Source organism: Schistocerca nitens, chromosome 2 (genome assembly GCF_023898315.1).
Source record: "Schistocerca nitens isolate TAMUIC-IGC-003100 chromosome 2, iqSchNite1.1, whole genome shotgun sequence".
Classification (NCBI taxonomy): domain Eukaryota; kingdom Metazoa; phylum Arthropoda; class Insecta; order Orthoptera; family Acrididae; genus Schistocerca; species Schistocerca nitens.
Genome location: NC_064615.1, coordinates 1,097,572,704 through 1,097,644,792, shown reverse-complemented (window position 1 = coordinate 1,097,644,792; position 72,089 = coordinate 1,097,572,704). Strand labels below are relative to the sequence as shown.

The following is a 72,089-nucleotide window of genomic DNA, read 5'->3' as shown; positions in this document are numbered from 1 at the left end:
TTTCAACACTAACGTGCGGGATAAACAATCAACACAACACGGTATCCAAGCTGGAGTACCCCAAGGGAGCATCCTAGGGCCCATCTTGTTTAACCTGTACATTAATGACTTGCCAGCGACACAAAACACGACGTTAGCCGTCTACGCGGATGACACGGCCATCCTCGCGCAAGACTGGAAACCGTCGAACATCAATTCACGAATACAGACAGCACTCAGAACAGCTGAGCCTTGGTTGGAGCGATGGCGTATTAAAGTAAACGTCGACAAGTGCGAAGCAGTTCTGTTCACACGCAGACCGAAACTACTGCGCAAACACCAACACTGTAGACCAATAACACTACATACACGCCCAATACGTTTCCGAGAGAAAGTCAGGTACCTTGGTGTCTGGCTGGACCGGAAACTTACATGGGGGGACCACATCGAATACGTTGCCAACCGAGCGCACGCGAGGCTCAAACAGCTCTACCCAATGCTCAACAGGGAAAGCACACTGAATAGGAGGGTGTCGAGGTCCTTATACATGACACTGATTAGACCTCTGATGACGTACGCAGCTCCCGTCTGGGGATATGCAGCTCCCACACGACTGCGCCGCCTGCAGATCATACAGAACAAGGTGCTACGAATCATTAGCAATGCTCCACGCTACACACGCACCGTGGATCTTCACCATGAATACCGCCTTGATACCCTCAAGGAAGTATTCAAAAAACACGCCACACGACTATACAGGAACTCGAGACACTCTAACAATCCTTTCATCCTCACTCTGGGAAACTACGATCACAACCACAGGTGGAAACACAAGCGGCCAAACACACTGCTAGCTAGGGCATAGCCACCTATGGTTAACTAACATACGCAAACAGCGACAAACGTCGGCAAGCCTCTGCATATCAGCAACACTGACTGGCAACTACCAGCTGCTATTAGTGCCGACCAACAGGCCACAGCAGGGACACCGACGAGCTCGCCCACAGACGCACAAACAATCTGCCAACATTCCCTCACACTGTGCCTCCGGTATATGACCTATCGGACACAAGATCGATAACAAACCTAACTGTTGCAGGTTGCTGACGCTGAACGAGGACTCTACACGGGCACCCAGCGCCAGCCGCTGAGCAGCACAAACGCACAACGTCAAGGTATCGACATGTATGATACCCACTACTAACAAAGCCTATCCTTGCACGACCTATCACAGGCAGCAAGACAACCGCTACTGCTCTTACCACCCGACCTAACTTTCGCAGAGGTTTTTTTCCCTTGGCTCTTGCCTTGACGCTTTTTTTCCTCTGCCCTACAAACCGCTACCCTTCGTCAGATTTCGACCAATCTATCTCCAGATGAGCGCGTATTAATGGTTAATCCTAACCAGACGTACACAAACATCGCAGTACCCACATCCTGCGACACCTCACTTTAGTGAATACTAACCTCATGCAGAGATGGCAGTAGACCTTTTGTGTTGGCCATCATGCCGGTGTGGGCGTGGAGGGGCTCCACCTCTAAAAATTACTCGGCTCCAGTTCACCACCGGCAATGGAGGGTGAAGCTTTGACAATGCTAGCCACTCGTGCTGGCGAAACGCCAGAAAAATCATTAGATGAACGTCGGCCGAAGAACCCGAGACAGAAGCCGATAGGCACTTTGTTAAGGAAGAAAATTTGTATAAGAAAATATGTTTGCAGTAAGGTAAAATTTTTATTTTCTCAAGAAAAGAATTTATATTTTAAATGTTTGTACGACGATAACCACCCAAAGAAGATTTACTTATGTGCTTATGTGCAGTTATATTTTATATTCTAAATTTTGAGGCCTAAAGCAAACCAGGGCCCAACCTTAGCATTTGCTAGGGGCCCGAGCTGGCTTAATCCGGCATTGCCTTAGGGCTTCGAATGATCATTTCTGTCATATCTTTAAATGTTGATTATTCCTCCTGGGACACCCTATATGTGCAGGATGGTACACCTGCCGCTATCGTTATCGTTTTGTGAGACCCGCAGTTCTATATCTGGCCTTCAATATTTTAATATTCTCTCGATCGCTGCGCTACTCCTACAGAAAAAACAGAACAGGACCTTTGTGTAGGAAACTTAATATAGTTCAGTTATTCAAGAAAACGTACATAAGTGACCTTCAAACTCACCTCCACCTCACCCTCATCCCTCACCAGTCAGGATGTCTAGTATGTTGTTCGTGGCACTCCATCTTACCGATACTCAAAGATTTCCGACTACATGAACTATTCCCGATCTTCGACATTTTTTTGTCTCTGTTACTGGGGCTATTACGCCACCAGAACAGACACCTACTAATTCAGTATTATTAATTTAAACGTGCCCGTATTGATAATGAAAGAAAATCTCCGTCCGAACAGGCCTTGGAATGCCCAACGGGTCCGACCGGCCGCCATGTCATCCTCAGACCACAGGCGTCACTGGATGCGGATACGGAGGGGCTGGTGGTCAGCACACCGCCTTCCCGGCCGTATGTCAGTTTCCGAGACCGGAGCCGCTACTTCTCAATCAAGTAGCTCCTCAGTTTACCTCTCAAGGGCTGAGTGCATTCCGCTTACCAACAGCGCTCAGCAGACCCGATGGTCACCCATCCAAGTGCTAGCCCAGCTCGACAGCGCTTAACTACGATGATCTGACGGGAACCGGTGTTACCACTGCTCAAGGCCGTTGCCTATGAATGAAAAACGACATTCGTAACATAGGTCTACGCTAATTATGTTGACAGCTCGATCCAGATAATCATGCAAGCAGTAATTTCGTAGTCAAAATGCCTGACGAATGCAACGACGTAACTGTTTAGTTTATACTGTTAAAATTCACAAAACTGTCGGGTAAAATTTACACAGACATCAGTTTGTAAGTGCTCGACTAAGCTGTTGGCATAGGATGGTCAGTAGATAACGACCCTAATAAGTCAATTGTGGGAAATAACTACTGAAGTCGCAAATTTTTGTACAGTGGTAGGAGAGAGTGCCGTGAACAACATACTAGCAATCCTGATAGGTGGGGGCTGAGTGTGGTATGGGGGGCGTGTTTGAAGATCACTTTTGTAAGTTTTTCTTGAACAACGCGAAAATTACGACCTCTAGCGAAAACGTAAATTTAACGATATTAAGTTTCCTACACAAAGATCCTGTTCATTTTCATCGTAGGACTAATGGTTTGCGCGCAGCGATCGGGAGAGTATGTAAACATCGCGAGTGGTTTTTGCAAGCCAGATGTAGAATTGTGGGTTGCATAAAATGACATCGGTAGCAGAATCTTCATAAAAGTTGCCCCAGGAGAAATAATCACTATTCGAAGATATGACATGACCGATCATTCGAAGGCAACGCCGGATTAAACCAGTGCGGGCTCGTAGCAAATGCTAAGAAGAGGGTCTTGGTTTGCTTCAGGCCTCAAAATTTAGGATACAAAATAAAACAGCACTTTATTTTGGCCACAAAATAATATGTAAATTTTCTTTGGATGGTTATGGATGTACAAACATTTTCACTCATGGCTGATGCGACAAATGATGATTTTCATAAACTGGGTACCAAAGAAGAAATTTTAAAGCAGTTTGTCGCGAATAGTAGAAGATAGAATTAAAATCATGTAGGCTGTAGGCTGGAAAATTATTGCTACAGATCAAGCGAGGCGGACGTGACCAGACTATCTCATGTGTAATGTGTACTCGACTAACAAGAGCGGAGTATGCAGTATCACGAGGCTCAAGCAAAGTTAGTGGCAACCCTTGGACACAGCAAACGGTGGAGAATGGCTAGTTCATCACGTAGGCATCACATGCTGCCGCGTGGCTAGCCTACTCAGGGTTCAAAGTTCGGGGGTTCTAGAACCTTCTAGAACAAGTGGTGCCGGGTGCACTACCCCCTATAAAAGCGGATAGCCGCTAGATCGAAGGGAGTGATGGAGTGAGGTACCTAGGACGCCGGTCCACGTTAGTCGGCGTCGGGATGCTGCAAGACTTGCAGGAGAGTATTGAGCACAGCAACAAGTAGGGACTTAGGCTGAATCGACACAGCTGACACCTAGTCTGGTGCGCTCGCCTCTGCTGTATTAGGACTTAGGTTTGGGAAGTTAGGGATGGCAACTGCATAGCCAGATAGACAATCATTGGAGACTGCATATAGAATCTTATTTAAATCACAAGTGCCAGGGGTACTTCCAGTATAATCGTTCTATACATCGAGTGTTCATACATGAAAACTTCCCTAAGATCCTATCCGAGTTCCGTACTCTAGCTCACCTTGCAGCCTTCTCTACCACGGAGCAGTGAGGAGTTGGCGGCCCACACCACCGAGACCTCATGCCAGGTAAGTTCTCTGACGCGCACCAACGCAGTCCTTCCACTCCCTCTCAGGACACGTCAGTGGGACACGACAGAGGTTAGACATTTTTCTGGTGCCAGGTGTGGAGTAACGGTGAGGCATCTACGGGTGAAGAAGCGACGGTATAGAGTACTGGAATAGGCAGAGGGGCGTTAAGTAGCACCAGCATCACAGAACGAGAGGGTCGACACATCGCGTCGTCGCAGAACGAGAGGGTCGACACATCGCGCAGCTGCGGAGCCAGAGCGTCGACGCAGTGCACCGTCGCGAGTCCAGGGGGTCGCCGCGGCACGTCTAAGCAGAAGGTGCTGATTCACGCCAACGCAGCACCAGCGCCGCCACCGGGGTAGAGAGGCGCCGGTCCGCGCCGTCCCAGCAGCTACACCGTCTCGCACCGCGCTCATCTCGAGCGGGTCTACGCGCCGCCACCGCGACGCGCCACATTCAGCGCCAGCCAGCAGGAGTCAAGGTTAGTGGAGATGTCAACCTCCAATGAAGTAGACTCGGGCGAAGGCCCGCAGACACTCTCCAGTGGAAGCAGGCTATATTTAAGTTATAGTGAGGTTACCAAGTTGGTACCCCATAAATTTGATGGGGACAGAGAAAGATTGTCCGAATTTATTGATAATTGCGATAATGCTTACAATTTAGTGAATCATAGTTATACGCAAGTGTTTCTGAAGTTCATTATTGGTCAGATAACGGGCTCAGCCCGCAGTAAACTATTGGTTAGAGATCATACAGAGACTTGGGCTGCCGTGAGGTCTATATTGTTGGAAAATTATGAGAGAAAGCGCACAATTGACTACTATGCTTGTACTATGTTTAACAGTAATCAGGGAAACGGTGAAAGTGTGGCTCAATGGGGCTCTCGCGTTGATTCTATGCAGTTCCACTTTCGAGAGGCAATGAAGAGGGTCATGGATGAGGACGAGATTGCAGGATGCAATGCGCTGATAGGGAAGCTAGGACGGGCCGTGTTCATACAGGGATTATACGACGAGAGAATAAAAACAGTAATACGGTCACAAGGCGAACGGATAACCCTGTCAGAGGCTATTGACTTATCCGCAACGGAGGAATGTGCGATAACGTCCGAGCGAAATAAGCGCCGCGTGGCGACTGCAAGCAGGACAGGAAGGAAAAGTAGTATGAAATGCTTTAAGTGCGGAAAAGAAGGGCAAGTAGCGCGTGAATGTAGAACAAAGTATACCGTCCGAAAGACAGACGTGGTAAAGGGCGGCTCCCAGGGGACAGACCGAAATCGATTACCAGTCAAGGAAATTGACGTGCGGGAATTTAGGGGAAATGGGGGACGAGCTCAGTGTCCTCCACCCGTACGGTGTACAGCATGTAACCTACAGGGACACACACCCCCGTGTACCAAAGCCAAACCAGTGACATGCTTCACGTGTCACCGACACGGACACTATGCTCGCGATTGCCACGAAAGTAAATGGGTTAACATCCGTGGGAAGAATATGCAGGGAAACGAGAAGAGGGCGTAATGCCGCAGTTCCATTACGCTGCGTCAGGAATAATAAGAGCTGCCGAATGCACGGGCAAAAATGACTATATATGCGTGAGGAGCAAAGATGTAAAAGGAACTGAGACGAGATTACTAATAGATAGTGGGGCCCACATTAACCTCATTAAATCCAGGGTTTTGAGGGATGGTGTAAAGAAGGAAACCGAAAGGGCAATGACAATAAAGAGTATCGTCAATGAAGAGGTCAGGACGGAGGGTCTTGTATTAATCGAATTAAGTAGCGGTATAGGAAGAAAATGGGTTACTCAGTTTCAAGTTGTAAATGAATGTCTTGATCTGCCGTTTGATGGGTTACTTGGACGGGAGTTCCTGGACGAACATAAAGTCGTGCTGGATTATGGGCGACGGAGAATGTATGTGCAAGACGAATGGGTAGAATTACGAGAAGCGTGCGAAGAGGACACTGCAAATCAATTAGTTGCGCAAAGTGGTAAGATTGGGACGGAGGTAAGAGCCAGTTACGCAGATGTAGCGCGAGGAGATAAGGCGCCGGTCGAGGTAACGACGCGCGCGCGCGCAGTCGCTGGGAAACAAATAAGAGATAGCGGTCCAAGTTATACAGATAGTAAGGGTGGCGGTTACTCCAAATACCCGACGAGGCGAGACAGCCGAGTGCCGGTTGCGCCAACTTGTAAGAATTGTGCGACGCCAGATGACAGTGAAGTTATTCGAAACGAAGAGCTGTCAGAACGAGCAAAGAAGCCCTGTAATATCACGACGAGTAGGCGTGACAAGTCGCTAGCCCAGGAGGATCTGGAAGAAGTCAGGATAGGACCCCGGGAAGAAAGGTTTATTAGAGTCCGCGTGACGCGAAAAATAGGTAGGGAGGCAGTAATTCCCAAACAAGAAATTAGACCAGGGGTCTACATACCAGAAGCCATAGTGGCCGTCCAAGATGGAACATGTATAACGAGCGTAATGAATACCCGAACCCAAGAAGTGCGGTTTAGGGTGCCGGAAGTACTAGCAGAAGAAGTCCCACCGCCCAGTAGCTACAAAGTTAGACGTGCACCCCAGAACAGGAGGATCGAGAGAAAAACGCGGCAAAAGTTGTGAACGGAAATTATGCGTATAGACCACTTAAATCAGGAGGAACACAACGCCATACGGGAATTGTGCTTGGCGTATAACGACGTGTTTCACTTACCAGGGGACGTGCTCACCTACACTACCGTAGTGAAGCACCAGATCCCACTAACACCGGAAGCTGAAGGAACAGTTATAAATCACAGACCGTATCGCATCCCACAAGCACAGCATGATGCACTGCAAATGGAAATTCTGGGCATGTTGAGAGACGGCATAATCTCGCCGAGTACCAGTCCATTTAATTTCCCCTTGTTATTATTGCCAAAGAAACTTGATGCTAATGGTAAACCCAAATGGAGAGTAGTTGTTGATTATAGGAAACTAAATGATGTCTCGATAAATATGGTTTACCCGTTACGTAGAACTGACGAAATTCTGGATAGTCTAGGAAAGGCAAAGTATTTTTCAACGTTAGATCTCGCGAAGGGATACTACCAAGTATTAATAGATGAGAAGGATCGAGAAAAGACGGCATTTAGTACGCCGACGGGACATTACGAATATAACAGAATGGCCATGGGCTTAAAAACGGCCCCATCTACATTTCAACGGCTAATGAACACCGTGCTGACGGGCGTGCAAGGGAATAAAGTGTTCATTTATCTAGATGACATCGTCATCGTAGGTGCATCGCTTGAGGAGCATAACGCACGCCTTGAAGAAGTATTTGAACATTTAAGGGAAGCGAACCTAAAGTTGCAGGTCAACAAATGCGAATTCTTGCGGACAGAAGTTGCGTTTTTAGGACACGTTTTAACGGCAGAAGGTTTGAAACCCGATCCCACGAAAGTAACGGCAATAGAAAATTACCCGCCGCCAAAGACAACTACGGAATTGAAATGTTACCTGAGAATGGTCGGATATTACCGACGGTTTCTGAGCAATTTTAGTAAAATTGAAAAGCCTCTACATGAACTACTGAAAAAGGGAGTTCCGTACGAATGGGGCGAAGTGCAACAGGAAGCTTTCCAGACCTTGAAAGAGAAGTTAACCAAACCTCCAGTACTACAGTACCCGGATTTCACTAAGGAATTTTTGGTAACCAGAGACGCCAGCAAATACGCGGTAGGAGCGTATCTGAGTCAAGGTCCTATAGGAAAAGATTTACCGGTTGCGTATATATCGCGCACTCTCAATAAAGCAGAGATAAACTATAGTACAATAGAGCGGGAGTTAACTGCTATAGTGTGGGCTGTTAAATATTTTCGTCCTTATCTGTTTGGGAGGAAATTCAAAATACTCACGGACCACAAACCCCTGATGTGGTTAGGCAGTATCACAGATCCATCGTCTCGATTAATGATACTTCGCCTAAAATTGGAGGAATATGATTACCAAATCCTGTACAAGGAAGGGAAACAAAACCGCGTAGCTGATGCATTATCACGGATTCGGAGTGTACAAGACAGCGATAAGGAAGTACCGCAGGATAGCGGGAGGCAAGGAGAAATAAAGACGGACGCCGCGCAGCGGGACGAGAACCGAGAAGTAGATAACGAAGCAGCGACAGAAGCAGTAGCGACAGCTGAGATAACAGACCCCGAGGAAACAGCTGACGCACCCGAGATAAGTGAAGACGGAGCCGCACCGCCGATAAACGAAGAAGACGGTCTAAGCGCAGAGGACAAATCGGAAATCCTAAAACAGATGCACATATCTCCCATAGGAGGCCATCAGGGAATGGGAAGAACATATGCGCGAATAAAGCAGTACTGTACCTGGCCGGGTATGAAAGCCGATATAGAAAAATTCATAAGAATGTGTGAAAGTTGTCAAAAGAATAAGATAACCCAAGCAAAAACGAAGCTACCGATGGAACTAACTCCGACTCCCGAATTCATATTTGAGCGATGTGACATCGATATAGTAGGTCCCTTACCAGTTACCCGAGTTGGCCACAAGTATATTTTGACCTTTCAAGACTCTCTTACGAAGTTTGTAGTAGCTGAACCGATACCTCGACAGGACGCGGATACAGTCGCTCGAAAGTTGGTAGAAAACATTATTTTGAAGTTCGGCGTTCCGACCGCCCTATTAAGTGACATGGGGAGTAATTTTATTGGTGATACGATGAGACGAGTCTGCAAATTACTGAGAATAGAGAAGATACAAACAACGGCGTATCATCCGCAGTCAAACGGAGCATTAGAACGTACGCACCGCACGCTAACAGAGATGTTACGACATTACGTGAACCGGGACCAGACGGATTGGGACGAATGGGTATCGTTCGCATGTTTTGTGTACAACACAACACCACACAGTACCACGGTATACACTCCATTCCAGTTATTCTTCGGCAGGAAGTGTAATCTGCCAGGGTGGATACAGAAGAAGCCAGCTAACGTGATCCACAATTATGATGATTACGTGACGGAAATCCGACAGCGACTGCAGTTAGTACACCAAGAGGCCCGTAAGGCAACACAGGAAAGCAAAAGCAGGAATAAAAGCGATTACGATAAAACGCAGGACCCGAGAGAATTTAAAAAAGACGATCGCGTATTACTGTATGATGAAAGCGTGCGTCGGGGACGCTCAAGGAAGTTAGACAGCCAGTGGCGAGGACCGTTTACTGTAGTAGATGTACAGGGACCGAACGTGATAATTAGACTGAAAGGAAATAAATGTATAAAAGTGCACGCGAATAGGCTGAAGGAATTTTACTAAGCAGGCAAGAATATCTATTAGTTGTTCGTGGTAGAGGAAGTGAACAGATTGCAGGCGATAGCAAAACATGAAAGTGCCACGTGCGTTTCTATTACAGATGCCACTGATGAGGGCTTTGTGGATGACAGCGATATTCGGGAGTATATGGCAGATCGGACTCGCAGGACGCGAAGCAAACCCACAAGATGTAAGAGTGCAAAAATTCCAGTCTGTACCAGGAATGTATTACGACAACCAGGGCAGTGTGAAACTATGCAGCACAACGTGGAGAGTGGTGACCTATTTCAACCTCAAGGAATTGCATGACAAATTTGAAGAGACGCAGGTGGGGGCCAATAGAGCGATAGCACATTGTATAAGTACGATGAATCAAGCAAAGTTAGATTCCGGAGAATGTGAAAATGTACAACAAACCGTAAAATGGCAGGTGGGAGAGATTTCTAAATCAAAAGACTTGATTGACCAGTTGGCTAGACATGAACGGCCCAGAACCAAAAGGGGGATATTGAACTTTATTGGGGGTGAACCAAACAATTAATGCAGTCACCAGGAATACTCAAATAATTGCGGATGGGATAAGGAAATTGAGTAAACGTGTCGAGGATTACGAAAATAGTACCAACAGGAAGATACAACACACCCTGATTGTTTTGACTATCACGGAACAACTGATGCAAATCTCTAATATGTTCAATGAGCTCGGAAGGGAATATGATCTATTGATCTCTGCCATAGTTAATGCGCAGAAAGGGCTATTGGAGCCACACTTGATTAACCCTGTACAAGTAGTCACGTATCTCGAACTCATAAAGGAGGAATTAAAAGACAAGAAATTTCCCGTTGAACTCACGAAGGACCAAGGGTATCTGTTACTTCGTATAATAGATATAGATGTAGTTCTTGCCGGCAATACCTTAAGTTATGTACTAAATATACCTTTAGTAGATAGTAGTGTATACACTTTATATAGAATATGGCCATTACCCGCAGAATATGATACAGCTAAGAAGTTATTTGCGTATATCGAGCCTGAACGAAACTTTCTACTTATTGACGATGCGAAACGACAGTACGCACTACTGTCTCGTGACCAATTGCAGTGTAAAATGGTTACGGCGAGAAATCAAATTTGTAAACAACGGTTCGTTCTGATGTCGACCTATGATCACGAGCGATGTGAAGCTCGAATGCTACAGCCTATAAGGGAAATTCCGAAAGATTGCAATCAAAAGTATGTCATACTGAACGAAAGTATCTGGACACAGATACAGGACAATGAGTGGCTGTATGTCGCTCCCAAGGATGAAGGACTGACAATATTATGTAACGGATTACCCCCAAATGACCTTATTGTAAGGGGTACCGGAAAGTTAACCTTTACGAGTCAGTGTAAAGGATACGGTGCGCAGGTCATGTTACAAGCTGACCATATAATTAGTACTAATGTAAGTAAGAATGATATAGTACCTATGTTAAACTTAAATATAGATTGTTGTATCATAGACGAAACAAAGCAAGAGGTCACACATATACCTATAGATTTACCCTTAGAACATATTGTTAGACACTTAGATGACCTCAAGGTAGCCAGTCACAAAGTGGATGAACTGCAGAGTGAAATAGAATATCAGCAGCGAACCACCTATAGCGGATGGTCTAAGAGCGTATATTCCGTATGGGGATATACGGGTTCAGTAGTGTTAATTGTCTTAATTATATCATGTTGTTTATGCATCTATTGTAAGTGTTGCCGTATGTGTGGCAAAAGATTGTGTGAAATCGGAGGACATTGTTGTGCTAAAGTGTGTGTGACAAATACAGTGGTAGCGGATGGCCGCTGGGAACGAAGTGTTCGGTACACCCCTGCCCGACAAACCGAGCAATGTGAAGCGGCAGCATAAGGTGGAGAGTATGAATTAAGTTGTACACGTCGCACTCCTCTCTCCGATAGGGTACAATGGAGAGAACAGAGTCAAACGCCACAACTCACAGAGCCCCGTGCCAGAGCAATGGAGCTGTTAACCTCCAAGACAGACAGGAGATAACACAATTGTATGCTTATTGACAATCTTACCCTCCTGATGTATCCTAAATTGTTGACAAATCAGATCTTTTGTATGTGTATAAAACTCAAAATGTGTACTTATGTATGTAACTATTCTGTATGCTCTTGGTAAAAATTTGCAGCAATTTTTTGAATATGTGACATAAATTTTGTTTGTTCTGTGCACATTATGGACGGCACTCAACTCTATCTTATAACTTCTTGTGTTTTTTTATTTTTGTGCCATGTATTTTTCATGTTTATAATGTCAAGTCTTGATGGCAATAAAGACTGGTAAGTTTTACTGGCACCGCGAGTAGAAAACGAAAATTTTGTAATCTCCAGGGAACGAGCTTTCAAAATTTTCCCCTGGGGAAGGGGAGGTGTCGCGAATAGTAGAAGATAGAATTAAAATCATGTAGGCTGTAGCCTGGAAAATTATTGCTACAGATCAAGCGTGGCGGACGTGACCAGACTATCTCATGTGTAATGTGTACTCGACTAACAAGAGCGGAGTATGCAGTATCACGAGGCTCAAGCAAAGTTAGTGGCAACGCTTGGACACAGCAAACGGTGGAGAATGGCTAGTTCATCACGTAGGCATCACATGCTGCCGCGTGACTAGCCTACTCAGGGTTCAAAGTTGGGGGGTGCTAGAAGCTTCTAGAACAAGTGGTGCCGGGTGCACTACCCCCTATAAAAGCGGATAGCCGCTAGATCGAAGGGAGTGATGGAGTGAGGTGCCTAGGACGCCGGTCCACGTTAGTCTGTGTCGGGATGCTGCAAGAGTTGCAGGAGAGTATTGAGCACAGCAACAAGTAGGGACTTAGGCTGAATCGACACAGCTGACACTTAGTCTGGTGCGCTCGCCTTTGCTGTATTAGGACTTAGGTTTGGGAAGTTAGGAATGACAACTGCATAGCCAGATAGACAATTATTGGAGACTATATAGAATCTTATTTAAATCACAAGTGCCAGGGGTACTTCCAGTATAATCGTTCTACACATCGAGTGTTCATACATGAAAGCTTCCCTAAGATCCTATCCGAGTTCCGTACTGTAGCTCACCTTGCAGCCTTCTCTACCACGGAGCAGTGAGGAGTTGGCGGCCCACACCACCGAGACCTCATGCCAGGTAAGTTCTCTGACGCGCACCAACGCAGTCCTTCCACTCCCTCTCAGGACACGTCAGTGGGACACAAGTTGTACACAAGTTCACAATTCACAGTATGCAAGAAATTTCTTCTACAGTCCGAAGATGTTCCGATGGATAAAGAAGTATCTCTAACGTCAGCTACAACTCCGCAACGTGCCGGGACCGGACAAAGATTTGTACAATGCGTATGCAAAAATAAATGCCAAAACATCAGTTGTTTCGGTGTTAAAAAGTAAAGTTTTTCCAACTCAAAATATCATTTCAGTTTGCTTCTGCATCAATACAGCATAAGAAAGTACAGCAAGAAGTACATAAAAATTGAACGTTTTGATTCAGTTAATGGTTATTACACAGCTGTCATAACTGTAAAAAACTGTTCTTTTAACTGTTTATTGCATTTTGTTAAGATTATTAAAACATATTTGCTTCAGAATAAGCCAATTTTCAGACACTCACAACTGTGATAATTTGTATATTTTAATTTAACCTTCATGAAACACATAAATTTTTAGTTTGAGCACATTATTGCATTGTAATTTAGTACTTCGCCTGCGTCCATTTCGCATTTCATTAAAACCTGGATATTTTGCAGATTTCACAGAAAAAGTATTCAGTTACGATTAAATTAAACACCTTGGCAGAGAGTTTTACGAATTCTGTGTATTGTCTAGACATTCTACACAATGCCTTGATTTGACGCTTTGCAGGTAACGTATGTACTTTAGAGAAGTATTCAGCAGGCGTTCCTTCTGCCTGTTAATGTATACCCTGACTCGTTCCACATCCCCGGAGGTTCTATTTCATCATGGGGTTGACGGAACGCGGTGAGTGCATGAATGAATAGATGCATTACATATGTTGTATTCAGCATGGGATTTCGAGGCGCCAAAGACCAATGAATAATGTTTTCTTTATATTGTGTTCTGATGGATACGTGACTTTTTTTCTTTTTTTTTTTGCGCTTCAAGAAACGGCGGATATTGAAACTGAGACGTCATTTAACGAAACCAAATAAAGGATTTCAATATTTACGATCGATGCTGCCATTTATCCAACAGATACTGATTGAATGAAATGTCCTACAGTATCACTGAACGCATTTTTTGCAGTCGATGATGATTCGTGTTCAGCGCTGCTTATGAGAGACGAAGACATTTTGCGGGTTCTTCACAGCTCAAAATATAGCACCGATTTAGATGACGAACTTGACAATGAAACAAGCATTGCAGTTCCTATTCATACTTCAACAGAAACGCGAAACATCACGAAAATAGAAACAGCTATTTAGACGCCCACCAGTAACCCCCACCAGTAACCTCAATTCCTTTAAGAATGGATCTTCTATGTATAAATCAACTTCAAACTTCTGACTACTTTACAAGTGAGTTAATGTGTTAAATGTTTGGCATTCAACATGTCAGTAGAAAGGTCTTAAAAAGATCTGAAATTGTATTCAAAGTTGATTGGAAGTCGCTAAGTGCTCTCTGTCAAACAATGGTTTAGTATAGACCCAGTAATTTACGTTCCGTATTAAGCAAAAGCTAGTTCTTCACGTATCTCATATCTGCGTAACTATGTATCGTATAGTGATATAATTTTCCAGGTACATTCAGTAGTATATGTAGAAACTGTCTGAAAAATGTCTTGCGATCAGAGTTTCGAGTAAAGAAGTAATAAATCAAAACGTCATGCCCGACGCGTCAATTTTATTACATACACAGCGAAAATTTAGTAAGCGATAAACTTATTTCACCATTTTGTGGGGAATGTTATTGAGAAAATGTTTCGCAAAAGTTTGAAATTTCTGTTGAAGTCACTAATTGCTCTCATTGTCAAATACTGTATGAATATAATCTGGGTATCTGCGCGTCTTGAGTAACGCTGTCCCTTACTGTGTTAAATCTGAATCCTAAGACTATACTTTTTAACAATAGATTATATGGGCGTTTTAAATTTGTAAATTCGGTCAGTAACCGTGTGAAATATTGCCCCTGTATGACATTAGGCAACTTGCAACGGGGTGCGGGTGACCGTGGACCGGGTTACTCGGTTAGCAATATAGATTCGATTGGGAAATGAATAAAACAATGGATGATATCGAACAGTATTTCGAAAAGTTGACTCCGAAAATGACATTGCAAGAGAAAAAAGAGATTTTCGAAAAAAGGAATATGTAGGCCTACTTTCAAAGTAGCGACAAAATTGATTTTAGGAGAAAATCGAATTACTGTATTGTAATAAAACTTGACACGATCGATAACATGGCCCTGATTTTTTAAATTTTTTCTATTCATTGTTTAACACGTTGTAACAATAAAAACTGTTTCGGTAGCTTTTGTTCCGTCGTAACCGTTTTTCACTGTACGAATGCGCATCTCTACATAGAGATGCGCGTTCGTGTTGCGCATTCTGAAAAGCCTAAGAGCTGTAATCTCTGACACTTTCCCGGAGATTCGTCGTCGCTCGCAGAGATCTGGTGTTTCTGCCGGTGGACCGCGTCATCCCAATACGATATTGCGACGCCATAACTTGACGTGAGATGAGAAGTCGAGTGACGGCTTCGAAATAACGTGGTGGGAATACGCGGACCACCGGCAGAACACCCGATCTCAACGAGATGACTCATCTGAATAGATTTAACGAAAACAGAGAGAATTATATATATTTAAGTTGTAATTCATACACATGAATAGTTGGAACAAATGATAGCCTGAATCAAATATCTTAACACTGATTAACTTCGTCGGTGACTGTCAAATAGAGTGAAACATGAATCGATATCCAGTCAGCAAATCCGAGAACTGTTGACCCTATTTCAAATAGAGATGTACGGTAATTTTTAGCAGAGCATCAGAAGAGTTTTTTCCTTGGGAAACAAAATTAGCTGGCTGTCAAATTTACTTGAGCCTATCGGTGATACTTGTTATATAGCTTGCAACCACCTCTGATAGACGCAAAACGTAGCAGTTTTCATTAGAAAAATAAATTATTACAAAATTTCTTTAACTTGACTGACTAGTTCGAATGATTCTGCAGGTTTTGTTTAGAACATCAAATTTTGCCAAAAATATCGCACAATAACTTAATGAAATAACACTATTTTCTTTCAAGAGACCAATGCTGGATGATATTCTTTCTGTGCAATACAATTCCTCTGGTATTTCAAAGAAAATATACGTTGGTAAGAACTGTTAGTTATTACATTGTACTGACAATAATCGTTTGAAAGAAAAACTTATTTATGGACACGAGGATAGCTTTAACGTGATGCAGTTGACAAATCTGGGGTCTAGTGTAGCAGGGGATACAACCCGTCGGCTTTGAACAATGACGTCACAAGTCGCCAGAGAGCATGTATTACAAAGATGAAAGAGCTGAGGAGAATGTTGAGAAACAAAGGAATGCGAGAGAGATAAACTTTATTTCACATATGTAAGGGCCAGTAGTATTTTCACGTTAACGATATCGCGTGTTTGTATCTTAGTATTTCTCCGCAAAATACAATGGAAAGAAATGAATGAAATTACTAGCAAAGAATACATCACGTTACATGTATGTCAGTTGTATCTCGAAAGTCTTTCGAACTGTATTGCTTAAGTGCAGTACGGGATACAAGTTCAGCGTAGTCGATTTCTTAGTTTCAAGTAGCATTGCTGTCCTGTTGTTCACTTGAACTATGTATCCCCTGCTTCACTAAACCGCAAATGAAACACCCGATACAAATTAAAAGCTCATTCGAAGTGTGTTGCGTAAGTACAGTCCGGAATACGAGTTTGTCGTAAGGCACACAGTTTTAATCTGCCAGGAAGTTTCATTACTGTCCTGTTCTTCACCTGAACGATGTATCCTCCGCTTCAGTAAACCCTAAGTGGAACACGGGATACAAATTGTAGATGTGCTGTTTATTTCGTCTCCGCTATTACTAACAGTCTTTTCTTACGTACATATCAGTATTACTGATGACGGAAGCACCTAAGTATGTAATATATGTATAGCAGACTTCCATTGACCTCGATATATGTACACTGGTAACGAATAGGTGGAAATACACGTACGTTACATTTGCAACATGTTTCATTTTATATGTTTTGATTGTTTATTTAATCTTTGCGTTTCACTTGTTGAAAGGGAACTACACATTGATCTTGTCAAAAGCCGAGAAGCGATTCTTCTTACTGTTGTAGCTCCTTTCAGTAGCTGATAGGTGTTTTTTGGCTTTAAAAAAAAATTTCACGAGATAGAATAAACTGATCCTACTTCATTAAGCAATCAATAAAAAAACTAAACTAAAACATAACAGCAAAAGCGAAAATGGTAAACTGAAAATAGAATAGATTACGAAGTTTTTTGCTGTTATGTTTTAGTTTAGTTTTTTTACTGATTGCTTAATGAAGTAGGATCAGTTTATTCTATCTCGTGAGATTTTTTTTAAAAAAAGCCAAAAAACATTTATCAGCTACTGAAGCATCTGTATCTTAGGATCAGTTTATTCTATCTCGTCAGATTTTTTTTTAAAGCCAAAAAACACTTATCAGCTACTGAAGCATATTGGTGGAATAAGAAAGTGAAATATGGCAAAATAGTGAAATATAGATAAATGATCGCTTTTAGATTCACATTCAATTATTTTAATGATAGCGCTTATTAGAACACAGAACTGCTTTATTATCTATGCCTCGAAGTGAAGACATTACTATGTATGACTAAGGAATGACGTCATTGTTCAAAGCCGACGGGTTGTATCCCCTGCTACACTAGACCCCAAATCTGTATAGTTACCTTTTTATCGTTGTCACTAGCAATTTAAAATTTCACAATATAGAGAACTGAAGCAACGACCCCTTGTCAACACTCATATTTCTCGAAACAAATCAGTCGCTTTATGTTACTTCGCGACCCTTTGAGCAACGAAAAATGGACACTACAGATTACACGTACTGAAAAAAAAGAAATGCAAGATGATTAGGGTTTAATTGGACACGGTCCAGAGTTCGGATTAGACAAGAATGTGGAAGGAACATGGCCATGGCCTTTTCCAAGAAAGCTTTCCAGGAATGGTTGCAAGGCGATGATTGAACATCAGTATTAGTCGTAACGAAACAAAAGGTGGTAACGATAAACAAAGGGTGTGATTGCACCTCTTCCGGAGAATATACGAACCATTCGTCGCAGATGTAGAGCCTCTTACAGAAAATATACGAACTAGAAGGGATTTATATTTGTTCGTAAAAAAGTGCAATAACTTTGATTCGCAAACTGACGCTATTAAGGGGTGTATGGTTTACAGATTTAGGCACACACAGAATACGCTGCGATCACAGATATGGTGGCTATTTTGGAATATAATAGCACAGCTTACAATGCTGCAAGTAAAATTTGCGGTCGTAAGCGACACATGTTCTGTAGATCTTTCGGAGTAGGCCCATGTGAATTTGGAGGGTTGTTTGGTTGAGACCGAAGAACAAGTCTAAAATTTAATATCCCACATAATTATATTTTACTATGCCGCCACGTACCTTCAGACGGAAAATATCATGACGACGTTTATAGACCGCAGTTGTATAATTGGTATCGAACATATCATGTGATCAGTCAGAATAATTTGTTGCAAAACCGCTATCCCGTATTTCGCATAATTTTCTTAGAAAGTCATTTTTATCGCACGGTATGGTAAGTTTTATTATTTCAGGTACCGTAGTACTTCGAGACTACAGCTTAGTGACATACGTCTGAAATATGTCCATAACGGGTAATCGCATTTGGATTTCAAGGGAAGTTTTTCCAAAAACATTTATTTTTGTGATAATGAAACTAAAATTTTCGTATTTTCGTGCGCATAGAAGTTCAAAAAAATTAGCTGTGGTAGTAATAATTCAGTTCAACACAGCTGAAAATCAGCAAGAATTTCAAAAAGCATGCCCAGATCTTTGGGAATTAGACATAAATTGATACAATTATCACAAATCACTTTTACAAGCCATGTAAATTATACGTCAGCACTAAATGTTGTCGCTTCCCTTTTGCAGTTTTACGAATTTACACGTCTGCTGTTACTTGCTTGAACTGTGCTTCAGAGAAACAGATTTTTTTCGAGTGTAGAAGGTCGAGGAGTAACAAAATCGCTCTGAGCACTATGTGACTCAACTTCTGAGGTCATCAGTCGCCTAGAACTTAGAACTAATTAAACCTAACTAACCTAAGGACATCACACGCATCCATGCCCAGACCGTAGCGGTCGCTCGGTTCCAGACTGTAGCGCCTAGAAACGCACGGCCACTCCGGCCGGCGAGGAGTAACAACATGAAGTAGTGGTACTGAGAATAGAAATAAACAACAAATAATAAATAGTACTCACAAGTCTTCTGACGTATTAGATGTCATCATGTTGCTTATGGCTGTTTCCATCATGCTGCCTATGGCTCACGCAGCACAATCGTCAAAAGAAAGGCGCTCTTTTATAAAAGACTCACTAAACGATACCGGAATATCTACATTTTAAAAATATAGGAAGATCTAGCTCTTCACTTCGTTTCATTATGCATTAACTCAGAATTTCAGCTCCATGTTAGGGGATTCAGAATTTGGCATGTTATGGGAATGGAACTTAAATAAAACCATATCGCCCATGGAGGTTAAAAGAAGAGAGATGGCGCTATAGACTCACGCTATACGTTGTTTTGAAGACAGAGTGGGCAGGGCTTGCCGCCATCTTAAGTAGCCCAAAACATTAGCAGACTACTGTTTGCGATTGCTTCTTGTTCATTATTTCTATCATGTGCAAGCAACAGCTGTTTTAAACATGAAAAATTACAATGCTTACATGAACATCATAGTGTAAGGAGGGCAATTTCGAACATTTTTCTGTTCTTAAATGTCTGTTTGCTGTAGTAATACAACACATCTGACCTCGTTAATGTAACTTGTTTTTGTTGACATATTTCGAATAACCAGGAATAAAAGGATGCGATGTGAAAAGGATGCTTTGGTAATTATCTTAAACGCTTAAGACCCTATAAAAAGGATATTTTGCTTTAACATATATGTAAGTATTTTTGTAGTAATGATAATGTAACCTATGTAACATGCAGGCTTACTTTTCCAGCCGTAGCTTGTCCGTTTGTTTTTCCGCAATATTCTCACCAGTAACTATGCCAGTTTTCAGGTATAACCAGACATAGCACAACTGGATGTACGTCTACCTTCATCATCTGCTTGATTTTACATTTGAATTTCAATATGAGGTTCTCAAAGTACATAAGTCTGTACCATGCTTTGTGATATACCAGTAGCTAGTTATTCACTTAGTTTGTTTTATGCTCCATGTATCATTTGCACGATAAATCATAATGGTGTGGAACGAGTCATTATATATTGACATTAATTTTTTTTCTAAATTTGCCTCCATGCTGATCATTTGTCAGTTTCTTCGTTTTTTAATTAAAGACAGATATGTTTGTCAGTAACTCATACCCATCACCATTATAAATTACAGTAATAACACCTGCTCCTGGAGAATAAGAGGAGATGTCAAAGAGACGCGTTTTCAGTTTAGTTTCTAATTTTACTTTTATATCAAAGGGTAAGTGATCAAAACTTGCGCTACAGACAACCTTAATGTGGCGTAATGAATGCCATTTTTTTCTTCTGGTAGTGTAATTATGTACATCATTGTTCTTGCTGCAGTGTAGTGGCTTATTTACAACGATTTTTATGAGGAAATGACTATACTGTGAAACGGATAGATGGCCACCCACACGCCAAGGAGCAGGCTGCCACGACGAAAAAAATGTTCACCTGTTTTCCGCCAACGCCTTCTTCAGAAAGGGAGCAAAGCAGACATAATCATCCATACAGTCATACACTCGAAACTCACACAAACATGACCGCTGTCTCCGGTTCTTCTAGCCAGAACCTTTACAAAGGGGGAGCAAATGTGAACAATGAATAATTATCGGCGGGAGGAATTTAGGGCATGAGATCATGCCCCAACAATCAGCGCTGTTACGTAGACGTGTGTTGTGCGTGGAAGAGACCGTTGATACAGTGTGGCTCGGAAGTCTTAGCGCTTGCGATTTTGAAGGCAATGAAAAAGACAGGAAAGACAAGAAAGAACGTAAAGGCAAATCTAAAGTCAAATGACAGAAATAAAACAACTACAATTAAAGTAAACAGTGCAATTGCAATTCATGTATAGAAAAAAAAAAACATATTGCTCGAACTGCTCCACATGCGAATGAAATGTGGTTCCTTTAAAATTTAGTTTACAATCGGATCGATTAATACACCCGTAAATAACGCAAGTTGGCATTTTTGATGAAATAACGACGCCTCCACACAGTCAGTCAAAGCATCCAACACAGTTCAAACTGTACATGACCAACTCAGAGTGACGTCACGGGCAAGTATCACCGCGTTGAACCTAATGTTTTGGGCTACTTAAGACGGCTGACATCGGCTTCAAGTTTATAACGTAATATCAACTCTCTTCTTTTTTTTTACCTCCGTGGTATCGTCTGTAATATCAAATATCTTTGCTAACACGACAGAAAAGGATAAGGCTTGAAATGTGTGATTCATAAATAAGACAATAAATATATAATATTTTATATTTTAATAAAAGTTTGTTGACTGAAAATCTAGGCAATATAAGATTCTTATGCAGGCGTACTCGGTAAACCAGTTACAGCTTTTTTGTTGTCTTCATTACTTAGAGAGGCACAAATTACGCCGTGCTAGCGAAATATAAAATGAATCTCTTGTTCTCCTGTTAAATTTTTTTATATGCAACTACATTCAGCCATCATATTCTCAGGAAGAGAATTCTTTTCATTTTGTTCGAATCTCATCCTTCATTACAGGAAACAAGGTAACGTTCTGTTATCCACGGTCCAAGCGATACGAATTACGAAAAACGAAAACACAGATTAGTGATTTCAAGCGATTAAAAAAATTTTCTATAAATATGTAGCGACCATAGCCATCATCTGGTGTGTATTGTGTTACTACACGAGTATCAACCCAAGAGTAAGTGTCAATTTTCGCACGTGCTCCAAATAGTTTCGCGCGTTCCGCTAGGAGCGCTATGTTCTGTTCTCGTGATGCGCAGAGCTTTTATTCCTTGTTTAGTTACTTTTTGTATGTTGGTTGTTCTACTATATTTTTTACGTTTAGTAATGTTTGGATCCATATGTACAATGTACCCAGTAATGCAAACAAACAACGAGCTTACTAAGCGTAACTCATCCGTTCTCAATTTCATAGTCTCGCGAGCCAGGTATTACACGCGCTTCCCATTAACAGTCGCTCATCTTCAGTGGAACTCATTTCGAGTGCCGCGCTTCGAGAAGTGTTGCCGCAACTGTCGAAGCGCTAGGGTTTTCAGCAGACACAGCAGAAGTCGACGGCACCTGTTCCGCAGCAGCAGCGCCAGCGCCAGTCCCGGCGACCATGGCAGCAGTTCCAGCAGCGCCAGCTGTATCCAGCAGCGCCAGCTGGTTCCAGCGCCGCCAGCAGCCCTCGCAGGTTCCAGCAGCAGCAGCAGGGGTTCAGACCTCGCAGGTTCCAGCAGCAGCAGCAGGGGTTCAGCCCAGCCCGGCGGCGATGCCAGCAGCAGACGCGGTCCAGTGCACCGCTGCCCCTGGCAGTGGATCTTCCTCCTGCAGCCGCCCTCTTGTCGGCGGCAGCGGAGTGGGGATCGGCCACGGCCAGCATCCTCGTCTTCGTCTTCGTCGTTGTGTGTGATTCGTCTCTGTCTTCAACCATTTTTGTTCCGTTTCTCCTGTTTTCCCTTGTAACCCTTACCATGACTACCCCCACCACCACCGCAACCACCAAAGCCATCGTCTACACCTCTCCTTCTGCCACTGCCACCACGATTACGTGGTGCGACAAGTCGCCCTCCCCCTTCCATCCCCCCACTTCTCACCCTTCCCACTCCTGCGCCCTGCATTGCCCCATCCACTGCTCCTTCCTCCCAAGTCTCCTCGTCCGATCCCTTCCCTTCCCTCCCCTCCCCCACCCTGTTACGACCACTCCTGCAGCCCCCACCAGGGTGGCCGCCCAGAGGGCCACAGCCCACGCCACCATAGCACCAACGCTGGGACCTGCCACCTCCCACCATCTACCAGTCGCTCCCATCCCCCAAGCCTCCTCCCACCCTTCTGCTGCAGTTAAGCGCCCCAGCGGCACCCTCGCCTCCTCAACTCCTAAAAAATCCCCGCCTCTGCCTCCTCCCCCCCTCCACGGTGCCATGGATATCTCACTGCCTGCCACTTCTCCCCTCCCCCTCCCACCTCTCCACTGCCCCCTCCCCTTCCCATAAATATCTCCTGTCCAATCCAGATCCTTCCCTCCTGGAGACCCAGAAACTCACGCTGCTCCTCTGCCAACACTTCCCAGGAGCCCCTATCTTCCTCCTCACCCCCCATAGGGACTCAGTCCTCATCACCTCCCTTATCCCCACCCTCCATACCAACATCCTTTCCAGAATCCTTATTACCCGCTTTGGCCCAAATGCCTCCCTCGCCCCAGCCCCTTCACGTCCCTCTTCCCGCCAACCCCACATCCCCTGCTGAGCCTCACTGCTGTGGTCACTCGGTTTAGCACAACAACCATGGAGGAGGAGGTGTTGCTGGAGCTCAAGGCGCATCACTGCCTGGAAGTGCGTGCCATCTGCCAGATCTATAACCCTGCCCGCACCACCCACCTCATGTGGGTCTTCTCTGAGCATGCTCCCTCCATTGACCTTCTCCTAAAAGAGGGCGCCCTCCTGTTCCACCGCCGGTACAAAGGTGACCCCTCCCGTTCCCCTCCTCAATCCATCCGCTGCCAGAGGTGTTTGCTCTACAATGCACATCATACATCTGAGTGCCACGAGGCCCCAGTCTGCCCACACTGTAAGCAAGCACACTTCCTCGAGCAGTGTCCCAAGCTCCAGTCCCCCCCCCCCCCCTTTCTTGTAACACTTGCAACTTACTCCACCCCACCTACTCCCAGAAGTGTGAGACTTGACCCCCCCCCCCTGCACTCCTTAACTCACTGTCCCCGTCTGTCATCTGGATGCCCCTACCCCTCCTGGCAACTCCCCCCCCCCCCTGGTTAGGACATCATTCGATTCTTTACCATTGTCCTTCAAAACATCCATCCATTCCAGCGCCCCCACATCCTCCAACAGATATCCCACGCCGCCCACTCTGTTTTCCACCTAAAAACCTATGCCACCTACTCGCATAACAAGTCCCACTTCACCTTCTCCCATCTCAACACCCTCGTCCAAGTTCCCATCATGGCGCGACAGCACCATATCTTGTTCAACAACATCTGCTCCCTTCCTCTTAACAAGAACTTCCTCATGCGTACCCTCATGACTTACAGTGTGAATACCTTCCTCCTGAACGAAACGTTCCTCCAGCCCCAACATACCGTTCACACATCGCCCTACCCCCTTCACCGCTCCAATAATCCCCTCCAGATAGCACGTGGCTGGGTAGCGATTGCCGACCACTGCCAGATCCCTGTTCAGCTCCAACCCCTCCTTCCCGACCCCACGGAACACCAGATACTCAGTCTCTTCTTCCCTGGCCTTACCATTAGCTGCACCACCATCTATGACTACCCCTCTACCCTATTGCCTTCGACTTCATTTTCCCAGATCGACCATAGCTTCTCCCCCTATGTGATAGCCACTGACCTCAACATCGGTTTCTCATCTCCCTCCAAGGTGACCTCCTTCCCATTCCCCAACACACCAGCCCTGAATCCAATAACACTCCCAATGTCATCCTGGCCTCCGCCAACCTCCTTGTCCACATCACAGCGGACGTCTTTGACCCTATTGGCAATGACCATCTCCCTGTCCTCCTCCTTCATGAATCCCCCTGTCTATACCATGCATTCCTTCACACACGGGACCAGGACACACTACATCGCCACCGGCAACTCCAATGACACGTACGAAAATTGCTCGTTGCCAAGAAACGCCGGGACTGGTGACAGACATGCACCTGCCTTAATGCTACCATGCCTATTAACTCATCTAAGTACTGGTTAGCCTTCCACTGCCTTACCAGGTTTAAACCCACCCCCTACTACCCTCTCCTTCATGATGACCACCCCTTTCTTGATAACCTTAGTAAGGTCAACCATTTTGCTTCCTAAGTAAGGCCAACCATTTTGCTTCCTACCCTTATGATATCTTTAACATCCCTGATGATTCCCAGTTCTATTACTCCCTCTTTCCTCATGTCCATGATCGAATTGACACCTCTGCCCCTCCACTCGCTCCTGGCTTGCAGTACTTTGTCAACATTACACATACTGAACTCAACACCCCGATCACCACTCAAGATATCATAGCTACACTATGCACGAAACGCAACACCGCTCCCAGTCATGACCGTGTTACCCACCGTCATCTCAGTGAAGCTCCTGCCTCCTTCCTCTCCACCCTGGCCAGACTATATAATGTGGTCTTGCCCACCGGTTTCTACCCCGACCTGTGGATAATCTCCCAGATCCTGATGTTCCTCAAACCCGACAAACCGCCATCTGCTATCTCCTCCTACTGTCCCATCAGCCTTACCTCAGTCTTCAGCAAGGTCCTGGAATCCATCCTCACCTGACGCATCCACAAGCACCTCCACCAGCGCCGCCTCCTTCCCTCTAACCAATGTGGCTTTCGACCGTCTTTCTCTACTGATGACCTTATCCTTCACCTCACTCACCTCCTCTCTGAACAACTAAATTCCCGTCGCTCCGCCATCTTTCTCTCTCTCCACCTTGGGCGTGCCTACGACTGTGCATGACATTCTGGTCTCCCCTTCAAGCTCCAAACCTTCGCCCTTCCTATTAACTACGTCCATCTGATCGCCTCCTTCCTTCTCACCGTCCTTCCTATGTCACCATCCATAACACGGATTCCTACACCTTCCACCTCTCTGCCAGTGTGCCCCAAGGATCTGTCCTCTCCCCTCTTCTCTACCTTCTTTACATTGCGAGCATGCCACCTCCTTCAGTCCCCTTACACCTTCTCCAATATGCAGATGACATCGCCTTCCTTGCCCTTGTCCCCACCCTGCAACGCTCCCAACACTTTCTCCAATCCTATCTTGATCGGTTCATGACTTGGTGTAATCAGTGGCTGCTCAAGGTCAATCCTTCCAAAACCCAGGCCATCATTGTAGGCAAATCCACACCTTCCATCCATCTCCTACATTTTTATCTCACTATGGCCATGTATCAACCTCACCCCCACCCTCAAGTACCTTGGTGTCAACCTTGACCGTCGCCTCTCCTGGATCCCCCATCTCGGACGATCCAAGCCAAGGCATGCTCCTGCCTCCTCAAGCTCCTTTCTGGCTGCACATGGGGTCTGGACCCCTCCACAATCCTCCACACCTATAAATCTCTCATCTGCCCCATCCTGCCTGGATCTCTGCCCCTCCTACCTTCTACAAGTCCCTTCAAATCCTGGAATGCCATGCGCTCTGCCTCACCTATCGCATCCACCTCCCCCCCACCCCCCATCCCACGTGGATCCTCTACTGCTTAATTCCTTTCCCACACCTCCTCCTCTTCCTTGAATGGATACAGAACCTTTACACATCTCGTAAGCTTGATCCCCCTCACCCGCTTGGCTCTCCCATCCTTTCCCACCCCCGTCCTCTGCCGCACCTGTACATCTGTGTCCCACCTGCTCTCCATCATACCACACTCCATATCCTTCCCCAAGGTGGCGTACGCCAACTTCCCCTCCCAGATGATGCCCTCATCCCCTCCGTCTACTCTTCCTACCAGATTTCATCCTCCTCCCTCCTCCTGTGTTTTTCCTCCAGGACACCCTCTTTCCCTTCTTTCTCTCCTTACTTCCTCCCTCCTCTCTCCCTCTCTCCCAGGCTTCCACACCCCCATACTCTCTCCTCTATCCCATCTTCTCTCCATCTGGCATCCTTCCCCCCCCCCCCCCTCTTCGCCCCTACCCACCCGTATTTCCCTGTGGCAGGCCCCCCCTTTTTTCTTGCAACAGTGTGTTTATAGTGCGCCAAAGATCGCGATCATTCTGTTAGTGTTTCTCACCGTCTTAGTGCAATGGTGTTTCTTCATCAGTGCTCCTATGTTCACATGTTCAACCATCTGTCAACGTTTGTGCACTGAGCTGAACTTCCCTTTGGGACCAGTGCCTTCCGTGAGCGACTTCATTTCTTTCTCATTTGTGCTACATGTCCTACATGTGCATCTGTTTTTATGTCTTCACGTTTCTTGTATGTTTTTTTCTGTGGTCAAAGAGCGGTGTGGATAGGCTGCTGCCGGCCTACCTTTTGTAAAGGTTGAAAATAACAACACAGAAAAAAAATTACCGTCTCTCCCATCAGCCACCACGTCGCGTGACAACTTCGTTTGCGCAAACACTATTTGGATTCATCCTCGCCAACGAAGTTAGTAGCTTCGTACAGTTTAATGAAGTGCTATGGTGGGTTGAAATTATTGCTGTAGTAAGGTCAGTATCGACTTGAGGCACGATTATCATACCCAGCAGTGATCCTGTCATTTAAACATGCATGCTTGTAGGTAACACAAAGGATGAAAGTCTTGAGACAACCCGACCCTGTTCAGACGAGGCGGAGGCTACCGCCATTCTGGTCACACAACCTGGCCCTGTGTATTCTGATGTGACTGTAGATGCTTCTAAATTCGCATTGGTGGTGAGCCAATTGCTACAGCAATATGCGGCCGAAATTCAGGACATGATTGTCGCACCACCTGAAGGGAATGCATACGGCCATTTGAAGTTGGAACTGATCAGCCGTGTTTCCGCATCTCAAGAGGAGTGCATTAGACAGGTATTGACTCAAGAGGATATCGGTGACCGAAGATCGGCCAGTAACCTGCGGCATCTTAGAAGCAAAATCAACGCACGTTCTGTACCTGATCATCTGTTGTGTACGATCTAGAGCAGTCATTTGCCTCCCTCGATCAAGGTGATTATTGCGACACAGTCAGGGATGTCGCCAGACGCCGTGGCAGGATTGGTCGACGAAGTACTTGATGCCGTATCGCCTGCGGCCATTACGATGTCAAGTGTGCAGTGCACCAGTAGAACCACCACGGTAGCGCGCGCCGAGTACGAGGCATTGGCGGTAAAAGTCGATCAGCTGATGCAGCAGACTAGCCAGCTGGAAGCGCGTTGCAGTGTCGTTGGAGATCGCAGCCGGCAAGGGGATAGAAGGCACTGTCGCAGCAGTGCTGCATCTCACTCGCCTGCGCCGACACCTGATTGGCAAAAGACATCCACTGGTGCCATTGGCGTTTTGGAGAACTTGCACAACGCTGCACCAAGCCGTATGCGTATTCAAACTCCAGCGGCAATCGACCGTGGGCGTTTCATCTGACTGCCGGTCAACGTCACAGTGGCTATTCATCAGCGATCGACGCGACGGCTGTAAGTGCCTGAGAGACACCGGCTCTGATTTATGCATCTACCCACGCACTGTGCTACATCGGTGTCGACTGCGAACGACATTCTGCCTGACAGCCACGAATAACTCTCCTGTCTCCGTCTAAGGTCTGCATGGAATTGAGCTGGATTTCGACCTCCGCCGCGACTGCCCATGAAATTTCACTGTGGAAGATGTGGGTGAACCAATTATAGGCGTTGATTTCTTGGCGTACTATAACATTTTCCCAGACATGTCCAATGCCCGCCTTGTAGACCAGGTTACCATGCTGACGGCTGCAGACTACCACCGCCTCAGACACACATCCAGTCTGTCCAGCTGATAACAATTGGGGGCGACGAGTAGGTCGCGCTACTGAAAGACTTCCCGGTGCTTACCAAGCCACCAGGCATGCCGAAGGACGTCCGATCCAATACTGTCCATCACATCAAGACGACTGAGGAGCCGCTGATCTCCTGGCGACCTCGAAGACTAGCGCCAATTTGGTTGGAGATAGCGAAGGCCGAGTTCCATAGCCCTCGTTCCTAAGGAGTGCCGCGCGTGGCGATCTTGCGGAGACTACACAGCGTTGACCGCCCGCACGCTGGCTGGTGTGGCCGAGCGGTTCTAGGCGCTTCAGTCTGGAACTGCGCGACCGCTACAGTTGCAGGTTCGAATCCTGCCTCGGGCATGGATGTGTGTGATGTCCTTAGGTTAGATAGGTTTAAGTAGTTCTAAGTTCTAGGGGACTGATGACCTGAGATGTTAAGTCCCATAGTGCTCAGACCCATTTGAACCATTTTTTTGACCGCCCGCACGATTCCTGACAAATCTCCGATGCCTTTGCTCGGTGACTACAACTCTGCGTTGGGCAGCGCTTGTATATACAGTATACTACATTGCGCCAAGGCCTACACACAGATTCCGGTGACAGACGAGGACAACCCGAAGACAGACATTATTACGCCATTTGGCTTATTTGAGAGCAAGATCATGACTTTCGGCCTCCGGAATGCGGCGCAGACGTGACAGAGGTTCATCGATTCAGAGCTGTATTGTCTGTCGTTTTGTCTCGCATACCTGGGCGACGTCGAAGTATTCTCCGCATCACCAGAAGAACATCACCAGCATCTCGGCCAGGTTTTCCAGCGGCTGAGTGAACACGGAATCGTGCTGAACGTGGCGAAATGCGTCTTCAGACAGCCACAGATAGACTTTCTAAGAAGACACCACATTATCCGCTCAGGCTCGCTGAGATTGTCGGACAAGGCCACATACAAAGAATTAAAATGGTATTTGGGCATGCTGAACTTTTATCGACCTTACCCGCAGCATGCAGCTGAAGTTCAAGAGCCGCCGACAGCAGCGTTGGTGCGCCCGAAGGCTAATTACCCGGACAGACGATACAATAGCGGCATTTGAGAAGTCTAAACACACGATACCGGGCGCGTTATTGTTGGCACATCCTGCGCCGAATGCACTGTTATCTGTGGTAGTAGTAGACGCGAGTCAGACGGCAGTAGGCGGCGTACTTCAACAATGTGTCGACGAGAGGTGGCAGCCTCACAGAAGAAATGAAGGGCGTACGACAGGGAATTAATTTTGGAAATTTGTGGTAAGACCAAACTGTTGAGGTCATCGGTCCTTAAGCTTACACACTACTTAATCTAACGTCAGCTAACTTACGCTAAAGACAACACACACACCCCTGCCCGAGGGAGGACTCGAACCTCCGACGGGGGCAGCCGCGCGAACCGTGACAAGGCGCCCCGGACCGCACGGCTACCCCCGCGCTGCGACAGGGAATTAAGACGTCAAGTACTTCCGCCCTCATGTCGAAGCTCGCACCTTCACGATGCTCACTGACCACAAGACGCTGACATTCGCCTTCTGGCAAAATAACCTGAGCTGCTCGCCGAGGAACAGAATCAGGTGCTGTACGTAGCCAATTCACCACGGACGTCCAGCACACCTCAGGTATGGACGACATCGTGGCAGACTGCGTTTCTCGTGTCGGAAGCGTCTCTGCAATGGACTGCACGGCACTCGCAGAAGCGCAGAGGCTGGTACCTGCCTCCGAACTTCCGTCGACAAGCGTTCTAATTCCTGCACACTCTGAGCCACCCAGGTACAAGGTCTATGCTCCGTCTAATTCTAGCTCGCTTCGCGTGGCCAGGGGCGAAGAAGGATTGCAGAGAGTAGACGAAGTGCTGTCTGCAGTGCCAACGCAGGAAAAAAAAAGGTTCCAATGGCTCTGAGCACTATGGGACTTAACATCTATGGTCATCAGTCCCCTAGAATTTCGAACTACTTAAACCTAACTAACCTAAGGACATCACACAACACCCAGTCATCACGAGGCAGAGAAAATCCCTGACCCCCGCCGGGAATCGAACCCGGGAACCCGGGCGCGGGAAGCGAGAACGCTACCGCACGACCACGAGCTGCGGACCAACGCAGGAAAGTTAGCGCCGATTGGTAATTTCGTCGTCGTCACGGTGCACATTACCAGCTCACCACTGTCGACAGATTGACCCGTTGGCGTGAAGAAATTCCGATAGACGGCATTTCGGCCGAAACCTTGGTGTAGGCTGTCGTAACGCACTGGATATCGCAGTTTGGCAGCCCCCTCCATCTCACAACTGACAGAGGCAGACAATTTGAGACCGAGTTGTTTGCAAACCTGGCAACACTTTGCGCAATGAAGCATCATCGGACGACCATCTACCACCCGGCCAGCAACGAAATGGTGGAACGATGGCATCGCACCCTAAAAGTGACCCTAATGTGCCACGCTGCCAGATGGACCGAGACTCTGCCTGTCATACTCCTCGGTCTTCGCGGCACCTACAGACCAGACCTGGGTGGTTCCTCAGCGGAGCTGGTAAACGAGGAAACACCGAGACAACCCTACGGTTTCGTAGGAACCGTCTAGCGACAAGAGATTAACCCATCTACGCTCGCTGGGCGTCTCAGAGAGCACATAAGAGAAGATACGCCCCTCACAGTCATCCAGACACGGTACAGCTCTGCTCTTCGCACACAAGGAGCTCAGTTCGCTGTCACGCGTGATGCGACGGCATCGAGTTCTGTTGATGTGTTGAAGATTTGCTGTACCTGTTGTTCCTGTAGTGCGCATAGTAGAACCTCAAGGCCTGATTTTCATACCCAGCGGCCAAAAATATATACAGGGATCTGCGTGCCTTACTGGAGTTGCAAACTGCAAATGCTGTTTTTCACAACTATTTACGGTTACTTTCTTCTGGCATGGGATCAAGTGGCAGAGGTGACACAATGGTTAAACCACTGGACCCGACCTCGGCGGGGAGGGGGTTCAAATCCCATCTGGCCATAACAAAAATAACTAGTGTGTTGAACAAGACATAGTAAGCCTGTAGATAGTTACGTTTTCCGTGATTTTTCCAGAGTCGATTAAAGTAAATGCCGAGAAGGATCGTCTGCAGAAGGAAACGGCTCATTTCCTCCCCCAACCTTTTTGTAGGCGAACCTATGTTGCGCCTCTAACGATCTATTCATCGACGGGGCAATAAGGCTTAATTTTCCTTTCCTTTTTTGTCTGCGATGAGTTACGAGAAGTTACATTGTGGAATAGACTACATCCCGAAGCTCGTCTGCGTCGTGGTGATAAAAACTTCTTATCAAATGAGTCATCTGATTCCTAGTCTTTTTATCACACTGAGGTGTTTGCTAGGGAAGTGTGTTGATAATTCGTTTGACAAATGATGACTGTTATTGTATCGCTCGATGGATGTACGACATGCTTCAGTCAACATGCATCAAGTGGCCAATGCCACATATTGGAAAAAGACGGCATTTGCCCACAATTTCTAATTTTCTATCACTCTACTAACTAATTTTGCTACCTCTGCTTTTGAAATGGAAGGATGCTCTACTAAAGTCACTGATTTGTAGCTAAGCGCTAACGGTTTTAACGGAGATGTTCGTACAGTATATCATCATCTGAAATGTTATGGCAGCCCTGGTGCTGATTTCAGTTTATACTGAGAGATTTACACCACAAATAAGAATGGTTGGCCTATTATCAACCATCTGTGATGTCTTACATTGCCAGAAAAAACCACACGGTGCCAACGATCAAATTGAGAAGACGAGTAATTTATAAACATACGAAACACAGAGTAGCGTACTTCATAGATAAAGGAAATTTCGACACTCGAATCTCAACCATGCAGTCACATCTAGCTACAGGCAACCAAACAAACAACATAACTTCACAGAACTTCGGAAAATGTATTACCCTTCAGCAATATTTATTATGGGCGTCATTCACGGCTTCAGCATTTCAGGGCCATTAAAGGAGACATAAAAAAATGTGAAAAAGATTGAAAACGAGAGTGAACTGATGAGGCCGAGACTAATACAGTTTATTAAGTTTCCACCAGTCTTTAATGGTGGTAATAATTTTTCCCGATGTTATAATAGTTTCTCCTTTTTATCGGCGCACTTTTTCTCAGTTTACTGTTTTACTTGCAGTTTTGTCTCCAATACCGTAGATTGAAGTTCTGCCCGCAGTTAGGCAGCGACTCGTAAGGGCGTTCAAATAACTATTTTAATATTTCCAAACATGCTTTTTAAATGTCCTTCCTCATCTGAAAGATCAGTCAATCTGGATTCAACGGTCGCGTATCCATCGCATCTTCACCTTCTCCGCATGTAGAACCCTATTCAGGATATTCAGTACCCGTTAGCGTGACACACTTACCATCCTAAAATATCGAGAACCGTAGACAAATGGTCTCATATCACAATACTATGAATGCATCATTTCTTTATTCAGGAAAAATTTCGGCGGTACTTCCGGGACCAGCCCATCTCCGCTGCTGATGCGTCCATGTTTTATATTCGCTTATTCGTCAACAATCTAGCTTAGTTTATTATGTGCGTAGCAGTCCACTACTTAAAATAAACATTATTTTAGGACTACTCTACGCTCATCTTTAACAATTTATGCGAAATGTGTGAGAATTTGGATAGCTTCCAACAAATAATTGTGCCTTACAAGTGTTTGTATATTAGAACAAAATTTCAAGAGTTATGCTTACCAGTTGTCATGCCTTTTAACAAAATTTCCCCCTATTTAGTTTCTCATCAGATTTTTTAATACATCTTCTAACACTTAAAATGTATGATCGCTGTTTCAAACTGAATGCGAAATGTGCAGTGGTTCGTCTTACGCAGATGCTGACTAGAACTAATGTCTCTGTGTATTCAAGCCGGCCGGAGTGGCCGAGCGGTTCTAGGCGCTACAGTCTGGAACCGCGCGACCGCTACAGTCGCAGGTTCGAATCTTGCCTCGGGCATGGATGTGTATGATGTCCTTAGGTTAGGTTTAAGTAGTTCTAAGGTCTAGGGGACTGATGACCTCAGCAGTTAAGTCCCATACTGCTCAGAGCCATTTGAACCATTTTTGTTTATTCAAGTCTTGTGAATGGTGACAATGGACGAATCCACTTCATATTAGTAATTAATTTGTCACTGTGCTTTTACGACCTCTGTGTAAATCTGGCAGATTTGTAGAAGTACAGCGTAGCTGACAGCAATGAATGCTTCTTAAGGGTATTTCCAAATCACTGTTATTCAGAATCAAGGTGTAAGAGAGGTAATAAGAGAGGTAAGGAGGAAGGTTAAACATCATATTAACGTAGAGCCTTTCAGTTTCGAGTAACACCAATGTTGACATCCGTACGGATGCATCAATAATACAGCCAGCTGAAAAACCATGTGCTTATCACTGAGGTGGCTTCGATATCGATAAAATTTTGTTTTCGTTCAGTGGTACATGATTCAAAATAACACGCGCTACGTATGTACTTGTTCGACAGAATAATTTCCTTAATTCGGTTTTTAAATGAAGCCGTCTTGTGAGTGATTTCTCCGGATGCATATACTGGAATATCGACCCCTCATAAAATTATTTGTTTATTGCAGTTTTTGTTGCCAACTGTAACTCGGATTCATCACTGAAACCTGGTTCTTGAAACTTTGTAAGTAGGGTTTCTAAGGATAATTGCCGTTTTTCTTCGTGTCTCCTAGTTCAGTTTTTTCAGCATCTCTGTGACTCTCTTTTAAGAGTCAAACAAAGCTGTGACCATGCGTGGTGCCCTTCGTTGTTTACGTACAGCATCCCCGTTAGTCTCTATTTTGTGTCCCATACACTTAAGCAGTATTCTAAGATGGGTCGCACACGTGGCTTGTAAGCAAGCTCCGTTGTAGTCTGACGGCATTTCGTTAGTATTACACCAACGGACCGCAGACTGCCAACTGCTTCACCTACGGCTGAGCCTGTGTGTTCGTTCCATTTCCTATTCCTATAAATTATTACACTCTGGTATTTCTATGAGTTGAACTATTCTATTTGTGATTTGTTGATGTTGCAGTCATAGGATACTACGTTTCTTCGTTTCGTGAAGAGCACAGTTTTACATTTCTGAACATTTAAAACAAACTGTCAATATTTACACCAATTTAATATTTAATCAACACTCGAATGAATATCTGTACTGTATTTTGAAACAGTACTTCATCAAACTGCGTAATCGGAAAAAAGTCTGAGATTACTGTAATATTGTCTGCAAGGTCATTAATATACACTCCTGGAAATGGAAAAAAGAACACATTGACACCGGTGTGTCAGATCCACCATACTTGCTCCGGACACTGCGAGAGGGCTGTACAAGCAATGATCACACGCACGGCACGGCGGACACACCAGGAACCGCGGTGTTGGCCGTCGAATGGCGCTAGCTGCGCAGCATTTGTGCACCGCCGCCGTCAGTGTCAGCCAGTTTGCCGTGGCATACGGAGCTCCATCGCAGTCTTTAACACTGGTGGCATGCCGCGACAGCGTGGACGTGAACCGTATGTGCAGTTGACGGACTTTGAGCGAGGGCGTATAGTGGGCATGCGGGAGGCCGGGTGGACGTACCGCCGAATTGCTCAACACGTGGGGCGTGAGGTCTCCACAGTACATCGATGTTGTCGCCAGTGGTCGGCGGAAGGTGCACGTGCCCGTCGACCTGGGACCGGACCGCAGCGACGCACGGATGCACGCCAAGACCGTAGGATCCTACGCAGTGCCGTAGGGGACCGCACCGCCACTTCCCAGCAAATTAGGGACACTGTTGCTCCTGGGGTATCGGCGAGGACCATTCGCAACCGTCTCCATGAAGCTGGGCTACGGTCCCGCACACCGTTAGGCCGTCTTCCGCTCACGCCCCAACATCGTGCAGCCCGCCTCCAGTGGTGTCGCGACATGCGTGAATGGAGGGACGAATGGAGACGTGTCGTCTTCAGCGATGAGAGTCGCTTCTGCCTTGGTGCCAATGATGGTCGTATGCGTGTTTGGCGCCGTGCAGGTGAGCGCCACAATCAGGACTGCATACGACCGAGGCACACAGGGCCAACACCCGGCATCATGGTGTGGGGAGCGATCTCCTACACTGGCCGTACACCACTAGTGATCGTCGAGGGGACACTGAATAGTGCACGGTACATCCAAACCGTCATCGAACCCATCGTTCTACCATTCCTAGACCGGCAAGGGAACTTGCTGTTCCAACAGGACAATGCACGTCCGCATGTATCCCGTGCCACCCAACGTGCTCTAGAAGGTGTAAGTCAACTACCCTGGCCAGCAAGATCTCCGGATCTGTCCCCCATTGAGCATGTTTGGGACTGGATGAAGCGTCGTCTCACGCGGTCTGCACGTCCAGCACGAACGCTGGTCCAACTGAGGCGCCAGGTGGAAATGGCATGGCAAGCCGTTCCACAGGACTACATCCAGCATCTCTACGATCGTCTCCATGGGAGCATAGCAGCCTGCATTGCTGCGAAAGGTGGATATACACTGTACTAGTGCCGACATTGTGCATGCTCTGTTGCCTGTGTCTATGTGCCTGTGGTTCTGTCAGTGTGATCATGTGATGTATCTGACCCCAGGAATGTGTCAATAAAGTTTCCCCTTCCTGGGACAATGAATTCACGGTGTTCTTATTTCAATTTCCAGGAGTGTACAATATGTACAGAAAGAGTCCCAACACACATCCCTGGGGCACACTTAATGCTACTTCTGTATCTATCGTTGTATCTCCATGCAAGATACCACGCTGCAACCTTCCTACCAAGAAATACTGGATCCAGTCAGAAATTCTGTCTGATACCCGATACGATCGTATTTTCGATAATAAGCGTAGGTGTGGTACCGAATCAAATGGTTTTCGGAAATCGAGAAATACTGCATCTTCCTGACTGCCTTGGTCCATGGCTTTGAGAATGTCGTACGAGGAAATTGCGAGTCGGGTTACATACGAATGATGCTTTCGGAATCCATGCTGGTTTCCATGGAGGAGATCATTCTAATCGAGATACCTCTTACGTTTGAATCGGAATATGTTCCAAGATTGCACAACAAATGTATGACAAGAATATTTGTGATCACTTTTACTATCCTTCTTGTAGACGGCTGTGACCTGCGTATTCTTCCAACTATTAGGCACAGTTTTTTGTTCGAGGGATTCATGAGAGATTATGTGTAAAAGAAGCGTTAGCTCAGGGAAAATTCGGTATAGGATCTGATAAGAACTCCTTCCTTCAATTTAATCGATTTTAGTTGTTTCTCAACACCACTGACACTAGTATGTATATCACTCATCTTTGAAGTGATGTGGAAATTAAAATGGGGAAAACAGAGGTCAATATTTCTGCTTTTGCTTCGATATCCTCAGTTTCAGTTACCTGTCTCGTCCATGAGCGGCTGGACACTAAGTTTGGTGCCACAAATAATCCTTACATGTTCTAGAATTACTTTGGGTTTAGTGAGAGGTCCTTTGATAATATTCTTGTCCGATAGTCGTTGAAGTCTTCAGACATTGCGCTTTGACGTCCAAACGCGTTTCATTCAACAACTCCCTATCTACAGCCCTACACTTTGTTTTGCACCTATGATGCAGTAGTTCCTATTTCTTTAAAAGTTTCCTTGCAGTTACTGTGTACCATGGGGAGTCCCTCCCACCGTGACCTGTTCTGCTCGGTACATATCTGTCTCGTGCACGATCAACTATACTTCTAAATCTGATCAACAGTTTTTCTACACGCTCCCCTCCGGAGGTAAACTATTCGAGCTACTAATTGAGAGACAACGCTGTTGACTGTTTATCTAGTTTTCAGAACGTATAACTCCTTCTATTTGCTTTAGTTGTCCGTTGTATTTCGGTAATCATTGTTTGTACATCTGCCTAATGGTCACAGATGCCAGTTTAAATGGGACATCCTCAAAGATGTCAAATCTATTTGTTGCCATTACACACAATGTATATCCATCATGAGTGGGCTTCTGAACATCTTGTTCTAAGTAATTCTCAGCGAAGGAATTTTGGAATGTTTCACAGGTCGTCTTGTCATCCTACCACTTACACAACCGTAATTTTTCTATTTAAGATCTCCTTCGATTATGAGAGTAGGATTGGGGAACTGACGTATTTGTGAACTTGAGTTTTCTCTAAAGTTTTCGGTAGATTACTTTTGATGAGAAAAAACGGGTTACTTGGAAGCCTTATAAACTAATGGATGGAACAAAATCGCATAAAGTAGTCTGGGTGATGAAAATAATATCCACGCGTTCTCAAACGTGCTTCTGCAATGGGAAAACTGGGTGATTGAAAAACCACAGGAATAGCCTCCCTATTCTCAAGAGTCGGCACACTCTGATTTCAGTAGTTTCCACACCTAAAGGCAGTTCTGTTGGAAAATGTTTGGGGAGTCACGAAAGTGTACTTTCGATAATCGCTTTTCAAGAAAAGGAATATTCTTACGGGAAAAGCGTGAAGTGAAGTGCATGGGAGCAAAGGGACCAACATCAAAAGTTTTAATTTTTGGTTTGAAAAGCACAGTGTTTCACTGTCAGACAAGATTGTTTACACTTGCCTATACGTTTAGCTATATTATATACTCTCCATCCATAAGAGAATGGGGTGAATTTTAGAATTGAATACAGGATGTTACCGTGCTGTTCAGTGATGAGAAAATGTGTATGTCTCTGTTTCATTCTCGTGTAGACTAAATATAATATACATATATACCACTATATATACCACCACTTCGTCTACAGGCCATAAGTGGCCCACGGGACCATCCGACCGCCGTGTCATCCTCAAGCAGGATGCGGATAGGAGGGGCGTGAGGTCAGCACACCGCTCTCCCGGTCGTTATGATGGCATTATTGACCGAAGCCGCTACTATGCGGTCGAATAGCTCCTCAGTTGGCATCACGAGGCTGAGTGCACCCCGAAAAATGGCAACGGCGCATGGCGGCCGGGATGGTCACCCATCCAAGTGCTGACCACGCCCGACATCGCTTAACTTCGGTGATCTCACGGGAACCGGTGTATCCAATGCGGCAAGGCCGTTGCCGACTAAATATAATGAAAACTATATTTAACGACTAAAATCGTAATCTTCCACAACTTAAATGGTTCAAATGGCTCTGAGCACTATGAGACTTAACTTCTAAGGTCATCAGTGCCCTAGAACTTAGAACTACTTAAACCTAACTAACATAAGGACATCACACACATCGATGCCCGAGGCAGGATTCGAAGCTGCGACCGTAGCGGTCCAGGTCTTAGGCGAGCGATGAAGAGTCTCGCTTATTTATACGCCTCGGCCACTGTGACCGTTACACACTAATCTAAGAACGTGTCATTACTGAAGTCGTGAGGTAACTAGTCAAAACATTATGGGATCCGTCAAGACATACATTTCGAGCACAACGTTGTGTTGTAACAGCTTGGAATACAATCGCTCATGATTTGTGTCCCAGTAACAGTGCGACACCGAGAATATTGTGAGGGAATGTCGTAAATGGGACCGAATGCTATTTAGTGACAATGATGATAACCAATCCATTTACTAACCAATCCCCAGTCGTGCACTAGACATCCCTGTGTGATATCGGTGGTCTGTCTGCGTGGGGGCAGGAACCTACATTGGCCCACGGACCGAACTCAACGTCAGATGAAACAGTTTGTTCGTTGATTCGAAGTTACATACAACAATGTTTAAGGTTCTCGACTTCTACTTGGCTGAAGCTAGTATTTCTTCATTTAAGTGTTACATGGTTTTTCTCAGTCATTTCAAGTTCAGGGTGATGTTCAGGGTGGTTCCTTTCCCCATCTTGTGTAATTCGAAAGAGTAGTCCATCTCTGATGACCTCGATATCAATGGAACTTCGACTTCATACCTTCCTTCTCGAAGTTACAGGGACTACATCTCCCGACAGTTAATTCTGCCGTAGGCATGTCGCATTGGCATTTTTCTAGTTTTATGAACAACAATGAACGTCGTATTAAGAGTTCATTTTGTTGAGGACTTGTTACAAAAGATGTCATCAAAGAGATGCCGTAGTCAGCGTTTTTCACTAACTTCATTTCTATTGAACATTTTTGGGGTTCGCTTGGAAGACAAATTGGAGCTGATCCAGCGGTTCCCACTACAAGTGCATAGCTGAAAATTGTTGTCCTGAAAAATTGTCAGGTGTCCCTCAGTAGGTCGTCTATAATTTTAATTAATCCATGCCACGCAGTAGCGAAGCACTACGGGTCGTTTGTGCTGACTACACGCGTTGTGGAACCGTAGTTAGGGAGCTGTTTTTGAACTCATGTATTGGTTTATATAGATATTAATTACAGCGGTCCTTAATATCCCAGTACGGTATACGAAAACACATTTTGTCTGATACTTCACTTCAGTTTTAGGGCAATGTTATGGTAAGTTTTGTGATATCAAGAATAAAACGTCCCGTCAGTGGCAAAGTCTTCACACATGTAGTTTCCCATGATTACAATATCAATGAGACACAAATGGGTACAGTCAGTCACACAAATTCAAGGGAGTAACAATCTGTGGGGATATGGAATGGAATGATTACATAGGTTGTGATTAGGGAAAGAAGCGGAAGGAAGTCAGCCATGCTCTCTCGAAGGAATCATCCCAGCTTTAGCCTTAGTGATTTAGGGAAGTTACGGGAAATCAAGTGTCACGCCAACTTCTATTAAAGTAGTACGATCATATGGGGCATCAAACGAAATTGGTGTCTGGATTGCGGACTTTTTCATAGGGAGGACATGCTTCCTTTGGATGGAACGTCAACAACATATTAAAAGGAACTTAAGGTGTGCCCAGGGAATTGGAGGCTTATATGTTAACATTCTAAACGAATGACCTATCAAATAATATTAAGACCACAGACTGTTTGGTGATGGTAAAGTTACGTACAACTAAGTGCTGTCTGCAAACCTTCTGCAGACGTATTCACCCAGGTACTGATACGATTGCAAAATAGTACAAAGACTGGTAACTTATTTTTAATGTTCGGGTATGTAAAATTATAAATTCACAAAAAGCAGAAAATCAGTTTCCCACGAGTACATTATCAATGAGACATAATTGGATACAGTCAACTCTTACAATACAAGGGACTAACAATTTGTGGGGGTATGAAATGGAATGATTACGTGGGCTCAATCATATAGGTAAAGCAGGTTACAGACCTTGTTTCATTGCAGCAAGGATGGTGGAATATGCGACATTCTGGAAAGGATATTAACTAGAAAACATTCAGACTATTGCTGTTGGGTGTGGGACCCATAGCAAACAGGAATAAAAGGAGATGTGTTGGTAATATGGTCTTCAGCCCGAAAATTGCTTTGCGCTATTCTCTGCATAATTATTGCAACCTATATCCATTTAAAACAGTTTACTGTATTCAGATGTTGGTCTGCTTCTACCCACTTCCCACCATTACCATATTCACTGTTCCTTGATGCCTCATGCTACGTCTATCAACTTATCTCCTCTTTTGGTTAAGTCATGCCATACATTTTACCTCAAGTAAGTCAACATTCTTCTCAAGCCACACATTTTAAAAACCTCTATTCCTTTCTTGTCTGAACTGCTTATGGTCGACGTTCCACTTCCGTGCAAATACCTTCAGAAAAGACTTCGTAGCACTGAAATTTGCATCCGATGTCATAAGTTCTTTGGCTGCCAAAATAACAACACTCGTCTACAAATTCTAGTATCTCATTTCCTAATATAACTCCTTCAGCAGGACTTGATGTAATTCGACTGTATTCCCTCTCCCCCCTTTTTTTACTTTGGCAGATATTCATCTTGTGATCTCCCCGTCAAGACACCATCCATATCATTCTAATGAAATTCTAAATCTTTTTCTTCTCGCATAAAATCACAATGTTATCGACAAACCTAGAAAAGCTTTTTTTTTCTCTCTGAATTTTAATCCCAGTTTTAAATTTCTCCTTGGTTTCCTTTACAAACTACTCACTGTACAGACTGAAAAACGTCAGGTATAGGCTGCACCTCTGCCTCTTTCTCTCCTCAACTACTGTTTGCCTGTCGTGTCCAGTTCTTATAACTGCGGTCTGGTTTCTGTACAAGTAGTACCTAACCTTTCGCCCCTTGCGTATTATGCCCCTACCTTCAAAATTTCAAAGATTTTACTGTGTACTGCAGTTACACAAAGAAGAACAGTTCGAATGGTGACAGGTTGGTTTGATTCGCGGATGGGCGTCATGGAAATACCGAAAAATCTCAACTTGGAGAGGCCTGAAGACGACACCATCTACCCATCGAAATCCTAATAACAAAGTTTCAGTGGCTAATATTAACAAGGGAAACTCCACATCGCACCGCCCTCAGATTTTGTTGTAAGATAGCTCCGTGAATAGCCCACCATAACCTGAACACAGATCAATCATGAAAACGGGAAGTAGTTGTACTGAACCGTGGAAAAAGAAGCTAAACAGACACAGTGCACGGTCCAAATTCAAGATGGGCAACCTAGAGCGCAATGGAAGATCCACGAGCCGCGTTTGTGTGGTTAGGGTGTTGGACTGCGAAACGGGAGGTCCGTGTTCATATCTCGCTCGTGCTCCCCTCTAATTTTCTCAAAAATTGTGAAATGAGCGTCTGCTCCTTGACGTGTCTGTTTTCTTTCTGTAGTCTTCGCAACTGTCGTACTGTAAATTGGTTATAGAATGAGTCATGTGGTAAGAATACATACCGTCCCAAGTAAATGTGATAAGAAGTGAAAGCAGGCGAGTGCCGCATAGATCACTCACAGCACTGAACACAATTTATAAGCGGCTGTGAACTGTGGTACAACAAACGAGTGCAAGAGTCAGAACTTCCAAAGCGGAATGCAACAGTCATAACACGTCATACTTGTGTACAACAAATACGAGTACGTGCACCTAGAGGTCCCTTCTTTACACCTCGCTGTTGCAAACGGGCGTTACACCACGACACAGACACAAATCTGAATACAGCGAACAGACACTTCAATGACCGGACGAAGAGCACATAATTTTTTGAGGAAAAAAAAAAAAAAAACGTAATTGCGAGGGAGATTCGAACACGGGTCTCCTCTTTCGCAGTTCTGCACCGTGACCACATAACCACGCCGGCATGACAATTCAAATACGCTCGATGTTGCAAATCTTGAGATTGGAGCGTCCATTCTTCTATTTTGCGTTTTTTTCCTCAGTTCAGTACACCTTCTTCCTGTTTTCATGCTTGATATGTGTTCAATTCTTGACGGACTATGCACTGGGCCACCTTATCACTACATCTGAGGGGGCAGCGATGGGAGTCTCCCTTGTAAGTGAGAAAAGTAGGAATATACTGCAGGTCCGATGTATCGCTCCCGTAAGGGAAAACAAAATTACGAGGGTCACTCCAAAAGAAATGCACACTATTTTTGTAAAAATACAATTTTTATTCTGCGTGTGTGAAAGTTTTACAGTGTGTAGGTACATCCTTCCCGCTTGTTTTCAAACTTAGTTCAACCTGTTCCCGTAAGTGGAGCCGTCACAGTATGTTTTCAAGATGGTTATTACACTTGACATTCGTTAGAAGCAACGTGATGTCATAGAATTCTTGTGCTGTGAAAGGGAGACAGCGGGAAACATCCACAAGAGGTTGAAAAAACTGTATGGAGATGCTGCTGTCGATCGCAGTACAGTTAGTCGGTGGGCAAGCAGGTTACGTGATGAAAGCGGGCACGGCAATATTGAGAATTGTCCTCGCAGCGGCAGGCCTCGTAATGCACACACTCCAGACAATGTGCAAAGAGTTAACGAATTGGTGACTGCTGGCAGACGGATCACAGTGAACGAATTGTCACGCTACGTTGGGATAGGGGAAGGTAGTGTTTGCAAAATACTGAAAGTGTTGCCTTTAAAAAAGGTTTGTGCCAGGTGGGTTCCCAGGATGTTGACAGTGGCTCACAAAGAAACAAGAAAAACGGTATGCAGCGAACTTTTGATACAGTACGAGAATGGTGGAGACGAATCTCTTGGAAGAATTGTGGCAGGTGATGAAACATGGCTCCATCATTTTTCACCAGAGACGAAGAGGCAATCTATGGAGTGGCATCATGCAAATTCACCTAAGAAAAAAAATTTAAAACTACGCCTTCTGCTGGAAAAGTTATGGCTACTGTGTTTTTCGATTCCGAAGGACTCTTGCTTGTGGACATCATGCCAAGTGGAACCACCATAAATTCTGATGGATATGTGACGACACTGAAGAAACTTCAAGCTCGACTGAGTCGTGTTCGACCACATCGGCAAAAGCAGGATGTTTTGCTGTTGCACGACAATGCACGGCCACAGGTCAGTCAAAAAACCATGGAAACGATCACAAAACTCGTATGGACAACACTGAAACACCCGCCTTACAGTCCTGACGTGGCTCCATGTGACTAACATCTCTTTGGGAAACTGAAAGACTCTCTTCGTGGAACAAGGTTTGAAGATGATGACTCCCTTGTGCACGCTGCCAAACAGTGGCTCCAAAAGGTTGGTCCAGTATTTTACAGTGCGAGTACACAGGCGCTGGTTCCAAGATGGCGTAAGGCAGTTGAGAGGGATGGAAATTATGTGGAGAAATGAAAATATTGTTCCTAAAGGATGTATCTACGCACCGTAAAACTTTCAAACATGTAGAACAAAAGGTATATTTTTTTTAATAGGGTGCATTTCTTTTGGGGTGACCCTCGTAATTACAGCGAGGAAGGACTTATTTCGTCAGTCACCGGTAATCCTCCTATTCTGTAAAGGATCGAACTCTCTTGTGTAAAACGGCTTAAAAAACTTCTAATTACTTTAGAAGTGAATTATGTGTTAAATATTTGACGTTAAGCATGTAAGCGAGAAATAGTTTATAGAGGCTTTAAAATTATGTTTAACGTTTATAAGTCTCTAAGGGTTTTTATTATCAGATACTGGATGAGTACAGTCTCGATACTTTACCCTGTGTTTTAAGCAGCCATTACTGTGTTTCGTATAATGATAAAATTTTGCAGTTACTTGCAGTGCTGTATGTGGGCACTGCCCGCAAGCTACGGTTAGTAGTAAAGAAGAAATCAATTAAAACATCGTGCCTGATGCGGAAGTTTTACTGCGTGAGCAGTGAAAATGTAGTAAGCGATAAACTTCTCCCTTTTCACCATTTTTGCGTGGTGTCAGCGAGAACTTTCGTGTGGGTCAGAAATTATGTTTAAAGTTTGTTGCAAGTCACTAAATGCTCTCTTTCTCTAATACTGAATGAATATTGTCTGGTTATTTGCGCGTCGTGGGTTACTCTGCCGCAAGACATATACACAATTATACTTGTCTTACTCTGTTAAAACTTCAAGGTTACGTTATTTCTCTTGATAAGTAGATTATGACAGCATTCTACAATTTTAAATTCGCTCAATAATTATACAAAATCTTTAAAATCAAATTTTTGTGCCTGTGAAATCTGTTAGATAGGCAAACTGCATTTGGGATGGTGCCCCATGAACCATGAATCGGGTTGACCGTTTAGTAACGTAGATTCTTCTCGTCATTCATACGCGAATGGAACGACCAGACACCCTAATACTTGCTACTACGAGAAGTATCCTCGGTGAATCACTTCACAGTGGTTCGTAGGGTCGGGACGTAAATGTAGAAGTAGATGTGGATGGTGGAACAAGAATCTGAATCGCTATCCTACCTAATAAGAGCGCAATGGCTTACTACTGCTGCAACTCACTTGTTTATCAACTGAAATATTCAGGATTGCCTCTATGACATAGTAATGGTCAGGAGAAAATTTCTTTCATTTTTATTTATGGTGACTAGCAGCCATCATGTCCAGAATTGCTTTTATAGTTGTATATCATACCACTTTCATTACCAAGGATACAACTATATACACTAGAGGGGAGTGTAGATAATTTTTGCTTCGAGTATTGCATCAATGAGTACCGCTCTTACTTACATAGCGAAATAAATTGTTATCAATGAAGTACGTAACTGAAGATATGTATCCTCTAGTTGTAGCTCTTATTCCAGTTTGATTAACAGATGCCTTTCGTACGCGTGTGAACTGCAGGCATAATTGTAATTACTTTCTTTCGTGTGCAAATTGCCTGAGAGATAAGTTACCCAAAGTTACTATCCTGAAAATCACAAAATAAATGTAAACTTCCAAACTGTGTAAAATTATTGCTTTATACATGCTTTCTGATAGGTTTCAGATAGATTATATAATGGTAAGACAGAGATTTAGGAACCAGGTTTTAAATTGTAGGACATTTCCAGGGGCAGATGTGGACTCTGACCACAATCTATTGGTTATAAACCGTAGATTAAAACCGAAGAAACTGAAAAAAGGTGGGAATTTAAGGAGATGGGACGTGGATAAACTGACTAAACCAGAAGTTGTACACAGTTTCAAGGAGAGCATGAGGGAATAACTGACACGAATGGGGGAAAGAAATACAGTAGAGGAATAATGGGTAGCTTTGAGGGATGAAATAGTGAAGGCAGCAGAAGATAAAGTAGGTAAAAAGATGAGGGCTGCTAGAAATCATTGGATAACAGAAGAAATATTGAACTTAATTTATGAAAGGAGAAAATATAAAAATGCAGTAAATGAAGCAGGCAAAAATGGAATACAAACGTGTCAAAAATGAGATCGACAGGAAGTTCAAAATGGCTAAGCAGGGATGGCTAGAGGACAAATGTAAGGATGTAGAGGCTTATCTCACTAGGGGTAAGATAGATACTGCCTACAGGAAAATTAAAGAGACCTTTGAAGAAAAGAGAACCACTTGTACGAATATCAAGAGCTCAGATGGAAACCCAGTTCTAAGCAAAGAAGAGAAAGCTGAAAGGTGGAAGGAGTATATAGAGGGTTTATACAAGGGCGATGTACTTGAGGACGATATTATGGAAATGGAAGAGGGTGTAGATGAAGATGAAAGGGGAGATATGATACTGCGGGAAGAGTTTGACAGAGCACGGAAAGACAAGGCCCCGGGAGTAGACAACATTCCATTAGAACTACTGACAGCCTTGGGAGAGCCAGTCGTGACAAAACTCTACCATCCGGTGAACAAGATATATGAGACAGGCGAAATACCCTCAGACTTCAAGAAGAATATAATAATAATTCCAATCCCAAAGAAAGCAGGTGTTGACAGATGCGAAAATTACCGAACTATCGGTTTAATAGGTCACGGCTGCAAAATACTAACGCGAGTTCTTTAGAGACGAATGGAAAAACCAGTATAAGCCGATCTCGGGGAAGATCAGTTTGGATTCCGTAGAAATATTGTCACACGTGAGGCAATACGGACCCTACGACTTATCTTAGAAGAGAGATTAAGGAAAGGCAAACCTACGTTTCTAGCATTTGTAGACTTAGAGAAAGCTTTTGACAATGTTGACTGGAATACTCTCTTTCAAATTCTGAAGGTGGCAGGGGTAAAACACAGGGAGCGAAAGGCTATTTACAATTTGTGCAGAAACCAGATGGCAGTTATAAGAGTCGAGGGACACGAAAGGGAAGCAGTGGTTGGGAAGGGAGTAAGACAGGGTTGTAGCCTCTCCCCGATGTTATTCAATCTGCATATTGAGCAAACAGTGAAGGAAACAAAAGAAAATTTCGGAGTAGGTATTAAAATCCATGGAGAAGAAATAAAAACTTTGAGGTTCGCCGATGACATTGTAATTCTGTCAGAGACAGCAAACGACTTGGAAGAGCAGTTGAATGGAATTGATAGTGTCTTGAAAGGAGGATATAAGATGAACATCAACAAAAGCAGAACGAGGATAATGGAATGTAGTCGAATTAAGTCGGGTGATGCTGAGGGAATTAGATTAGGAAATGAGACACTTAAAGTAGTAAAGGAGTTCTGCTATTTGGGGAGCAAAATAACTGATGGTGGTCGAAGTAGAGAGGATATAAAACGTAGACTGGCAATGGCAAGGAAAGCGTTTCCGAAGAAGAGAAATTTGTTAACATCGAGTATAGGTTTAAGTGTCAGGAAGTTGTTTCTGAAAGTATTTGTATGGAGTGTAGCCATGTATGGAAGTGAAACATGGACGATAAATAGTTTGGACAAGAAGAGAATAGGAGCTTTTGAAGTGTGGTGCTACGGAAGAATGCTGAAGATTGGATGGGTAGATCACATAACTAATGAGGAGGTGTTGAATAGGATTGGGGAGAAGAGAAGTTTGTGGCACAACTTGACTAGAAGAAGGGATCGGTTGGTAGGACATCACCAATTTAGTATTGGAGGGCAGCGTGGAGGGTAAAAATCATAGAGGGAGACCAAGAGATGAATACACTAAGCAGATTCAGAAAGATGTAGGTTGCAGTAGCTACTGGGAGATGAAGAAGTTTGCACAGGACAGAGTAGCATGGAGAGCTGCATCAAACCAGTCTCAGGACTGACGACCACAACAACAACAACAACAACAACATGCTTTACTTGTAAGGGTTAAGTTAATAACTTTCACCAAAAGGCAACCTACTAGAGCCTTTGTTGATGATTCTCTGCCGGGCTGGATGGCAGTGCTTGTATCATCTGTAAAATGGATTAATTCTGCGCATACATTCAAATAGTGATAGATTATTACTTGTAATACAGAGTGTATTAGTAATGGACCAATGACCGAACTATGTCGAACACCCATTGTAGTTTCTTCAAATGCAGGTGATGTAGTGCTAGTCTGTGAATTACCTGAGCAATCTATTTTAAGTTTCTCTTTCATAAATAAGCCAGACACAAATTAATTCATAAAAGCGTATCTTCTCCTTTAGAATGTTAAGAATGAGAGAATCAAACCACTTGTATAACCGCAAATACCGATGTATTTGCACTTTAGCAGATTTGAAATTTGCTTTGGTCCCATATTTTTTCTAATGATCTGTTTCTTTTCGACAGTTTTAGTCTCTCAGGCAATTTGCACACGAAAGAAAGTAATTACAATTATTCGTGCAGTTTACACACATGCTATAAGGCATCTGTTAATCTGATGGGAATAAGAGCTACAACTAGAGGATACATATCTTCAGTTATGTACTTCGTTGATAACAATTCATTTCACTAGGAAAGTAACAGAGGTACTCATTAATGCAATATAAGCAAATATTATCTATATTCCCCTCTAGTGTATATAGTCGTATCTTTGTTAAAGAAAGAGGTATGATATACAACTATAAAAGCAATTCTGAACATGTCTACGGAACTAAAATAGCTGCTAGTCACCATTAGTGTATTTAAATACAAATGAAAGAAATTTTCTCCTGACCATTACTATGTCATAGAGGCAATCCTGATTATATCAGCCCGTCTTGGGATCCACGATGCTCAGTTTCCCTCAATCGGAGCAACCGTAGAAGCGCGCAGGTACCGTCGGTCCACGTTCCACTCTCAAAGTTCCCGCCTCTCTGACAGCCGCGCGTGTTATTTATGATGGAGGCACTCACGAACTAAAGAGTTACCTTAATGATGTGGCCTAATCGCAGGCGGGCTCCATTAATGTGTTATATTTTGCACTGCAATTTTATAGTCCCTTTCGACGGCCCAATGAATCGTGAAAGCGCAGCAGGAAAAAAAGGCGGAGGCGCTTGTAATTTCTGTAGAACGCCGTTAAATAGATACCCGGGCAATGGCCGCCTCATGCATTTTCAGGAGCCGGCAGGTTGGGCGGTGTAAATTATGACGTCGAGGCCAAATGGCGCCTTCAGCAGGCTACCGAAAAAGTGTGCGGCTGCTCCACTGAGATGCTTGATGGAGCCTTGCTTATTGACAGCAAAGTCACTAAGCGCTACGCATTTGAATGCTTTGACAGCGATTTAGAACTCTTCCTATCTTGCGCAAAAGCAAGGGAGTGCTGATACGTACCGGCTCCGAACTTTTGGTGTGTAAACTATTAAACGTTTTATACCAAACAAATCCTTACTAACATTCTACATCTTAACTCTTAATGCCAACATTTGCAGCACTCTGCTGCTAGAGGGCTTCGAACTATAGCTTGTAATATGGCGGTGTCTAGAGTAGCCATGCCGGTGCGTGAGAAACAGAGTGCTGTTATGGAATTTAGAATTCGAAGAGTTTGTCCACACATGGAGTCTCTCCTTCAGTGTGACAATGCCAGGCTACACACGAGCGCTGCGACATCTTCAACAATCCGACGCCTTGCGTTCACTATCATCGATCATCCTACATACAGTCCCGACTTGACCTCTTAACTTAGAGAACAGCTTCGGGGACTTTACTTTCATAGTGATGAGGCGGTGCAAGCAAAGGTGAGGTTGTGGCTCACTCAGCAGAGTCAAACATTTTACCGTGACAATATCAACAAACTGGTCTCCCGTTGGGAGAAATGGGTTCGTCGCCGGGGTGACTATGTTGAGAAACAAATATGCAGACATGAAGAATAAAGATGTAGAATGTTAGTTACGTTTGTTTTATTTAAAAAGCTTCAAGAGTTTTCACATAAAAAGTTCGGAGTCATTACTTTTAAGTACGCCCACGTATTTACATTTCTTAATACCTACCGCTCTCATGTCATAGTCCAGATAATCTTGATCTGCTGCTACAGTTTTTCGATTCTTTTGCTCCTCCCAGCAAGACATATACACCGGTGTCCAAAATTAAAGCAACATCCTGTGTCTAGTTCACGATATAATTATACAAACTGTCAACGGATGCCGCTACGATCGCATTCCGCACGGAAGATGGCTTTCCGATCAACGGACAACCACGCCAGCAATAACGTCAGGGCACGTATCATGCGGGGTTTGCGGGATAGTCCCACATCCATAACCGCTGTGTACACAGTCACAGACGGTGCAGTATGGCACAGAGAAGACGTTTACAGACTCTCTGCCGTGGAGGGCCGCAGGAAGAATGGAAGCGGAGAGTCGCAAACTGAAGAGGCCCGATGGTTTAACGTGAATCGTTCTGTTGTTTTTCGGATGATGCGACAGTTTATAGAGACCGAAACTGTATTTCGAAGACCAGGACAGGGCCGGCCACGTGTGACATCAGAAAGAGTGGACCGTTATCTGACTGTAAGGACAAGACGGTACCTCCTTAGTACTGCACGGCAACTGGCGTCTGACCTCACAGCATCCGCTGTACGTGTTGTATCGAGGCAAACGGTGCCTTTATTGTTGGAGACCTGCTGTCTGTTTACATCACAGAAGGGGACGGTCGAACGGTGGGTTTGGAGGGTGATTCTCGATGGATTCGCATCTGGAGGGCACGTGGGACACAATTTCTGGACCCAAACATTACGGGAAAAGGCCGATATCGAGGAGGATCCCTAAAGGTATAGGTAGGGAGTATGTTGACCGCAGGAACACCTCTTCAGGAAATTTTATGGCTGAATCAGCAAGATTTAACTGCTGTCCGGTGCAGTGAGGAGATCTTGGGATCTCGTGCGCGGTTGTTGAGAAGTGCTGTGGACCCAGAATTTGTATTGATGGACGATAATGCTAGACCTCATAGAGCACGGGTGGCTGATGTTTTCTGAATCCCACAGAGCATGCCGGAGATGCACTAGGGAGACGACTTGCATCGTGTCAGCATCCACCAACCACGGCCAGCGGTGGTCACATCCTATAGTGAGAACATTAACAAGTTGTCAAAATGTGTGTGCAAATAGCCGGCCGCTGTGGCCGAGCGGTTCTAGGCGCTTCAGTCCGGAGCCGCGCTGCTGCTACGGTCGCAGGTTTGAATCCTGCCTCTGGCATGGATGTGTGTGATGTCCTTAGGTTAGTTAGGTTTAAGTAGTTCTAAGTCTAGGGGACTGAGGACCTCAGAAGTTAAGTCCCATAGTGCTTAGAGCCATTTGAACCAATCTGTGTGCAAATCTGTTAACTTGGAACGAAACGAAGAACATTTTTGTCTACCGTTATGCATGTCGCAGTTGATTACGCTCTGTAGTCTTTAAATTGTCTCTACTTTAATATCACCTGTTTGTACCGTTTTGTGGCAAAATAAACGCAACGTTGCAAAATTTCAGTTTGTTGCTTTAATTTTGGACACCAGTGTACTATTCTCACCAACATTGCTAAAAGTGACATTAACCTTTCTCACCTCCTGATAATGGAACATCTACATTTGAAGGCAGGCAGATTGAGGTCTGAGGTCCTGCCAACGACCACGTCATTAGGGCTCGATTTGGGCGAGGAGTGAGCGAGAATATTGGTCGTGTCTATGTCACAGGAATCATTCCAGCATTTCGCTTGATCGTTTTAACGTAACCACGGAAAACCTATAACTGAAAAGGTGAGATGGAGATTTGAACGGCCGATCTTCCGCATGCGAGTACATCCCGCTTGCTGAGATATATAAAAATTTGGACTGCGACCAGAACTCGAATCTGTTTATCCTGGTTTGAACAAAGTTATCCAGGAAGGTTCACAATTCCCGTTACGTACTCATAGGGGCTGTAGAGGGAATGTAGTAGATAAGGTTTTGGTAAGCAATCCGTTTTTGAAATGTACTGTTGGGGTAGTAAATAGGTTTGAAGATCGGTTCACTTTCAAATCGCTCGCTTCACGGACGCAAACGGCGGAGATGAGGCTGCCACCTGTGTTTTCTACAGGAGTGCTTCACGGTACGGTACTGAAAAGGGTGAGTGAGTCCCTGTTGTGATTATGACATCACATACCATTTTCGTCCGACTCCATAACGGGTGCTGGAAAATCCGTTCGTTCGGAAACTAGAGGGTTGACTGTGGTGCTATACGGACGTGCTGTGCTCTTGACTTTGAAGAGGACGTCCTTCGTCACGAAAAAGAGAACCCGACGACGTCTACTCGAAACTCTGCCCGTGCTATGGGGTCCTGTAGAGCACATAGATCAAAGCTCCTTGTATGAGTAAAAGTACCACCACAGCTGTAACTTGACAATGTCTTTATTCTGTCAGGCGAGTAGTTTCGGCGGCACATTACGGCCATCCCCAGGCCCTGTTTACCAAAAAACAGTAACACAATGCCAATATTTGAAAACTAAACAACTACGAACACATAAAATTATGGCGCTCTGATGTGTTCGTTGTTTTATAGTAGGTATTTTGCTATTGTTATTTGGTGAACAAGGCCTGAGGATGACGGTGATGTGGTGCAGAAACTAGTCGCGTGATAGAAAAAAGACATTGTAAAGATACAGGCGTGGCGGTACTTTTTCTCATATATATCATCAGCTGGAATCCCTCGCCCATGCAATTAAATGGACGTCCATAAATTGAAAACTCATTGTCTCCCCTGTGTGCATCCGTGCACCAGGAGTCTTGAAAGTGATCCGATCCTCAAACTTTTTTACATCCAAACGGCACTTTTCCAGATATGGATGCCTTATCAAAATTTTATGTGTTAACTTCGCTCTACAGCCCCAAGTAGCCTGCAGTAGAAACGGTGAAACACCCTCTCTAAGGATAAAACGTTCTGTAACTTGCAGGGACGCAGCGTCAAATTTGGAATAAATCTCAAGCTTTCTATGATTGCCTCCATCATCGAATTTGGAATTTCGTCTGAATTTTACGCAGTAACTCAATCGAAAACTCTTCATCCCAAGATTCCGTCACGAAAGACTTCGTAGCCACCCGGTACGAAGCCCTCAAAAGGGATGACACACTTTTTCAAGGAGCATGGCCCTTATCCTACGTATGTGTACAGCTGACAAGATTAGGATACGGCCGTGCAACTGTGGACTGAACATTTTTCGTTTGAATGTGATCAATGTACTGAATTTAGATAGGTGTTGGGCTTAAGATCAGAGAGTGTCTATGGAATGGTTCATATTGAGGAAAAGTGGTATCTGATTCATATTCTAGCGAATAATATATCTAGAGTTAAACTAGATGAATATCAAAATGCGAGAGATCTCGAGCAAGAAAAGGAAGTCAGTAGCAGTCAAATTACAGGAATTGCAGATAAGGAAGTTCTAACGGCCGCTACAGACGGGGCCGGCCGCTGTGGCCGAGCGGTTATAGGCGCTTCGGTCTGGAATCGGGCGACCGCTACGGTCGCAGGTTCGAATCCTGCCTCGGGCATGGATGTGTGTGATGTCCTTAGGTTAGTTAGGTTTAAGTAGTTCTAAGTTCTAGGGGACTGATGACCTCAGATGTTAAGTCCCATAGTGCTCAGTGCCATTTTAACCATTTTGAGCTACAGATGGACAAACATCACTAGGAGTTTTGACATGATAAAGATCAAGATCAAGACGTGGCGTTTCAAGCGATGCGAGTGGTCAAGAGAACGGGAGATCAGCGACAAAAAAGCTAGAAGATAACTTTTATGAGTACAGCTGAGTGGTCGGAGCCGGTCGTCCAGTGCCCTGTTCTCCCGAGGTATTCCAGCAGCAATGGCTCCTTCTGAGTCCGGTAGGGGTGCGTTGTTGGATGCTGACGTACCGTCAACTCTGAGGTGTCAGGAATACTTTTCTGATGACACGGTGGTCATCTCGCGCACAGAGTGAGGAGACTTCTTTGTGTCAGACAGACTTCCAGTGCACTCGATAATTAAGCACTGGGCACAGTAAATTATTAGTCCTATGAATGTAGCCGGCCGCGGTGGTCTCGCGGTTCTAGGCGCGCAGTCCGGAACCGTGCGACTGCTACGGTTGCAGGTTCGAATCCTGCCTCGGGCATGGATGTGTGTGATGTCCTTAGGTTAGTTAGGTTTAAGTAGTTCTAAGTTCTAGGGGTCTTATGACCACTGCAGTTGAGTCCCATAGTGCTCAGAGCCATTTGAACCATTTGAACCTATGAATGTAGTAATGCCGAGTTACAGTGAGTAATTGGGGTACAAAGTAGACTAGCCTCCAAGTGGTGTACCCCGGGCAACGTAACTAAGTTACGGCTAAATAGTCTACAGATATAGGCTGCTGGACCTCTGGTGGTTGCAAATTACCTTAGGATATCCCAGCTGTTAGAGGACACATAGCAATGAAGCAAAACAGTTCTGCCAAGAACTACCTGACAAAGGACTTAGGGAATACCCTCCGGCCCTTACAGCTAAACATAGAGGGAACAATCAGAGCAAAAAGTGAGTATCTCACTCAAATATTGATTGAAAACAAGGTGGACGTTGTTCTACTACAGGAAACCCACTGCTCAGACGAAACCCAACTTCATTCCAGGTGTAAGCTCCCTGGCTACACGTTAGCTGCTGCGACATACCATGCAAGTTACGGATCTGCAACATATATCAAGAGTGATGTTGAAGAGGTAACAGATGTCCAAACAAAAACGGAAAATAATATCCATACCATCAGGCTGAAAGTCACCAACACAGAGATTGTGAACATCTATAAGCCCCAGCACAACCATGGGTAAATGAAGCTGCTCAAAATATTCCACATCCAGGAATAGTAATTGGAGACTTCAACAGCCATAACACACAATGGGGCTACAGAACCACGAATGAAGATGGTGAGAAAGTGTCAGAATGGGCTGAAATGGAACGCCTTTTCTTACCATTTGACGGGAAGGACAAAGGGACATTCCGCTCAGCTAGATGGGCTCAGGACTACACTCCCGATCACTGTTCCGTTACCACTAACAACAAAGGATTACCCTTGCAGAGCAGCAGGAAGGTGCTCAGTGACTTCCCTAGAAGCCAACACCGTCCTGTACTGGTGAAAATTGGACTCGAAGTCCCAGTTGTGAAGCCTATACCAAAGCCACGATGGAACTTCCAAAAAGCTAAATGGGAAAAATTCTCTGGAAGAGGTTGATCATATTATTCAGTTTATTCCACCTAAAGTTAGGCACTACGACCACTTTGTTAGACTAATTCATTCCATTGCCAGAAAACATATTCCAAGAGGCTACAGAGAGAACTACATTCCTGGATGGAGCCCTAGATGTCAAGAATTGTATGACGAATTTAAAACGACTCGAGACACCAAGGTAGCAGATGAATTGATTTCGGCCCTAGATTCAACTAGGCAAAAGAAATGGATGGAACCAACTGAAAACATGTTTTTCCAACACTCGAGTAAGAAAGCTTGGAATTTATTAAGGAAGCTTGGCAGTGCCACAAAAGTTAATATCTTATCAGACAAAATAAATCCTAGCAAAATAGCAGCCAGGAATGTTAATATAACAAGAACACCAAGCAACAACAACAAACATAAAGCCAAAGAAATAAAACATGAGCTTAAGTCTAAAATGTCTCAAGCACAGCCTTCCGAATTTGCACAGAAAATCTCTGCAGCCGAAGTTGTTTCAGCCCTAGAAACTCTGACATCTGGTAAAGCGGCTGGTTGTGATGGTATATACCCGGAGTTCCTTAAACATGCTGGCCAAGGTGCAGTGCAGTGGCTAACTGCACTGTTTAATGAAATTCTCGCAACAGGAAGACTGCCAAATCTTTTTAAGAAAACTAAAATAATTGCCATCCTGAAACCGTCAAAATCTGGTAACAATCCTGAAGACTATAGACCCATTGCACTTCTAAGTGTCTGCTATAAACTGCTGGAAAGAGTACTCTACAACAGAATTGCACCAACTATCCTGAAACACATTCCTGTAGAACAGGCTGGCTTCAGACGAGACCGCAGTTGTAGCGATCAAGTGCAAGCGTTGGTAACATACATAGACAAGGGCTTCGAAGACCTGAAGAAAACAATGGCCGTGTTTATTGACCTGACATCAGCATATGATACAGTGTGGCGGAAAGGCATGCTTCTTAAGTTCTTAAGAATAATTCCATGTAAAAGAATTGCACAACTACTCAATAACATGCTGTCCAACAGGAAATTCCAAGTTCACCTGAAAGGTCAAGTAAGCAAGGTATACAATTTAAATGACGGACTACCACAAGGATCAGTATTGGCCCCCCTACTTTTCAATTTATATGTCGCTGGCTTGCCAGAAATGAAAGCAAGAACATTTATCTATGCTGATGACATAGCCTTGGTGACGCAAGCTAACGATTTTACAACTTCAGAAATGACTCTCACTCAGGATCTGCGAATTCTAGATGAATTTTTTAATGGATGGCGACTCAAAGTAAACAGAAATAAAACTGAATCCTCCACCTTCCATCTGAGTAATAGGCATGCTCGCTATAAACCGCAAATTTCCTTTAGAAACGAAATGCTGTTATATAACCCATTCCCAAAATATCTCGGCGTGACCTTGGATCGTTCGCTAACACATAGAAAACACCTAACAGAAACAGCTTTAAAAATGAGAACCAGAAACAATATATTACACAAACTCTCCGGAACAAGCTGGGGAGCTAAGGCATCAGTACTCAAAACAACTGTCCTCTCACTTGTATACTCTGTTGGGGAATATTGCTGCCCAGTATGGCTGAACAGCGCTCATACAGCCATCGTAGACACGCAGCTGAATGTAGCCATGAGAAGCGTATCCGGGACAATAAAATCCACACCCACAGAATGGCTACCTGTTCTGACTAATATTGCACCACCGAAGTTACGACGTCAAGCAGCGTTGAAAAGGGAATGGGAGAAATGCTCCAAGAATCCCGAGTTACCGCTACACCAGGACTGTGATGCCACTCAAAGGCAACGTCTTAAGTCCAGGAAACCCTCCTGGAGACTTGGAAAAAGGCTTACTTCTGAAGGATTCCAACCAGAAACAGCATGGCGGGAAGAATGGTTCGCAGCCAATCCCGATTCTGCAGGTCTCATTGCTGATCCTACACGAGTCCCTCCTGGATTCCACGTACCTAGGAGGTCGTGGACCACCCTAAATCGCATACGCACCAAGCACGGAAGATGCCAGGACTTGAAGCATAAGTGGGGAATCGCTGAAAGTGCCAAGTGTGACTGCGGACACCAACGACAAACAATACACCACATAGTCACAGAGTGTCCCCTACGGAAATATGCTGGAACTCTGACCAGCATACATGAGGTCTCTGAGGAAGCAATCTCCTGGCTGGATACTTTAGATATTAACCTATAGTTCTTATTACAACTTGAAGCTCTGTTTGTCAATATTACTGTTTATAAAAACCACATTTTCTCTTTTACATGTAACTCATCCTAGTGTTTTTATCCATATGTATATTATTGATTTATCGATCTAATCTAAGACTTTTATTACCATAAATGAATATAATCTATTTTATTTGTAGTATATGCATATTGTGTTACCAGTAACATCATTGCTGTTCAATTCAAGTAATGTATCCTTGATGCCAAACGAAATAATAAAAAAAGTGAGTAATTTTCCTTGAACGGTTGGGTATAGATTCTGATCGCCAGAGTATTATTTCCTTCAGGAATATCAGGTCGTAATTCATATATAAAACGCCATAGGTACTCAAAGTTACATAATCTTGGTATTTAGTTTTAAAGGGACTGGGTGATAGGTTCTTAGGATAGATTAGATGCAGCAGATTTGTTCAACAAAGAATAGTTATTATATGAATGCATGCTTCAGTATTTATACAATTACAAATGGTTCAAACGGCTCTAAGCACAATGGGACTTAACATCTGAGGACATCAGTCCCCTAGAACTTAGAACTACTTAAACCTAACCAAACTAAGGACATTACACACGTCCATGCCCGAGGCAGGATTCGAACTTGCGACCGCAGCAGCAGCGCGGTTCTGAATTGAAGCGCCTAGAGCCGCTCGGCCACAGCGGCCGGCTATACAATTGCAATTTGCGTTATACAACCTGCAGTAGGTAACGAGACTGTAGGTACGGTTTGTTAGCAGCACTAACTAAACAGCTCCCTCGAGCATTCGCCTTAACTATCAGACTGTCTGATTCTAACTGCGACTGTCATACGATTTTCTAATACCCATGCAGCACTGCCGCCTAAAGAACAAAATGCGAGAGTACGGAATATTAGACCAGTTGTGCTACTGGACTGAAGAGATTTTAGCGAACAGAACACGGCCTGTCATTCTCATCTGAGAGAAATCCTCAGACGTAAAAGTAACTTCGGGAGTACCCCAAGGGAGTGATATAGGACCAATGCTTTTCACTATATGAATGGCCCAGTGGATAATGTCAGAAGTTCAATGAGTCTTTTCGCTTATAATCTCTGTATATAAAGGGAAATGTCATCATCGTCCAGTCCTAAACGCTAAGGACAGAAACTTGAAATCTTGAGAGGGTTTTGATATTATACTGTAGGCACCGTTTAAGACGTAATTTTTCGAAATTCCTTCACTAAGGATATGAAATGGAAAAGAAATGTTTTTTTTTGTAAATATGTTGCGTTAAGACAATTTTGAAGTTAGAATTACAAGAACAGGTATTTGGTTTCTTGGTAAAAATTTTTAAAAAAAGCTGTGTTCCAGAATATTTGAAATTCAACCCCTAAGGGGGTCAAATAGTGGATGAAAGTTTTTCTGAAAGGTAATGAATAATAAAGAATTACTAAAGTATCTTTAAAGCTACTACTTACTTTACGCGATCAGCCCCAATGGACCGCGGGCTGCTTTGAGAGATTGCCTCCACTTCAGCCTGTCTTCAGCTCCTTTCTGCCATCCTTCCAGCAGTCCCACTGTCTAAAGGTCTTTGGATACGCAGTCACTCCATCGAGTTCTAGGTCTTCCTACGGGCCGTCTTCCGGTTGGCTTGGCGTTGAGTACAGTTTTCGGACATCGGTTGTCCTGCATTCGAGGAACATTCTCTGCCCACTAGAGTCGTCGTGTCTTCGTTATAACCACGATGTTCGGCTCTTTATAAGTTCCATACAGATCTGTATTCTGACGAATCCTCCATTTTTCACTCTCATTATCGAAAACTGGTTCAAAAATCTTCCGAAGGACTTTCCTTTCAAATATCATCAGTCTGTTCAGATCTTGCTTGGTTGTAGTCCATGTATCACACCCATATAGTACTACTGGCTGTAGGAGAGTTTTGTAGATGTTTATTTTGAAATGTCTTGACCAACTTCTGGTTTTGAGGAGAGCACTAAGGCTGAGGTAACAGCGATTACCTGCCTGTAGTCTTACCTGTATTTCCATTTTACTGGATGGTTCATCTCTGAATACTGCTCCCTGACTTGACGATAAGAACCTTCAGTTGTCTGTAAGGGTGGAAGTGGTTCTGGAGTTTCATTATGTCTACGGTGTAGAACCATGTATTCCATCTTGTCACGATTGATCTGAAGTCCAATTTTCCTCGCTGTTGTTTCTAGAATGTCAGCCATTTCCCCTTATTCTTCTTGCGACCCAGACAGTAGCACTATATCATCGTCATATCCGAGGTACTTGATGTGATGTTCACATCCCCGGTCTGGACTCGTCTGAGTTCATTACATGACATCTCTCGCACTACCTTCTCTAATTCGAGACTGAAAAGAACAGGTGATAGTCCATCGCCCTGCTGTAGCCCAGTTTTTAGTTTGAATGCTTCTGCCGCCTTATTTCCAATTTTTACCTTCTCTGTAGTATCCATCAGGCAGGCCTTCGTGAGACTTATTAGTGTCTTGGCAAAACCGAACGCTTCCAGACACCTCAGCATACTTTCCCAATGAATGCAATCATATGCTTTTCCGAAGTCGACAAACAGCATGTGTAGTTCTTGGCCAAACTCTCACCTTTTTTCTACGATCTGACGTAGGACAAAGATTTGGTCGATAGTAGATCATCCGTGACGAAATCCTCCTTGATATTCTGTAATAATGGTGTCTGCCAACGGTTGGATCCGATTTAGAAGACAGTTTGAGAAGATCTTATAACAAATATTGAGCATAGCGATACCACTGTAGTTTTCACATGCCATTCGGTCATTCTTCTTGTGGATGGGACAGATTAGTGCATGCATCCTGTCTTCTGGAATGTTTTTAGTGTTCCAAATGGTCTCTATTAATTTGGGAATCCTTACGACAAGGTATTCACCCACTTTCTGAATTGTTTCCGCACGGATGCCACCTTCTCCTGGGCTTCTGTCCTTTTTAAGCCGTTTTATCTGCTTCCTGACCTCTTCTACAGTTGGCGGTAGGTATTCAGGGTCTGCTGCTGTGGTAGGGGGAAGTTAAAGAGTCGTTGGGTCTTCACAATTCTACAAGTCACTGAAATATTCTTCCCATCTCTCTGCAATTTAATATTCATTTGTTAGCATCTCTCCTTTGGCATTTTTTATTAATTTGTCAGTGGGTTTATAGGTTTTCATCAGATAGTTGACCTTTCTGTACATGTTCTTTATCCTCCTTCCCTGGAAGTCTTCTTCTGCTTTTGTAATAACCCCACTCACGATCTTCCTCTTTTCTCTCCGCAATACCGCTTGTGTTTCACTTCGGACTCTGTAAAATTCTGCCTTACTGCTCTGATCAGTTGCTGACTATAACCACTTGTCACAGGCTTCTTTTCTCTTATTGAACGCCTCTTCACAGACCTCATTGAACCATTTCTTCTTCCTCGCCACTCTTGTTCCAATGACTGCTCCTGCAGCCTTTGTAACCACATTTCTAATTTCTTACCACTGCTAATTTACATCTGAGTTCTCTGCTTCCGGCAGTACTGTAAAACGATTCCTGATCTCAACTTGAAGTTCATTTCTGGTTCCTTCCTGTGCTACATTTCCTATTTGTAAACGCGCCACTTTCCTTAGTTTACTTCTTTGGTTTGGTTTCAGGGCGACTCTGAGTTGACTTTTAACCAAGAAATGGTCGGAACCACACTCAGCCCCACGGGAATTTCTCACAACCATAATCCAATTTATGGCTTCTGCGTCAATTGCTATGTGGTCTGTTTGGTTGACTGTTTTGCCATGTGGATATACCCATGTTCCTTTGTGCACCTGGCTATGTGGGAAGTTAGTGCTACTGATAAACTTTCCCTTGGACGTAGCAAAGCTAATTAGCTGTTGTCGTTTCTATTTTCATGCGGACTGTGAAGGTTTATTTTGGGAGTAAAGCTGGTCTCCTTTCCAAACCTGGCATTAAAATTGCTGATGAGTATTCTCCTGCAGCTGTTTTTAGGGATGGAATCCGTAACATCTTCCAGCTCCGCATAGAATATATCCTTTACTTGATCTTCATTTTCCTCTGTTGGTGCGTGACAGTTCACAAAGGTAAGTTGGTGGTTTTTCGCTGATAAAGTTAGAACTGAGATTCTTGGGTTCCCTGCCGTAAAATTCTTTACCACTGGTACAATGTCTGTGTTAACACAGAAACCAGTTCCAAAACTGTGCTTGACTGCTTCCATATAGAATATTGTGTAATTTTCTACGTCTGTTGTCCCTGTACCTTCTCATAGAACTTCCTGCGGGGCAACCACCGACATTCTCTGCTTTTTCAGTTCTCTAACTGAAGTTAATGCCGCCCGAGGTCTGTACAGAGACTGTACATTCAATGTTCCAAATCGCAGTCCTTTTCTATGCTTATTTCGTTGTATTGGGTGTCTGTTCTGTATCCGATGCTTCGCTTTAGCTTTCGTAACACGACTGGTTTTACGAGGTGGGATTGTTAGCCCTACGCCCAACTCCCAACCTGCAAGTACCAGGGTATCCCATTTAGTCTGGATCCTCAGCTCCGAACTGTCCGGCTTGGGAGGCCCTACCGGTAGCTAAGCTACCGCAGGCATAGCTCTCAGGATCATTGGACCATGCAAGGCTCACCACCACGACAAGGTAAGGATACCGTTGGGGGGATCTTTAAAGCTACATCTATGAAAACTGGTGTTTGACTTCTCGGTTTGAAATAAGAAAAAAATAGGTGTATAAGTGATTTTGGAAATTCAACCCGAAAGGGTATGAAATAGCGGGTGAAAAGTTTTATGAAAAAATTCTATTATGAAAGCAATATCACTTTTTGGTCAGAGGTAATTCACAAAAGACCAAGCTTCTATGGTCTTAATTAGTGTGAAAAGTGTAAGGGGTGTTGCAATTTCTGAACTAAATCAAAGAGAACTATTTAACAGCTACGAAGACAAATCGACTTTGTCAGAATTGCACTGGAAAAGAAATGAATCTTTTATGCATTAATTTTTCACTAGGCCTAAAATACGTTTATCAAATTACTTTTGTTTTTTCACTACGTAAAGTTATCGTTACTGACGACAAAACGGATACCATGTTTTAATGCGATTCCATGTACATGAACATCCGTTTGAGACGAGAGAGTGCAGTACTGGGTATAACACTGGCGCTAGTAACTATAAAACTATTTATCTCTCTCATTTTTAAACTCGCTGTATTGTACTAAATTAAACCCGTTGCCATGTAAATGGTTACTAACTCTTTTATAGTATGCATATTTACACATGAACAATGGGTGTAATAATATACAAATTCGATTAAAGAAAAGCAAAAGAAAATGTCTGTGGGAGAGAAACAGCGGGCGCTAAGGCAGTGCTACAATACACGGAGAAGTCGCAACACCAGGAAATTGGAGCGACATGCACGATGACATCTAGAGGATCGACGCATGGTGCAGCGATTGGTAGTTCATCCTCAACGTAAACAAATGTATTGCCCTAAATACTCAGAAAGACCTTTTATTGCATGATAACACGGTTGCAGAATAATCAGTGGAAGCAATCACACCCATAAAATACAGGGTGTTACAAAAAGGTACAGCAAACTTTCAGGAAACTTCCTCACACACAAAGAAAGAAAATATGTTATGTCGACATGTGTCCGGAAACGCTTACTTTCCATGTTAGAGCTCATTTTATTACTTCTCTTCAAATCACATTAATCATGGAATGGTAACACACAGCAACAGAACGAACCAGCGTGACTTCAAACACTTTGTTACAGGAAATGTTCAAAATGTCCTCCGTTAGCGAGGATACACGCATCCAGCCTCCGTTGCATGGAAGCCCTGATGCGCTGATGCAGCCCTGGAGAATGGCGTATTGTATCACAGCCGTCCACAATACGAGCACGGAGAGTCTCTACGTTTGGTACCGGGGTTGCGTAGACAAGAGCTTTCAAATGCCCCCATAAATGAAAGTCGAGTGGGTTGAGGTCAGGAGAGCGTGGAGGCCATGGAATTGGTCCGTCTCTACCAATCCATCGGTCATCGAATCTGTTGTTGAGAAGCGTACGAACACTTCGACTGAAATGTGCAGGAGCTCCATCGTGCATGAACCACATGTTGTGTCGTACTTGTAAAGGCACATGTTCTAGCAGCACAGGTAGAGTATCACGTATGAAATCATGATAACGTGCTCCATTGAGCGTAGGTGGAAGAACATGGGGCCCAATCAAGACATCACCAACAATGCCTGCCCAAACGTTCACAGAAAATCTGGGTTGATGACGTGATTGCACAATTGCGTGCGGATTCTCGTCAGCCCACACATGTTGATTGTGAAATTTTACAATTTGATTACGTTACTGACGAAACTAAAACGAGCTTTAATATGGAAATTAAGCGTTTCTGGACACATGTCCACATAACATCTTTTCTTTATTTGTGTGTGAGGAATGTTTCCTGAAAGTTTGGCCGTACCTTTTTGTAACACCCTGTATATAGGAGTATGCGTAAGGGCAGATTTAAAGTGGGACGACCGCATAAAGCTAATGGTAGGTAACGCAGATGCCAGTTCAAGAGTCATTAGAAGACTCGTCAGAAACTGTAGTCCACTCACAGTAATCGAATATAGCTCTTTATTTTGGGATCCTCAGCAATAGGACCATTGGAGGAAAAGAGAAGAGCGAAAGGAGCGCCTATCGTTACAGATTAGTTAGCTATGCGCGAGAACAGCACGGAGATTCTCAGCCAATTCTAGTGACAGACGCTGCAAAAGAGGATTAATGAATCACCGTGTGGTTTACTGTTCCTAGAACGATCAGCTAATATATTACTTCCTCCTACATATTTCTCGATAAAACATGAACGTTGAATTAGAGAGTTTGCACCTCACAAAGATCTTTACCAAGAATCATTCTTCCTGGGAGCCATTCACCACTGGAAGAGGAAAGTTGTTGTTGTTGGTGGTGGTGGGGTGACAGTTGTATACAGAGTACGCTCCGCCAAACACTGTTAAGTGGCTTCCGGAGTATACATGTAGATGTAGGTGCGTTGCCATCACGAGAATAACACGACTAGAAAGAACAGTGCCGTACAACCTATCAGCTAACCTTGAGCCCCAGGAAAGTGGTAAGGGAGTCCTAAAACTTTAAGGTCTAAATTACACAGTTGGTAGAAGACCCCATGCGGGGTATATCCAGCTGAGGAATCAAGGTCGGAAATGAATATTTCAGGCGGTATGGCGTCTTGAATGAGAAGTGCGTGTGTGTCGTGTGTTTGCAAACTGCTTACGCTTATCAACAGCCTTCCACACCGCCGTTGGTGGCGTTCTTCTGAAGAACAACACACAGTTATCTGTTACGTGTACGCGGGGGAATTTACCACTGTGTACAATTCATAACTGGGTAATGAAGATCCACTACTACGCGTTACAAAAACTTCCAGACTTGCATTTAATGTGTTTTCCAAAGGGATGTAGAGCGGCGAAAGCAGAACGAATGGACAGGAAATATGTAATCCAAACTAGAAAACATTTATTCCACTGGATAAAAAATACGGGAAACTGTGTCGAGGTTGTATAATTGGAAGAGATTGTGTTGGATAGCGCGGGAGTAGATTTAACAATAAGCATCCGTCAACTTCTACAGACTGGCGACCTAAAATTGAGTTGTTGCTATGCACTTAGTTGTTGTTTTTAAGTTTTGTTTGTCTTTTTTATTTGGCCTCCAGAGTCTGTATTCTATTTAGCCAGCTAAATTATGTTTACAATGGTTACTTTACCGTACATTTACAGAATTATAAGCTAAATCTGTAGTAATTTTTCCATAATAGAAGTTTGACAAATAGCATGCTAAGTAAACTGGACATTTTCACGTTATCAGTTCAAAAAAAATTCTTAAACTTCATCGTAAGCGATAATAGATGTGAAAATATGAATGCTATTAAAAACTACAGTTTTGCCCTATATAAACAATTACGAATGCCTTTTGTAAACAAAAAAGAAGTTGTTTAAGGGAGGGGGTATCCCATATTCATCAATGTCTTCAGAAATTCCGGTCTTTCGCAGTCAAAGTTGGGACACGAAAACATCTGCTTCTGACTCAGAATCATAATCCCATGACGGAGAAGTGTAAGATTCAGTGTAGATTGTAAGGGGTCCGCAGGCCCTTACTACTAAATTTGCGCTCACACAGGTCGACAGGGCAACTATCGAGTAGTGTGTGTGCAGGTCGCGAGAGCTAGAGGGGGTTCACCGGAGTGCCGAGTGCGGCTTGGGTAAATTCCCGCGAGGCGGGAAGAACTGGGCGGAGAGCAGTTAGTGTTGAGATGTGCTGAAGTAAGGGTGTGGTAGGTTCCCGCGAGGCGGGCAGAGCTGTGCAGAAGCCAGCAGTTGTATTAATGCAAATTATCGACAAAGGGAGTGGCCATCGCCGCGGTTTAACCCCTTTGTGTCAGTATTATACGGAAAAGTGAGAAAGTTTAATTACAGAGTGATTTCAGTGATATTAAGTGCCGCTATTGAACTTCCGCGTCTACCGCGCCGGCATTACTTGGATTACAGTGATTGGATGTTGCGTGTGACGATTAAGAATAACTAAAGAAACCTGTGCTGAGATTAGCCGTCATTTACAGTGTATTGACGAAGGCAGTGGCTGTCTCCTTATTTTGTGCTTTTGCTGAGAATATAGATCTTGTTTGTGAAACTGTGTTGTGTCCTTCTTACCACCAAACAGTACATATTACCATATTTGCGAAGGACAATACGGAATGTAACATCCCCTGAGCAGTCCAATCCGATTGCCAGCCCATTAGGTACACGGTCACATTAATCAATTATCTAATTTTGGGCTGCTATTCCGATCCCGAACGAGCGGGAACAATAAATTAAGGGCATGTTACACCCTTGGCGACTGTGACAGGACAAGTGCAATTTTTGGACGAGTCGTACTAATTTTTCAATGTGGAATCGGGACAGTGCATGAACGTTAAAATCGCGATAAGGAACAGTGCATTTTTTTGAAAATACGAAGTAATAATATCGTACGATTGTGACTAAACTGTTTTTCTGGCCATATTAAACTGTGTTGTAAAGTGCAAACGCGAAAATCCGCGCGAAAAACTGTGAAAAGTGGACTCTAAAGAAAGACACGTGTGAACAGTAAAATAGTGAGACGAGCCAAGATTTCGTCATACAAGTTGTTAGAAAGGTGTTTTGTGGTAAAATGTTGACCGAAATTGCCGTTTGAACAGTGAAAATCGGACGGTTTAGTGTGGACCCGTAAACTGTTATGCTGACGATAATATATTGTGGCGACGCGATTAGTGAATGACGTCACGCAGCCGCGTAGCAGTTGCACCAAAGAGCTTCGATCCGCGAGGTGATTTCACACGACACCACGGCGAGCGACGCGACTTCGAGACAACGAGCGCAGTTCCGGCATCTAGCGGCCGAACTACGAACTACGCCCGCCTGCAGCGCCACGGAACGGCCGAAGGGGAACTACGTCGCCTTGCAGCTGATCTTCAACTTCACGCGAGCTCCAGCGGCGGCACAGCCACGCCCATCTCAAACATCAAAACATCGCGACTCGCGGTAACGTCGGTTGGTGAGTGAAGACGACGGGTTAACATAACAGTAAATTGCAGTGTGCAGTATTCGCGATAAATAAACAGTTTTTAACTGGTATTTACATTAGGAAAAGTGCTCAATTGCAGTAATTTCAAAAAAGTTGCGAAACATACTATGAAGTATAGCATGCTTACGTATGCACACTGCACTGTATAAATGGTAATGTTTGGTAATTTAGCATTTATAGATTTTGTGAGTGTTATGATTATCTTGTTTGAAACATTTTTACATAAACTGTGTATGTGGAAATTGTTACTGGAAATTTAGGTTTTTGAGGGCTGTTATGTTCAGTACCCATGCATGTTGTATCATTTTGGGAATTAACTGAAAGGATTGCAGGGACTGTTTGATTAGTTCATGATAATTAGTAGTGTTTTGGGTTATTGGAGGTTATTTTGTATTACTTGCCTGGGCATTAAAAATAAACCAAAAATGTCTTCTGAAGATAAGCAGGTCTGTGGGGCAGTAGTTGAGAGGAAAGGGATAGGACAGGAAGACAAAGATGATTCAGGAATTAGTGATTGTGGATTGTCATTAGGAAGCCCATCAGCACATTCAACTAGTTACCCTGAAACACCGGGACAAGCGATGAGAGCTAGGCCAGTTTTAGAGGGTGCCGATATGTGGTCGGTGTTGGTAGACTTACTAAAGGAGGTTAAGGAAACTAGAGAAGAGGGAAGAATATCCCGAGAATCAGTAGAGAAGAGTTCACAAGAAGCTAGAGAAAGGGAAGAAATATTCCGAGAATTATTAGAGAAAAGAATACAAGAAAATAACGCATTATTAAAGGAAGATTTACAAGAATCATTAGTGAAGAGTTCACAAGAAACAAGAGAATCGTTAGAGAAGCGTTTACAAGAAACTAACGTATCGTTAGAGAGGAATTCACAAGAAACGAGAGAATCACTAAAAGAAGATTTACAAGAGATCAAAACATCACAAATGAAGATGGAATATAATTTGAAGAAGGAAATGCAGGAGTTGCAAGAACGACTGAAGATGGACATCGACGAGAGAGAAAAGAAGCTACAGAAGAGCATAGACCAAGTCCAGGGAGACGTGGAAAAGGTGGAAGGAAAGTTAACAAAAAAGATAGAAGACGATATTGAAGAAACGAAAGCCGAGTTGGGAGAAAGAATCAACGAAGTGGAAACAAATTGCAATCATCGAATCACCGAGGTGACGCAGATGCAGAAACAATGCAACGAGGCGGTTAAGGGGATAGGAGATAGGCAAAACCAACTAGCTGTCAGTCTGAGAAATGCTGTAGCCATGCAGCGAGAAGAAGATGACCAGTGGGTTGCAATCGAAGGTGAGGCCTTCACTTGTGAAATCAAGAAGAAGAAAGGGGCTACAGATAATGGTCAGTTTGAAGGAAAATTCTTGAAGAAATGCTGGCCCAAAGGTCGTCAGTGTGCAGCACTGGAAGACCAACTACGATGCAGACCACTTAGTAATTGGAAAGGAACGTCGGAAGAATTTGCCAAACATTTGTGGGAATGGAACGAGATATTGGAACAACCCCTGAATGATAACGTCATGGTATCTGCGATAAAAAGAAGATTGAATCAGAAAAGGCAAGGAACCGTATCCAGGAGCCTAATTAAAGGTAGAGAGGCCTTAATGAAGATACTGGACCAATTGGAGTCTATTAGATCACAGAAATACAAGCAAGCTAATGATAGAAACAGAGAAGGGAGTAATGACCCAAGGATTCATATTAATCATTCATCTGATTTCCGAGGAAGAGGCGGAGGAATCGAAAAACCGAAGGACACTCCAGGTGAGGTCCGGTCAAGAGTGAGGGCTATAAGGACCCGAATAAACCTGCTAAGACATGGTTAGGACATTTTGGTTGTAAAATGGACCTTTGAAAGAGGGAAGTGTTTATTTACATTGTGTTTTGTGATGTATTACAATTAGAGTTGCATATTTCATGTCAAAGATTATCTAAGGATGGATATAAAACCTGTAATAGCTAAATTGTAGTGTAGTATTCATATGTTCTGTATTTAGGTAATAATATTTGAGTGTATATGTTGTGTGTTGTTATTTTGATATTGGACTAGAGAGGACTATTGCTGGTTGAGATGAAAAAAATTGTAAATTTGGACAATGCCATTTATGTGATGTAATAACCTTTTGTAGAAGTTGTTGTGGAGGCAGCCCACTACCGGAGTCCAGGAATATTTTGATAAATTGTAAATCTATTAATTATTTGTATTGCATGTTTTGTTCAAATGTAACTATGTTTTTGTAATCCCTTGCCGATTCTTTTTCACCTGCGGTTCAAAAGAAGTTTTTGAGGGCGGGGATGTAAGGGGTCCGCAGGCCCTTACTACTAAATTTGCGCTCACACAGGTCGACAGGGCAACTATCGAGTAGTGTGTGTGCAGGTCGCGAGAGCTAGAGGGGGTTCACCGGAGTGCCGAGTGCGGCTTGGGTAAATTCCCGCGAGGCGGGAAGAACTGGGCAGAGAGCAGTTAGTGTTGAGATGTGCTGAAGTAAGGGTGTGGTAGGTTCCCGCGAGGCGGGCAGAGCTGTGCAGAAGCCAGCAGTTGTATTAATGCAAATTATCGACAAAGGGAGTGGCCATCGCCGCGGTTTAACCCCTTTGTGTCAGTATTATACGGAAAAGTGAGAAAGTTTAATTACAGAGTGATTTCAGTGATATTAAGTGCCGATATTGAACTTCCGCGTCTACCGCGCCGGCATTACTTGGATTACAGTGATTGGATGTTGCGTGTGACGATTAAGAATAACTAAAGAAACCTGTGCTGAGATTAGCCGTCATTTACAGTGTATTGACGAAGGCAGTGGCTGTCTCCTTATTTTGTGCTTTTGCTGAGAATATAGATCTTGTTTGTGAAACTGTGTTGTGTCCTTCTTACCACCAAACAGTACATATTACCATATTTGCGAAGGACAATACGGAATATAACATCCCCTGAGCAGTCCAATCCGATTGCCAGCCCATTAGGTACACGGTCACATTAATCAATTATCTAATTTTGGGCTGCTATTCCGATCCCGAACGAGCGGGAACAATAAAATAAGGGCATGTTACAAGATGTAGAGAGGCATGTTAAAAGCGGAATCGAATGGTGGCGGAAGTCGTTGATCGGTCCAAATAAGTCTTCATGAACCACTGCGTTGTAGAAATTTAGGTTGGAATACTGCATAAATAAGTTATTTATGTCAATGAAACTAAATTTTCATTTTCAAACATATGTTCTTCATTTCAAAGTGCGAAGTTTGAAAATTTGTGCCAGGAATAACACGTTGGAAGCACCATGAAATTGTTCGCTGCTGCTACTTGGTGTAGAGATTGGCAGTTGACTCTAAACGTAAACAAATGCAAAATGTTGCACATAAATAAGCCGAAAGGTTTGTCATTGTTTGATCACGCGATTGATGAACAATCACTGGAAACTGTCACATCCATGAATTAACTGAGAGTATGTTTTCGGAGTTCTGTAAGTGGAGCGACCACATGTAATTGATCGTAGGAATGGTAAATGCCAGGCTAACAATCGTTCGAAGAATTAGTTTGTTTTTTCAGGGCGTCACAATCACAATAAATTTCTTGAAGAAATGCATTTCTTAGTGACAAAAATTTTACTTTATGTGATTAGTATCTCCCATCACTGGAATAGTACATACCACTGCAAGAAAAGATGGCCGAGAGGCTGCCAGCACAGAACATGGGGCATAGGGTGTTAAACATACGAATACCAAGAACTCGAAAATTAGGAGAGAGCGGTAAGGTGATAAAGAAGAAATTGGATCAGTCCGAGGGTCATGCATAATTAGCCTAGCGATTAAGACGATTGCTTATAAAACACAGAAAATCCAGGATAGTATCTTGGCACAAATTTCCCGTTTCACTTTAGCTGTATATATATGTATAAATGATGAGATTAACGGCATTATTTAATATTCATGTTGATACCCTGGTGAGAATTTTCCACGGATTTCTTTTCTCAGCAGTTATTTCTAGTAGGGAGACTAGGGCAGTATGACTAATGATTTTGCTTCCCGAGTTAGTTTTACGTATTACTACAACGTTATGGATACTACACGGATCCAGCACTGCCAGTCACTAAAATTTGCACGATGAAGATATTTCACTGTTTGTTAGATGATGGTGTATTTTGCCTGATGTATTGTAAGTTTCGATGACTTAGCCGGCCATGGTGGCCGAGCGGTTCTAGGCGCTACAGTCTGGAACCGTGCGACCGCTACGGTCGCAGGTTCGAATCCTGCCTCGGGCATGGATGTGTGCGATGTCCTTAGGTTAGTTAGGTTTAAGTAATTCTAAATTCTAGGGGACTGATGACCTCAGAAGTTAAGTCCCATAGTGCTCAGAGCCATTTGAACCAAGCCAACTTTAGCTTATGACCGCTTACACCCATAGATAAAACGGGGCAGTCCACGGTACACTGCCGGTTCAAAATGCCCGTTGACGCTACGCACCGGCAGTATGCCCATAGAATGTTCGATCAAGAAATAGGACGGGAGAAACTAAATAATCACAGCAGATAAGATATTTGGCTATTCTTTGGTACACAAAATTACCTTCGTGAAATATTCTATTTCCATGTAGCAGATATTTTTTCCGACCAGTGTAATAGCTTTGCTTAGACACTGTCTTTCTGCAACTCATTTCCAATACAACAATGAATTTCACAAGCAGATTGGTGGGGCGGGGGGGCGCACCTGCGGCTCTCTTAGTCTTGGTGTTGCCAACTGTTTTATGCTAAGTTTTGAACAACGGGCACTTCAGAAAGCCAGTAAAAGACTAGCTGATTAGTACAGTTATGGAAGACATCTCTGTAG

The 72,089-nt window shown here is 44.0% G+C and overlaps 1 pseudogene; it reads right to left on the bottom strand.

Moving 5' to 3' along the window:
* Window positions 1–38,630: 38,630 nt before the first annotated feature.
* LOC126238392 (5S ribosomal RNA) lies at window positions 38,631–38,748 on the bottom strand (annotated as a pseudogene).
* Between the last annotated feature and the right edge of the window lie 33,341 nt (window positions 38,749–72,089).